General features: G+C 46.2%; 2 protein-coding genes across 2 annotated transcripts; one reads left to right on the top strand and one right to left on the bottom strand.

Annotated features, from left to right (window-relative positions):
- Positions 1-19223: 19223 nt before the first annotated feature.
- LOC134352610 (putative transcription factor Ovo-like 1) lies at positions 19224-41513 on the top strand. Its single transcript, XM_063059905.1, has 4 exons — positions 19224-19332; positions 26794-26948; positions 34609-34792; positions 37089-41513. The coding sequence occupies exons 1-4, from the start codon at positions 19224-19226 to the stop codon at positions 37376-37378; spliced, it is 738 nt and encodes a 245-aa protein (XP_062915975.1). The 3' UTR covers positions 37379-41513.
- Positions 41514-46596: 5083 nt separating this feature from the next.
- polr2i (RNA polymerase II subunit I) lies at positions 46597-70949 on the bottom strand. The gene is made up of 6 exons (XM_063059906.1): positions 70843-70949; positions 70599-70653; positions 67367-67440; positions 59069-59143; positions 54449-54500; positions 46597-46785 (listed from the first exon to the last, which is right to left on the bottom strand). Exons 1-6 carry the CDS (start codon positions 70914-70916, stop codon positions 46723-46725), a joined length of 393 nt encoding a protein of 130 aa, XP_062915976.1. The 5' UTR covers positions 70917-70949; the 3' UTR covers positions 46597-46722.
- Between the last annotated feature and the right edge of the window lie 989 nt (positions 70950-71938).

Below are 71938 nucleotides of genomic sequence, written 5' to 3'. Positions count from 1 at the left end.
AATGCCCGTGGGAGTCGTGGATGAGGATTCAACTGCAGGTTTGGAACTGAGGACCATGATCCAGATGTGAGTTGATGGGACTAGGTGGAGTAACAGTTCAGCACAGGTTCGATGGGCCAAAGGGCCTGTTTCTGTGGCTCAAGATCTGGAATTTCCAAAGGGTGGGGTTTTGGAAAAAGCATCTTGAAAATGACTTTTGATTAAACTAAAGGAACAGCATTGGAGATGCAAGATCGAGCTAACAAACAGGCCATCAGGGAATTCTCTTCCATCCGAAAAGCTAATGAGTACTTCCATCTGAAGTGTTGTTTGATTAAAATAAATACCATCTGTTTCCAATGGCAGGAAGTTTGCTAATCAGGTAATTGGGAAATAATTAGGGGATAGACTTCTAGTAAGGGTGTATAAATAATTGAAAGTATGGACCTTTGATCCTAAGTCGAATTGCACCATGACAGCTGGGGAATTTAATTAACTGAACAAATCTGGTGTTAGAAAAACTATTACCTTTAATTTTGATGATCACAACTGGAGTGTGGTGAAAAACCTATTTGATTTACTAATGTTTATAAAGGACAAAGATATGCCTCCAAATCCACAATGGGGTTTATTCTAAAATTAATCTCTGAAATTTAGCAATTGCCAGCATTTGCTGGCCTTTGAAGGGAGGCTGGCAATCCGGCAAATGAAAGCAAAATAAACAGGGGGCACGGTAGTGTGGTGGTTGGCACAACGCTTTACTGTACCAGTGACACGGGTTCAATTCCCACTGCTGCCTGTAAGGAGTTTGTACGTTCTCCCCCCATGACTGCGTGCCTTTCCTCCCACAGTCCAAAGACATATCAGTTGGTAGGTTAATTGGTCATTGTAAGTTGTCCTGTGATTAGGCTAGGATTAAGGCAGGGAAGCTGGCTGTGTTTTGCTTGATGCGTGAGTGTGTTTTGGAACCTGTTGAGGGAAAGAGAGTGGGGAAGGAACGGAAATTGCTGGGAGGGGGTCGTGTGGGTCCGGTAATGGCGGACAAGATAAGAGGCGGGGTTGAGGGAAAGAAAGTGGAGAAGGAGAGGGATGGAGACTTGGGACCAGAGGTAGGCAGCTGGGGAGAGGTGGATTATTGTGAAGGGAGAAATAAAGGGAATGAGGAGGTAGTGAGGGGTCGGATGAATAAAAACCAAGACAAAGGGAATAAAAGAATAAGAAATGATGGTGGAGAAAGCTCTGAAAGTGAGGAAGATGAACAAGCTCAGAGAGGAGGTGTTGTCATAATTAGGTTTAATGAGAAGGCTCAGGGACATATGAAGAAAATTAACCCGTTTGTGCTAAGAACAACTCTGACAAATAAGGTAGGGGAAATAGTATTTGCAAAAGTCCTTAATGATGGCAACTTATTGGTAAGATGTGCGAATGAGGAACAACTTGAGAAAGCACTCAAGCTAAAAGAGATTGGAAAATGCAAGGTGGAATACACTGGGAGGGTGGGAGCACAAAACAGTGGTTGTAAAGGAGTGATTACGGGGATACCAATGAGTATAAATATGGAGGAGATAAAGAGGAATATCAAAGGAGGGAAAGTAATGAATGTTCAAAGACTGAAAACAACAAAGGAGGGAGTGAAAAAGGAAAGTGAATCAGTATTGATTGAAATTGAAGAAGAAAGAGTGCCAAGGAAGGTGTTCCTGGGTTTCATGAGTTACCCAGTAAGGGTGTATGTGCCAAAACCACTGAGGTGCTATAATTGTCAAAGGTTTGGACACGTGGTTAAAAACTGTAAAAGGCAGAGGAGATGTGCTAGATGTGGGGGTGATCATGAATATGGAAAGTGCGGAACAGGAGTTCAACCAAAATGCTGCAATTGTGGAGGAGCTCATAATGTTGCATATAGTGGGTGTGAGGTTGTCAGACGGGAGACTAAAATTCAAGAAATAAGAGTGAAAAGAAAGATCACATGCAGAAGCTGTAAGAATGTCAAGAGAACAGAATAATGTTCCTAATGAACAGGGAGCAATAGAGATACGAGAGATGCAACAAAGAACAAATGACAGGATTTATGTAGACAAAAAGGCTCTAGTAACATTCATTGCAGGAGTGATTAATAGTACGGCTGAGGTAAAGTCAGAAAGTGACAAAATTCAGCTGGTGGTAAAAGCAGCAGTAAACCATTTAGGGTTAGTAGGACTGACATGGGAGGAAGTGAGGGAGAACCTCAGTAATCAGTCAAGCCAGGAAGTGTCATGTGTTGGTTAATACTAATTATGGTGATTCTTTTACAATGGAATGCAAGGAGCTTACTGGCCAATAGTCAGGAATTCAAGCACTTTATTAAAGAAATGGTTGTAAAACCAGATGTAGTGTGTATTCAGGAAACTTGGTTGAAACCAACTTTAGACTTTGTGGTATATGGGTATACAATGATAAGGAAAGATAGAAATCTAGGGGGAGGAGGCGGTTGTGCTATGTTAATCAAGCAAGGTATACCATATAGGGTACTGGAAAAAGGAGATGATCAGGAATACATAGTGGTGGAAGTGTGGGAGAGAGGGGAGGGAGTGGTTATAATTAACTACTACAATCCATGTAAAAGGTTGGATTTGGACAGCCTATTAAAGATACAAGGACAAAACAGACATAAAGTAGTGTGGTGTGCAGATTTCAATGCTCATAGCACAATATGGGGGGATCAGATTACAGATCCAAATGGAAAGGTAATTGAAGATTTGATGGAAGAAAGGGATTTGGTGTGTATGAATGATGGTAGCGGCACAAGGATAGATATAACAACAGGAACTGAGTCAGTGTTAGATATTACGTTAGTGTCTAATACCTTGGCTGGCATTAGTAACTGGGGAGTTTGGACTGCTTCAACAGTAGGCAGTGATCACTACCCAGTTTTGTGTTCAGTGGGTGAAAGAGTTGAAGTAAGACCAGGTGGTGGAACCCTAAAGTGGGTGTTTGAAAAAGCTGATTGGGTTAAGTTCCAGAAGTTGAGTGAAGAAGGGTTGACAAAGATTGATATTTCTGGAAATGTAGATGAAATAAACAGTCAGGTGACTTCAGCAATTATCATGGCAGCAGAAGGATCTATACCTAGGAGTAAAAATAGGATGAATAGAAAACTGGTACCGTGGTGGACAGAGGAATGTTGTCAGGCTGTAAAAAACAGAAATAGAGCATTCAGGCTAGTTAAACGAACCCATAATATGCAGCATTTGGTTCAATATAAGAAAGCACAGGCAGTGGTGAGAAGAACTATACGTCAAGCTAAAAGGGCAAGTTGGAGGAGTTTTTGCGACAAGGTAGGAAGAACAACACCTGTGGGAGAGATATGGGGAATGATTAAGAGGATGGGAGGAGATAGAAGGGAATGGGAATATCCAGTAATGATATCTGAGGAGGAAGCTGCAGTCTCCAGTAGGGATAAGGCTGAGGTCATGGCCAAGTCATTTGTACTGATACACAGTTCAGAAAATTTGTCTGAAGAAGGGAGAAGAAGAAGGGAAAGAATAATGAGCCAACACCCAGGTGTGTTAAGCAGGAGGGAAGGAACAGATGATATAATTGATGATCCATTTACATTAGCAGAAATGGTGACAGCAATAAAGAGATTGAGACCAACCTCCCCAGGGAAAGATCTGATATGCTCTGTGATACTAAAAAATCTAGGAGAAGGAGCGCTCTTGAAGTTGCTGCATTTTTATAACAGAGTGTGGGAGGAGGGAAGATTACCAAGTGCATGGAAAGAAGCAGTAGTAATTCCAATAAGGAAGCCTGGCAAGGATCTGTCAAAACCCACTAGCTACAGACCAATTGCATTAACATCAAGTATATGTAAGATAATGGAAAGGATGATAACAGAAAGGTTATCATATGAGCTTGAGAAAAGGGGAATGCTGGCAAGTTATCAGAGTGGTTTTAGAAAGGGAAGGAATTCCATGGACTCAGTGATTATGTTAGAGACTGAAATAAGGAAGGCCCAGGCAAATAGAGAGTCAGTAGTGGCAGTGTTCTTTGACATTGAAAAAGCCTATGATATGATGTAGAAGGAAGGATTATTAATTAAAGTGCCCAAGATGGGGGTTGGTGGGAGAGTTTTTAATTGGATTAAAGATTTTTTGTTTGGTAGAAAAATTCAAGTTCGGATTGGATCAGAATTATCAAAACAGTACATAGTGGAAAATGGCACACCTCAGGGTAGTGTAATTAGCCTATTACTTTTCATGATTATGATCAATGATGTCTTCACAAAGGTACCAGTGGATATAGGTAGGTCACTGTTTGCGGATGATGGGGCCTTGTGGAAAAGAGGCAGGAACATGGACCATATAATCAGGAAACTACAAGAAGCAATTGATGAAGTGGTGGAGTGGGGTTATGATTGGGGATGTAGATTTTCAGTAGATAAAACTCAAACTGTATTTTTTACCAGGAAAAGGGTTGAGGTAGGGAAGAAGTTAAGGATGTATGGGGTTGAATTAGAAAGGGTTGCATCATTTAAATGTCTGGGAGTTATATTTGATTCACGATTAACATGGGCAGACCATACCAGGAAAGTTGAGGAGAAATGTAAAAAAGTAATAAATGTGATGAGATGTTTGACTGGTAGGGAATGGGGAGCAAGTTGTTCAGCTTTGAAGAGAATATATGTGGCTTTAGTGAGATCTGTATTGGATTATGGAAATATAGTATATGGATCAGCAGCTAGGTCTCTTATAAGGAAACTGGATGTGATTCAGGCTCAGGCCTTGAGAGTGTGCAGTGGGGCTTTTAAAACATCACCAGTGTCAGCCCTACAGGTAGAAATGGGAATAATGCCTTTGGAACTAAGAAGGATGCAACTGATGGCAAACTACTGGGCTAATTTGCAGGGGCACAATGATTCTCACCCTACTAAAGGAGTATTGCAGGAGTGCTGGGAAAATGGGAGGTTTCAGAGGGATACCTTTAGTCGGGTAGGGAATGATATCGCGAAAGAATGTGGAGTGTTTGATCTGAGGATAAGTCCTTCAGTAGTTTATCCGGTTGTAGCTCCATGGAAGCTTGTATGGCCTGACATAGACTGGCATTTGTTAGAGGTAAAAAGGAAAGAAAGATATAAAACAGATTTGGTAAATGTATTTAACTGTCATGTGATGGAAAAGTATAGTGATTATACTCACATTTATACGGATGGTGCGAAGGAACCTGAAACAGGAGTGACAGGGTTTGGGGTGGTAATACCAGCAAAAGAAATTGGAATCAGCAGAAGAACATCTAATAAGTTAGGGGTGTTTACAGTGGAGATGCTGGCAGTGTTGGTTGCGTTGCAATGGGTGCAGAAAGCCAGACAAGCCAAAGCATTGATATGTTCAGATTCATCCTCAGTTCTAGCAAGTTTAAGGTCTTTTCACACAAACAGTCGGCAAGATGTACTTTATGAAGTCCTTCAGTTAGTTACAAGAATTGCAAATCAGGGAGGTCAGGTAAAATTTCTATGGGTTCCAGCACATGTAGGGGTGAAGGGGAATGAGAGGGTGGATGAGTTGGCAAAGAGGGCGTTAAAGAAAGAAAATGTGGAAATGCACATTGGTATCAGTAAAGCAGAGGTTAAGTGTGTAATCTGGGAAAAAGTCAACCGAATGTGGCAAGAAAGATGGGTACAGGGAGGGGAAAGGGAGGCATTTATATCAAATACAAAAGAGTGTTGCAGTTGCTAGGGTAGGTAATGGAAACAGAAGAGAGGAAATTGTGTGGACTAGGTTAAGGCTGGGGCACTGTGCATTAAACAAAACATTGAAAATGATAGGGAAACACCAGACAGGATTGTGTGAGGAATGTCAGGAAGAGGAGTCAGTAGAACATGTAGTTCTGAGTTGCAGGAAGTATGAGATATAGAGAGAGATGATGAGAAATAAATTAAGGGAGTTGGGGATGCAGGAATTCACATTAAAAGGGTTGCTGGGCATGGGTGAGAGAGCACAAGTCCGGGTATTTTTAGCGTTTTTAAGGGGTACAGGGTTTTTTTTATAGAATATGACGAATAAACAGGAATAGGATACTAGGATGGTCAAAGATGGGAGGGTGAAGTGTAGGTTTGTGTGTGTGTGTGTGTGTGTGTGTGAGATTGGGTGGAGGGCTTTAGAATGTATGTCTAGTGCACATTCTGGAGCAGAGGGTGGCGGTAATGCACCATTAAGCTGGATGCCAACCGCCGTAAAACAAGATACAGACAGACAGACAGGCCTGGATTAAATCGGGTGATTGCAGGGCGGCAGGGCTCAAGGCACTGTAAGACATTTCAGCAGGTGCAGCGCTCTGTAAGGTCAGATCTGTGGTAGCAATCAAAGGCCGACGGGAACAGAGAGTATGGCTGACCACATCCAGGCCGAGAGAAAGTGGGTGTGGAGAGGATGCTTCCAATAGTGGGAAGTCTAGGACCAGACAGCACAGCCTCAGAATAAGAGGGACGTTCCTTTAGAACAGAGATAAGGGGGAGTTTCTATAGCCAGAGAGGGGGTGAATCTGTGGAATTCATTACCACAGATGGCTGTGGGGGCCAAATCAATCTGTATCTTTAAAGCAGAGGTTAATAGGTTCTGGATTAGTCAGGGCATTGAAGGTCACAGGGAGAAGGTAGGAGAATGGGGTTGAGAAGGATAATAAATCAGCCATGATCGAGTAGTGAAGCCAACTCAATGGGCCGAATGGCCTAATTCTGCTCCTGTGTTTTGTGGTCTTATTTATTTATTATTGAGATAGTGTTGGCGCGTGGCCAAGTGGTTAAGGTATTTGTCTAGTGATCTGAAGGTCACTAGTTCGAGCCCCAGCCGAGGCAACGTGTTGTGTCCTTGAGCAAGGCACTTAATCACACATTGCTCTGCGACGACACTGGTGCCAGGCTGTATGGGTCCTAATGCCCTTCCCTTGGACAACATTGGTGTCGTGGAGAGGGGAGACTTGCAGCATGGGCAACTGCTGGTCTTCCATACAACCTTGCCCAGGCCTGCGCCCTGGAAACCTTCCAAGGCACAAATCCATGGTCTCACGAGACTAACGGATGCCTATATTAAAAAAACAGCATGGAGTAGGCCTTTCTGGCCCTTCGAGCCCCGCCGCTCACCCAGCCCCTGATTTAACCCCAGCCTAACCACGAGACAATTTACAATGACCAATTAACCTACTAACCAGTACATCTTTGGACTGTGGGACAAAACCAGAGCACCTGGAGGAAACCCAGGTGGTCACGGGGAGAACATACAAACTCCTTACAGGCAGCGGTGGGAATTGAACCTTGCCTGCCGGTACTGTAAAGCGTTGTGCTGACCACTTACACTACCGTTCACTTCTTATGGTCTTCCAAGGTCACCCTCAGTCTCCCACGGTCCAATCAGGATGACTCCCCTTCTGAGTAAACACTCCATTCCAGGCAGTGTCTGCTGCCCCAGCTATGTCTCCAAAAGCCAGAGGAGCGAGAGACGGCTACCAATGCCGAAATCTGAAGCAAGAGTCTCCTGGAAAAAGTCAGCAGGTCGAGCTGCACCTGTGGTGGTGGGGAGGAGGGGAGGTGGAGAAGGAATTGTTGAACGTTCAAAGCTGACATTAAGTTGATTCTCACCCTCAGATTAATTTTCTGTGGGCATTCACAGTAGAGACAAAGAAACATAATAGACTCAATGAAAAACTACAAATTATGGACTGTGGGCTGTAGCTCAAACAGAACTCTTTCAACTTTATGCTTTATTCAGTGTTTTCACCCGTTCCCTCTTGTTGCTCTTTGGCACAATTTGTTAGGATATTTTTTGTCTGGGGGGGGCAGGATTTGGGAGTTTGATGCTCCTGCCATTTGCAGGATTTGTTTTTCTGCGTGGGGGGAGGGAGGGTTTGATGTTCCTGTTGCCGTTTGTGCGATTTTGTTCCTTTTTTTTCGGTGGTGGGGGTGGTGGATGATCATGTTGTCGTTTGCGTGATTTGTTTTTTTTTTGTGCGGGGTGGGGAAGGGGGGGTTGATGTTTTTTTCTTTGAATGACTTCCGTGGTTTTCTTTGTTTCGTGGGTATCTGGAGAAGACGAATCTCAGGGTTGTATACTGCACACACACGTTGATAATAAATGAACCTTTGAACCTTTTCAACAAAGACTGACCATCAACCAATGTGTGTTGTGGTACGATGAAACCTTGTGACACCTTGACGCAAGGTTTCGACTCAAAAGATAGACAATTCCCCTCCTTCCACAGATGCTGGACCATTGAGTTCCTCTAGCTCAGGGATTCCCAACCTGGGGTCCACGGACCCCTCGGTTAACGCTAGGGGTTCATGCCACAAAAAAGGTTGGGAACGGCTGTTCTGGTTGCACAGTCGTTGATCCACTAAAGCAGGGCTAACAACTTTCAAACCAAACGTTCCCTGTTCCAGAGTGCTTGGTGCCGCACTAAATGGTGGACTTGGCGCTGGAGCATCAGTGGGCAAGCGGACGGCATTCCAGCCAATCGGAATGATTGTGCTCAGATCTGTCAATATTGGATCAAGTTTTGAAAGGACAATCGTTTCTGCATGAGCAGTCACCCAGTTAAGAACAAAATAGAAGCTGGTTGAGTTGCAGACCGGATAAAACACTGCAATCAAGCTTCCTTATCAAAGAAATGTCTGTAAACAGTTTATTCTACCTTCCTGTGACATTTCAGATTTGTGTTATCAAACAGCTCGCCTGAGTTTATCCCACTTCTGGAGCACAGATACTCAGAGTTGTTTTCAAATGAGTCTGAAGGTTGTGGGCTCAAATTTATCTTGTGCAAAGATCAAGACAGTTGCTTTGCAGGTGTTCCTGTCTAGAGTAACAGTGACAAACAAGAGAAAATCTGCAGATGCTGGAGATCCAAGCAACACACACAAAATGCTGGAGGAACTCAGCAGGCCAGGCAGCATCTGTAGAAAAGAATATGATCGATGTTTCAGGCCGAGACCCTTCAGCAAGACTGGAGAAAAGAGGAGTTAGAGTTAGAAGATGGGGGGGTGGGGAGAGGAGAAACACAAGGTGACAGGTAAAACTGGGAGGGGGGAAGGGGTGAAGTAAAGAGCTGGGAAGTTGATTGGTGAAAGAGGTACAGGGCTGGAGAAGGTGGGAGCAGATGTGACAGAGATGGAGGAGCATCTGCTCTCAGGATGAGGCTTTTCATTCCAGAATGAGGGAGATGTCCTCCTTCTTCAAAGGAAGGCGCTTCCCTTCCTCCACCATCAACTCTGTTCTCAACTGCATCTCTTCCATTTCACGCACATCTGGCCTCACCCCACCCTCCCGTCACCCTACCAGGGATAGGGTTCCTCTTGTCTTCACCTACCGCCCTTCCAGCCTCCACATCCTGAACGTAATTCTCCAGAACTTCTGCCATCTTCAACAGCATCTTTCCCTCCCCCCTCCCACTTTTTACTTTCCACAAGGATCACTCCCTACGTCACTCCTTTGTCTATTCATCCCTCCCCACTGATCTCCCTCCCGGCACTTACCCTTGTGAGCAGAACAAGTGCTACGTTTGCCCCTACATGTCCTCCCTCACCACCATTCAGGGCACCAACCAGTTCTTCCAGGTGAGGCAACACTTCACCTGTGAGTCTGTTGGCATCATCTACTACATCTGGGCCTCCCAGTGAGGCCTCCTGGAGGTTGGAAAGACCTGACGTAGATTGGGAGACCGCTTCACCGAGCACCTACGCTCCGTCCACCAGAACAAGCGGCATCTCCCAGTGGTCACCCATTTGAATTCCACTTCCCATTCCCATTCTGACACGTCAGTCCAAGGCCTTCTCTACTGTCGTGATGAGGCCACACTCAGGTTGGAGGAGCAACATCTTAAATTCCATCTGGATAGCTTCCAACCTGATGCCATGAACATCGATTTCTCAAACTTCCGGAAATTCCCCCCTACCCCCCCCCCACTTCACCATTCCCCATCCCCCTTTCCCTCTCTCACCTTGTCTCCTTGCCTGCCCACCCCCTCCCTCTGGTGCTCCTCCCCCCTTTTCTTTCTTCCGTGGCCTTCTTTCTGCCTCTTTCACCCATCAACTTCTCAGCTCTTTACTTCATCCCTCCCCCTCCCAGTTTCACCTGTCAGCTTGTGTTTCTCCCCACTTCCAGCTCTGACTCCTCATCTGTTTTCCTCCCGCCTCGGCCCGGAACGTCGACGGTACTCTGGCCTGCTGGGCTCCTCCGGCATTTTTGTGCCTGTTACCCAGAGTAACAGTGATGAGGCTGAAAGGGGTGAACATTGCCTGGGGCGCAGGGCAGGTTTGTTCTGGGGCGAGGCAGGGTCCGACCGATCTGTTACAGAGACAGGCAAAGAGTGCATGGTTTTGTCACAGAGCGAAGAAAGAAAGGAAGATAGAAAGAAAGAAGAGAGAAGGAAAGAAGAGAAAGAAAGAAAAAGGAAAGAAAGAAAGAGAGGGAGGGAGGGAGAGAAAGAGGGAAAGAAAGAGAGACTATCTTTATTTGTCACATGTACATCAAAACATACAGTGGAATTTGATGTTTGCGTCAAATCAAATCAGTGAGGACTGTGCTGGGCAGCCTGCAAGTATTGCTACGCTTCCAAAGACAAACAGCGTACTGATCCTAACCCGTCCGAACATTTTTGGGACGTGAGAGGAAATTGGATCACCTAGAGGAAACACACATGGTCACTAGAGGAAATGTACAAACTCCTTACAGACGTCGGCGGAAGCTTAACCCAATCTTACCGCTGGCGGTTGTAAGGAGTTGTACAAAATGTTACACAATGGAGTCAGCCCCTACACCGCTGTGTCACCCGAATGCAGGGATTATAATCACCTGCTCCTGAATGTGGCCAAAACCAGGGAGATGGATATTGATTTTAGAAGGAAGAAGACTGTGACAAATCCTATATACATTATGGAAGAAGAAGTTGCGGTGGTAGAGGAGTACAAATACTTGGGTGTTCACTTCGACAACAGACCATACTGGAAAACCAACACCAAAGCTGTTTGCAAGAAGGGGACCAGCAGACTCTGTTTTCTAAGGAAGCTGAGATCCTTCAACGAGTGCAGCAGGATGTTGAACACCTTTTACCAGTCTGTTGTAGCAAGTGCAGTCTTCTTTGTGGCTTTGTCTTGGGGGAGCAGCATTGGTGCTGGTGATGCTAAAAGACTAAATAAGCTCATCAAAAAGGCTGGCTCCATCCTTGGCTACAACCTGGACACTTTTGAGTTAGTGGTGGGGAGGAGGTCACTAAACAAACAGTTATCCATTATGGACAATCTGATACATCCTCACCATGACATACTGAATAAGCAGCTGAGCACCCTTTCAAACAGACTTACTCAGCTTCACCGTCACAAGGATTGTTACAGAAAATCTTTCCTACTGAATGCAATAAGCATATACAAAAGTTCATCTCTGTGCGACAGGACAACACACTTCATAGTACAATGGTCTCTGTTTCATTATTATTGCATAGTATTGGACATTGGTAAATTATTATTGTGTATATTATTATTCTGTACTTCATTATTAGGTAATATTATTATTATATTTATTATTATTACTAAGTGTGTGTTTTAAATGTTGCTGCTGTAATGAAATAATTTCCCACTTGGGATCCATAAAGTACTAATTATTATGATTATTATTATAATGAATATCAGACGAGGGATGCAATTAGTGGACAGATCTATTACAGAGAAGGCTAAGGTTTGGGTGGTTTTGTTAGAGTGACAGGCAAGGATTCAATGGATTTGTTAAGGAGGAATACAAGGATTGGGTCAATCTGTTACCGATAGAGATAAGGATTGGATGAATCTGTTACCAACAGAGATAAGGATTGGATGGATCTGTTACAGAGAGAGACAGGGATTGGTTGGATCTGTTACAGAGAGAGACGGGGATTGGATGGGTCTGTTACCAATAGAGATAAGGATTGGATGGATCTGTTACAGAGAGAGACAGGGATTGGATGGGTCTGACACCAAAAGAGACAATGATTAGATGGATCTATTACAGAGAGAGACGGGGATTGGATGGGTCTGTTACCAATAGAGACAATGATTGGATGGATCTGTTACAGAGGGAGACTAGGAGTGGATGGATCTCTTTTTGGGAGACGTAAAGTGTGGGATGTGCAAAATCAAAGATTAAACTTTGCCAAAAGAAATTTTAGAAGGAAAAGTACTTACACTTCCGGTCTCAGCACTGAATTGTTTTTAAAGTGTAGTTACCGTTGTGTTGTTTTTAACTGAGTAGATATTTTGTGTGCATTCACTCTCCCCTGACTTCCTCCCATTGCCTGGGAAATAAACTGGGATGGGTTGGTTTCAAGGAAATGGATGTTTGATGGTTTGCAGGGAAACAATGGCCAAAGGGCTTTGTGTCTCTTTCTATTACTGTCATGCTCCCACAAATGTCAATGAAAAAATGATCGGGTTCATTCACTGTGTGCCGTGTCATATGACATCACCATTATGTGCCGTGTCGTATGACATCACCATTATGTGCCGTGTCGTATGACAAGGATGATCATGGTCTTTCCATGACCATGATCGTTGTTGGCAAATTGTTCTGCCTGGAGTCAGTGGTCCCATAACCAGCACTTGGGCTCATACGACCATCCACCACCTGCTCCCATGGCTTCATCTGACCGTGATCGGGCAGGCGGGGGGGGGGAGCAGTTGCTACACCTTGTCCAAGGGTGACCTGCAAGCTAGCGGAGGCAAGGAGCACCTTGTATCTCCTTTGGTAGAGACGTATCTCCATGCCAACACCCAACGACCTGCAAAAAGTAAAAAATAGAAGTATAAAGGTCTGTGTGAAAATGTGTGTGTGTGTTTGTTGGTATCTGTGTGTGTGTGTGTGTGTGTGTGTGTGTGTGTGTCTATGTGTGTGACTCTGTGTATCTGTGTGTGTGTGTCTATGTGTGTGACTCTGTGTATCTGTGTGTGTGTGTGAGTATGTATCTGTGTGAGTGTGTGTGTGTGTGTGTGAGGCTCTGTGTATCTGTGAGAGTGTGTGTGTGCGTGTCTGTGTGTGTGTGTGTGTGTGTGAGTATGTATCTGTGTGAGTGTGTGTGTGTCTGTGTCTATGTGTGTGACTCTGTGTATCTGCGTGTCTGTGTGTGTGTGTGTGTGTGTGTGTGTGTGTGTGTGTGTGTTTATAGTTACGGGGAATACTATTGCAGTATCTAACTCTTCCAACGTGTTGAATTTACATCAGGCCTGGTATTGTTGACACAGCTGGTACCATCGTTGCCTTCCACACGCACGCCTCGCGGTCAACAAACACTGGAGCCAGCTGACTGTACCGCCACAGACACACAATAGTACCCCATGCAAATCCCCTTCAACTCCCCGGCTCCCACGTCAAACGGACAAAGCCTGGCTCAGCAAGGTCTCTCATTCCAAATCCACTGACGTGGTTTGTAAGGCCGGTGGAAAGGGAGGTGGTTAGAAGATCTACTTTTGGACATGTTGGTTCAGGGATAAATTTTGCCCCATGGAAGTGGCCGCAGAAGGGACGCTTACAGGATCTTTAACATAAACACAACCAGTTCTGCAGACGCTGGAAACCTTGAGCGTCACACACGAAACGCTGGAGGAACTCAGCAGGTCAGGTGGCATCGATACAGATGAGAAAAGAGTCCACGTCTTGGCCTGAGTCCCGATGAAGGGTCTCGGCCTGAAAAGTCGACAGTTTGGTCCTCACCAGACCTGCTGGGATCTTTAACATCATGGCTAAGGGGGATAGAAAGAGGTTTGTCGCTTTCAAAATTTGGTTTATTGACACGAACCGCGTGGTATATGCAGAATGAAAAACTTGTTTGAAACAGGATCGTAGGGTCAGAGAAAACACAAAAGAGAAATTTCTTAATTTATTGAGATAGCAGCGTAGGCCCTTCTGGCCCTTCGAGCTATGCTGGCCAGCAGCTCCCGGTTTAACTCCAGCCTAATCTTCAAACGTAACCTTACAGCGTACAAACTCCAACAGAGAGCAGCAGGAATTGTATCGGTGTCAAAGGTACTGTAACGCATTGTGCTAACCATTAAAATTCAAAGTAACTTTTATGATCAAAGTACATACATGTCACCATATACAACCCTGAGATTCATTTCATTGTGGCATACTCAACAAATCTATAGAACAGTAACTATAACAAAATCAGTGAAAGACCGCCCAATGACAGTATTCAACCAGAGTGCAGACGACAACAAACTGTGCAAATGCAAATATCATGAAGTATCAAGAACGTGAGATGAAGATTCCTTGAAAGTGAGTCCATAGGATGCGGGAACAGTTCAGCGATGGGGTGAGTGAAGTTGAGTGAAGTTATCCCCTCTGGTTCAAGAGCCTGATGGTTGATAACTGTCCCTGAACCTGGTGTTGTGGGTCCACTAAAGAAAAAGATTTCTGAAGATTAGCTTCATTTAGATTATGAGAACACTCAGTCCTCCTTTATTGTCATTTAGAAATGCATACATGCATTAAGAAATGATACAATGTTTCTCCGGAGTGATATCACAGAAAACAGGACAAACCGAAGACTAACACTGACAGAACCACATAATTATAACATATAGTTACAACAGTGCAAAACAATACCATAATTTGATGAAGAACAAACCATGGGCACGGAAAAAAAAAGTCTCAAAGTCCTCGAGTTGATTGACTCCCGAGTCCCCGATAGCAGGCAGCAAAAGGGAGAAACTCCCTGCCATAAACCTCCAGGCACCATCAACTTGCCGATGCCTTGGAAGCAGCCGACCACAGCCGACACTGCGTCCGTCTGCCCGAAAACTTCCAGCCTCCGACCAGCCCCTCCGATACAGCCTCCCGAGCGCCATCCGCTGCTGAGCGCCTTCGACCTCTCCCCAGCCGCTGAAACACGCAAAGCCGAGGATTTCGGGGCCTTCTGCTCCGGAGATTCCGGTTACCACACAGTAGCAGTGGCAGCGAAGCGGGCATTTCAGAAGTTTTCCAGATGTTCCTCCATAATCTCACGTCCATCTCCAGCAAATCAGAATCATGCACGGTCCCCTACTTGACAGATAACAGGTATCATCACCAAAGAGGTCGCGCGCGCTGTCGTTTGACAAATCTACATCAAAACGTGGAGTGAATTGCTGCTGTTTCTGCCAAAGCAAATCTATGAATGCTGTGGTGGGTGGGGGCAGCCTGCAAGTGTTGCCCTTGTCCCCCCCCCCCACAACTCACTAGCCCTTACCAGCCCACATGTCTTTGGACTGTGGGAGGAAACCAGAGAACCTGGAGGAAACCCACACGGTCGCAGGAGAATGGAAAAACTCCTTACAAACAGCGGCCCCTGTCTTATAGCTGTGAAGTGATTTCGCTGACTGCCACCCTACGCCGTCCTCTACGACAGTGAAGAGAGAGAAAATAACCTGCACAAAACGAGACAGTAGTTCAGCAGAGGACGACTTTGGCTAGTGCGACACAGTGGTGCAGTAATTGTTGTCACAACCTCACGCCTCCAAGGACCCTGAGGAGGACCCAACCTCTCGGTACTCTCTGTGCAGGGTCTGCACGCTCTCCTCGTGACTGCATGGGTGTCTGCCCGGTGCTCCGCTGTCGTCCTGTAAGAAGTGGCGGCGGGTTAACTGCCCGCTGCAGGGCACCAGGCTGCCAGCACGACACCGTTACGGCTTGGCACGTCGGAGTTCGGAGTTCAAAGCCGGCGTCCTCGGTAACGAGTTTGTACGTCCTCCACGTGGAACGCGCGGGTTTTCCCCGGGTTAGGAGGTCGGTTGGTCACCGTGGTTAGGTTGGGGTTAAATGAGGGCTGACGGGGGTTGCGGAAAAGCACACCTCGAAGGGCCAGAAGGGTGTAATCCGTGCTCTATCGCAAAAAAACAGAGAGTGGCAAACACAGGGAATGGACAGAACCAGAGGAGAGAGAACAGATGTTGCTGGGGTGGGGGTATGACATTCAAAGACAAATGCAAATGCAAAAAAAAGCAGTCCAGTGAAATATCAGATGGCAGGGACAATGTAGTTTGTATACAGAATAACACTGTCCATCACACACTCCCAGGACAGGGACAGCACGGGTTAGATACAGAGTGAAGCTCCCTCCACACTGTCCATCACACACTCCCAGGACAGGGACAGCACAGGTTAGATACAGAGTGAAGCTCCCTCTACACTGTCCCATCACACACTCCCAGGACAGGGACAGCACGGGTTAGATACAGAGTGAAGCTCCCTCCACACTGTCCATCACACACTCCCAGGACAGGGACAGCACGGGTTAGATACAGAGTGAAGCTCCCTCCACACTGTCCATCACACACTCCCAGGACAGGGACAGCACGGGTTAGATACAGAGTGAAGCTCCCTCTATACTGTCCCATCACACACTCCCAGGACAGGGACAGCACGGGTTAGATACAGAGTGAAGCTCCCTCCACACTGTCCATCACACACTCCCAGGACAGGGACAACATGGGTTAGATACAGAGTGAAGCTCCCTCTACACTGTCCCATCACACACTCCCAGGACAGGGACAGCACGGGTTAGATACAGAGTGAAGCTCCCTCTACACTGTCCCATCACACACTCCCAGGACAGGGACAGCACGGGTTAGATACAGAGTGAAGCTCCCTCCACACTGTCCATCACACACTCCCAGGACAGGGACTCCACGGGTTAGATACAGAGTGAAACACCCTCTACACTGTCCCATCACACACTCCCAGTGTGATTGTAGCAAGGCTGACCCTCCCACAAACACAAACTAAACCGAAGTGTTAGTTTTTGTGTCTCCTGCATCTTTGTTAATTAGCTCTTTACTTTGATTGCCTAGTTTAAGCTTAGTATTGCTCGGACAGGGGGCTGGTCTCTGCTGAGGGAAACACTGGGAAGTGAGAGGATTCTGTGTGTAGCTGGTTTCAAGCATTGCGTTATGAACACAATTCTGAAAGGGTTAAACATCAGTCGCCAGAGAGGCTGCGAGAGGCTGGAAACAGTGAGAATGGAGTCAGCTGCCCTCTCGTGTTCCACTAACAGGCAGTGTAAACATGGCACAGTTGGATAGCCCTGTAGAAACTCTGCGTGGTTTATGGTTTTAATGCCCAACGCAGACTGGGGCTCCACTTCGTCCAGTACCTTTGATCTGTCCGCTGTGAGAGCCACGGTCTCCCGGAGGCTGCCCGTTTCAGTTTGATCTCCCTTCCCCATTTTGACATGCCTGTCCATGGTCTCCTCTGTGAAGCCACTTTCAGGTCGAAGGAACAACTCATCGTATTCCTTCTGGGTAGCCTCCCATCTGATGGCATGAACATCGATTTCTCCAAATTCTGCCAATTACTCTCCCCCTCTCCCTTCTCTCTCTTTCCATTCGTCATTGTGGTACCCTCTCACCCCTTCCCACCTGCCCATCACCTCCCCCTGGTTCTCCTCCCTGGTCACCTCTCCTCTCCTATCAGATTCCTCCTTCTTCAGCTCTTTATCTCTCCCACCAATCACCTCCCAGCATCTTGCTTCAGTACCCTCCTTCCCACCCACTCACCTGGTCTCACCTGTCAGCTTCCAGCTGGCACTCCTCTCCCTCCCCCCAACTTCCTCTCCAGTCCTGATGTCCACAGTTTATTCCTCTCTGTAGATGCTGCCTGACTAGCTGAGCTCCTCCAGCTCCTTTTGTGCAAAACTCCGGAAATGATATTTTTTTCCCTTTAAATGCAGTTCCACTTACAAAATATTAACATCTGCTGTATTGGAGAACTCAGTGTACATTGTGAGAGACTAAAAGAGGAACGTAACAGGGATAGAGAGACATCAACACCTACTGAGCTCTGCAGGTGTATCTACAGCCTCCCAAATTCGGTGTCTTAAGTTGGTGAGAAAACCAGATTGTGTTGAATAAACTCTTCTCGGGCTTCCAGCTGGTTACAGGTGTCGATTATAACTGATCCCGAATGAAGATGGCAGAACTTGTCATCAAAATGTCGGCTGTAATTGATACCTGTACCCGGCTGGAAGCCTGAGAAGGGTTTATTCCTCATATACACCGAGAAAGCACTAGATCCTTTTTCACAAGAGCGTGAGTTCGCAGGGTGCAGTTTGTGTGGGACAATGTCGAATGAGGACACAATTCAATTCAATTCAAGATTAATCGTCGTTCAACCGTACATGAACACAGCCAAATGAGACATCGCTGCTCCGGAGGCAAGGTACAAAACATAGTACCAACAGTCACACATGGCACAAAGCACACACAAGATAGAAGCACAAATGGTATCACAACACACAATAAAAGAGTCGACCATAATAGACACTGTCTCCCACCGAGTGAACACTATAGGCAGCACTAACTCCAGCCTGAGTACTGCCCTCAGTGGAAAATACTCGCCTCGACGCCCTTCCCCCAGGCGACATCACAGCCTGAGGCCCAGTCCTCACACATACAAGTCACCAAACCCATATGGAATATCATTAAAATACAACGACACAGAATATACATGCATATAGTCCAGACCTCCCCAGCCCATCGAAATCTTCAGTCAACTGCAATAGACCTAGTTTTCTGCTGAGCAAACACTGGGGACACAAAGTTTCAAGGTAATGTGCTGGTCATCTAAAACCCCTGGTCGGTAGAAATCTCTTCAAGCAGAGGCTGGTGAATTTTTGAGAGTCCTAGAATCATAGAGCAGTACAGTACAGAAACAGGTCCTTCAGCCCACCTAGTCTGTGCTGAACCATTAATCTATCTGCTCCCACTGACTTGCGCCCGGACCATACACTTCCACACCCCTCCCATCGATGTACTTATCCAAGTTTCTCTTAATTGTTGGCAGAGCTTGGATTCACCTCTTCCGCCGGCAGCTCATTCCACACTCTCACCACCCTCTGAGTGAACGAGGTCCCCCTCATGTTCCCGTTAAACTTTTCACCTTTCACCCTTAACCCATGGCCCCTAGTTCTAGTCTCACCCAACCTCAGTGGAAAAAGCTTGTTTTGCAATTACTCTATCTATACTCATAATTTTGTGTACCTCTGTCAAATCTCCTCTCTGTTCTCTGTAATATTTATTTACTTTTTTTATTTTTTGCACTATTGTCTTTTTGCACATTGGTTGTTTGTCAGTTTTTCACAGTTTTATAAATCCTATTGTAGTTCTTTATTTTCCTGTGAATGTCTGCAAGAAAATGAATCTCTTGATGACATATACGAACTTTGAAAATAAATTGACTTTGAACTTTGAAGTTTGGTCACCTAGTAATAGGAAGGGTGTGACTATGCCAGAGAGGGAGCAGAAAAGATTGATAGTCACACTTGCAGGACTGGTGAGCTTGACTTATCGGGAGAAAACAGGCCCTTCGACACAACTCAGCCATGCCACCCAAGGTGAGTGTCTCAGCCGGGCCCGTTTGTCTACAACTGGCCCTTATCCCTCTAAAGCTTTCCGATCCACGTACCTGTCTAAACCTCCTTTAAACATCGTGATCGTACCCAACTCTACCACCTCTACCACCTCCTCCAGCTCCTTTATCAGGAACGCTGTGTACGCAGGGCCCTCAACAATGTCAAAGATGCCCCCTATCCATCCAACAATCTCTGTCAACCCCTGCCTTCCTGCCTTCAGGCACGAGGTACCGTAGCATTAGGACAAGGATCGCTAGAGTGGGAAACCACTTCATCCCCCAGGCCGTAAGTCTACTGAGCTCCCTGTCACCACTCACATTTCATAACTTATGAAGTGCCAGTCACGTTATATGGCTTTTTAACTTTTTAACTTGTGCCTTAAATACACCTTATTATTTGTTAATTTATTTGTGGTAATATTACTTTGTGTGAGTGTGTGTGAGTGTGTGTATGTGAGTGTCTGTGTCCGTGTGTGACTGTGTGTGTGTCTGTGTGTGAGCGTGTGTGTGTGTGTGTGTGTGTGTGTGTGTGTGTGTCAGTGTCAGTGTGAGTGTGTGTGTTTGTGTGTGTGTGTGAGTGTGTGTGTGTGAGTCTGTGAGTGAGTGTGAATGTGTGTGTGTCTGTGTGTGAGTGTGTGTGAGAGAGTCTGTGTGTGTATGTGTGAGAGTGTGCGTCTGTGTGTGTGTGTCTGTGTGTGAGTGTGTGAGAGTGTGTGTGAGTGTGTGTCTGTGTGTGAGTGTGTGTCTGTGTGTCTGTGTGTGTATCTGTGTGTGTATGTGTGAGTGTGTGTGTGTGTGTGTGTGTGTGTGTGTGTGTGTGAGAGAGAGTCTGTGAGTGAGTGTGAATGTGTGTGTCTGTGTGTGAGCGTGTGTGAGAGAGTCTGTGTGTGTATGTGTGAGTGTGTGTGTCTGTGTGTGTGTGTGAGAGTGTGTGTGAGTGTGTGTCTGTGTGTCTCTGTGTGAGTGTGTGTTATATGTACAGTTTTGTGCATGTGGTCCGGAGCAGGGGTCCCCAACCTGTGGTCCATGAACCCCTCAGTTAATGGTAAAGGTCCAGTGAATGAAAAAGATTGGGAAACTCTAGTCCAGAGGAACGCCCTGCAGGTTTTCATAACTAAAATGGCAGAAACGTCTTAAGTTTAAGGGAAACCATAACAAATTCTTTATTCTCAACCAAACACAGATCATAAACCAAGGTTAAAAAAAACTTCACGTCATTATGTCATCATGTCAGACCAGCCCCTTCAAATGAACCCCAACCCACTGTCAGTGGTTGTGAATTATACATATGTTTCCACCCATTACAGTACCCGACAGTCGCTCATTTGGTGTACACATCAGAATCCGAATTCAAATCAGAATCAGGTTTAATATCATAGCAACACAGAAACCCTACAGCACAATACAGGCCCTTCTGCCCACAAAGCTGTGCCGAACATGTCCTTACCTTAGAACTACCTAGGCTTACCCATAGCCCTCTATTTTTCTAAGCTCCATGTAACCATCCAGGAGCCTCTTAAAAGACCCTATCGTTTCCACCTCCACCACCGCCACCGGCAGCCCATTCCACGCACTCACCACTCTCTGCATAAAAAACCTACCCCTGACATCTCCTCTGTACCTACTTCCAAGCACCTTAAAGCTGTGCTCTCTCATGCTAACCATTTCAGCCCTGGGAAAAAGCCTCTACCTATCCACACGATCAATGCCTCTCATTATCTTGGTCACCTCTCATCCTCCGTCGCTCCGAGGAGAAAAGGCCGAGTTCACTCAACCTATTCTCATAAGGCATGCTCCCCAATCCAGGCCACATCCTGGTAAATCTCCTCTGCACCCTTTCTATGGTTTCCACATCCTCCCTGTAGTGAGGCGACCAGAACTGAGCACAGTACTCCAAGTGGGGTCTGACCAGGGTCCTATATAGCTGCAACATTACCTCTCGGCTCTTAAACTCAGTCCCACGATTGACGAAGGCCGATGCACTGTATGCCTTCTTAACCACCGGCATATGTCGTGAAATTTGTAAACTTTGCAAAATTCAGAATTACAGAAAGCATATATATAATAGTTACAGTAAATAGGTAGTGCAAAAACAGAAATAAAAAAGTAGTGAGGTAGTGTTCATGGGTTCAATGTCCATTCAGAAATCAGATGGCGGAGGGGAAGAAGCTGTTCCTGAATCTTTGAGTGTGTGTCTTCAGGCTTCTGTACCTCCTCCCTGATGGTTTCAATGAGAAGAGGGCATGTCCCGGGTGATGGGCGGGAAGGGTTGAATGACAATAAACTTGAACTTGATTTTCACAGACTGGATAGGCTGGGTGCATCGGAGATAGAGAGTAACCTTAATGAAGATGAGAGTTGTAGATGAAGTCAGCGGTCACAGCCTTTTTGTCTGGGGTAGGCGCATCTGAAATTAAAAGGAGTAGGTTTGAGGTGAGAGGAAAAGTTTTAAAGGGGAATATTTTCCCACACAGAAGGTAAGCTGCCAGAGGAGGTGGTAGAGATGGTTACAGTTACATTTAAAAGTGACAGGTACTTGGGGTGGAAAGGTTTAGAGCAAGATCTCCCAACCTGGGGCCCACTGACTCCTCAGTTAACGGTTTTGGTCCATGGCATAAAAAAGGTTGGAACCCCTGGTTTAGAGAGAAATGGGCCAAATGCCGGCAAATGGGACCAGCTCAGGAACCTTTTGGAAGCTTTTCTTAACAGGTTCTATTGAGAGTCTTTGCTTTGTGTCAGCCAGGCAGGAGGTGAATCTCAAGGTTGTATAATATAATACATACTTTGATAATAAATGTACTTTCAACTTTGAGCTTTGAACTTTGGGAGAGAGGAAGAAAAAGGGAGTGAGAGAAAGAAAGAAAGGGGAAAGAGGGAGAGAGAAGAGAGAAAGGAAAAGGTGGAAGGAGAGAACGAGAGAGAGGGAGAAGGCGGAGAGAGAAGCCTTGGTTGGAAAGGATGAGTTGGCCCAAAGGAATTTTATCCATGTTATATAACTATGACTCTAGCCTAGATAGACACGTTGGTCAGCCTGGATGACGTGGTCCAAAAGGCCAGTTGCTGTGTTGTATAGCTCTGTGATTCAGGATTGGCCTAAGCTGGCATGAGATGCAAACCTTTCTAATGCCGCAAGTGTCTTCACTTTGTAGACAAAGGATAATTCTTTTCCTGGAGGGAAATGGGCAGTCAACATTTCGGGTCAAGGCCCTCCATCTGGACTGAAGCACCTCGACCCGAAACCTCAACTGTCCATTTCCCACCACAGATGCTGCCTGACCTATTGAACTCTTCCAGCGGTTTGTTTCTTTTTGCTGCAGATTCCAGCAGGCGCCGTCTCTCGAGTCTCGCGTTTGCCAGCTACTGTACGTTCATGTTGTACAAGCATCCACTAATCGAATCAGTGGGGTGACAATCATACCAGGAACTTCAACCTTCCCTGACAATTACCTACACCTTTCGGTTCAGTGCTCAGTGCCGTCTGTTTGCATGTGACTGGTCTCACTCTCCCTTTCGCTCGCTGCTCCTGGAGGAAGTTCCCTGTAACACACATCAAAGTTGCTGGTGAACGCAGCAGGCCAGGCAGCATCTCTAGGAAGAGGTACAGTCGACGTTTCAGGCCGAGACCCTTCAGTTAGTCCTGACGAAGGGTCTCGGCCCGAAACGTTGACTGTACCTCTTCCTAGAGATGCTGCCTGGCCTGCTGCGTTCACCAGCAACTTTGAGGTGTGTTGCTTGAATTTCCAGCATCTGCAGAATTCCTCGTGGAAGTTCCCTGTGTTTGATCGGTCTCTCTCTCTCTCCCTTTCGCTTGATGCTGCTAGAGTCTTGTGTCTTGGGCAAGGCTTCATCAGTACAGTTTGTGGATTGGATTCTGTGGTCCATGTTATGATGTGTTTCTAGTTTCAGGCTCCTCTTTTAATTGCGCGTGGCCAAGTGGTTAAGGTGTTCGTCTAGTGATCTGAAGATCGTGAGTTCGAGCCTCGGCTGAGGCAACGTGTTGTGTCCTTGAGCAAGGCACTTAACCACACATTGCTCTGTGACGACACCGGTGCCAAGCTGTATGGGTCCTAATGCCCTTCCCTTGGACAACATCGGTGGTGTGGAGAGGGGAGACTTGCAGCATGCGCAACTGCCGGTCTTCCATTCAACCTTGCCCAGGCCTGCGCCCTGGAAACCTTCCAAGGCGCAAATCCATGGTCTCATGAGACTAACGGATGCCTATTTTAATTGCTATTTTGTGCGTTTTTGATTGGGGCAGACGGGTTCGGCGGCCTGCAGTGACAGAACAGCCCAGCACTAAATTGAACTGAACTGAACTAAACCGAACTTTCCTAGGTTGTTTCGATGACTCTGAGGTTTGATGTTTTATATTCCGTGTTTTTCACTCATTTTGTGCCATTTGCACAATTTGTTCTCTTTTTTTGCCTGTTGAGTGTTTGATGCTTTACTTTGAACGGGTTCCATGGTGTTTCTTTGTTTCCTGGCTATCTGTGGGGTAGATGAATTTCAGGGTTGTATATTGCATACATACTCTGATAATAAACGTACTTTGAATCTTTGAATCTTTAAATATAACCGTAATTTGTATGTCTATAGCAACTTTGGGATTTACATAAAGAGGATGGAGAAATTGCAATTGATCTAATTTGCAAAATCTCACACAATGTGCACACATACAAAAGGAAAGCTTTTGAAACTGTCTGAACAAATTCAAATACATTCCATTCAAACAGCTTTTTCTATCCACATTAACTGCATTGGTTTCATTACGTAAATGAGCCCGCAGTTGGAGTTAAATACAACTAACTCTGGAAGACAGTTCAGAGTTTGAGCAAGGGCAGCTGTATGGTGGGCAGACTGCGGGTGTTTGGGGTCTTCAGCTCTGAGAAATATTGTTCCCCTGCTGTGATCTCGGCCTCAGCTTTTAACCTTGGAGTCGGCTGCCCCCCTTTCCAGTGCCATGCCCCGGTCGTTCCTCGTCAAAAAGCGTGCGTGTGGTGTTCGCAGCTGGGGTCACGTGTCAGATGACCAGCGAGGGGATTTCTATGTTCCAGGTAGGCTCTCTCTACAGTGCAATCCCAAACTTCCCCTGGTGCAGGGAGAGAGGGAGAGACAGAGAGGAGCAAGTAGAGAGATTAAGGAGAAAGTGAGTGTATGTGAGAGAGGAAAGAAACAGAGAGAGAGAGAGTGCTTTTTGCTTGCTTTAATTGTTTGCCCGACTTGTTTTTTTCTCTCTCTGCTCGATCGTCTCCTTTAACGGGTTCTTTTGGGTTTCTTTATTTTGTGGCTGCCCGCAGGGAGACGGATTTCAAGGCTGCGTACGGTATACGTGTCTTGATAATAAATGTACTTCCAGCTTTGAACTTTGAGAGACAGAACGGGAAAGAGGGAGTGAGAGATAAAGAGAGGGGAAAGGGGGAGCGAGGAGGAAAGAGGGAGGGTGGGTGAAGAGGGGGAGAGAAGAAAGAGAGGGGGAAGGGGGAGAGAGAAGGAAAGAGAGAAAGAGAGAGAGATAGAGAGGGGAGGGAAGAGGGACAGAGAGGGAAAGTAGGAGAGAAAAGGAAAGAGAGATAAGTAAAAAGAGAGAAAGATGGAAAAGAACAGGGGGGGGAGAACGTTGAATAAGCAGGAATAATGGTAGAGGGGTTCACAATTGTCTTTATGCCATTAAGTGAGGGGTCTGTGGACACCAGGTTGGGAACCCCTGACTGAGATACGGTAGGATAAAAGGAGGAAGTCCAGGAATGGGAGAGTGAGAGGGAGATATACGTGAAGCAAGGAAAGGCGAGGATATAGAAAACTGAGGAAAGGAGCAATAAAACGTGACAGCAATTGACAAGGGGGAGAGAAAGAGAGGAGAAGCTGATGTGGGGAGGTATTTTCAGATTGATTTATTTCTTGAGCTACAGCGCGGAATAGGCCCCTCTTGGCCTTTGAGCCGCACCACCCAGCAATCCCCCGATTTAACCCTTGCCTCATCACAGGGCAATTTACTAATTAACCTACTAACCATATGCCTTTGGACTGTGGGAGGAAACCAGAGCACCTGGAGGAAACCCACGCGGTCACGGGGAGAACATACAAACTCCTTACAGACAGCGGTGGGAATTGAACCCGGGTCACTGGAACTGTAAAGCGCCGTACTTACCACTACACTACCGTGCTGCCGGCCCTCTGAGGCGTTAAACCGAGGCTCTATAACCCTGTTTGCTGAAACTGAAGGGCTCCGGGGCGAGTGCCAAATAACAGTCAGCTCTCACCAGAGTCACGCACCAACACTCTCTCCTCGACCTCCCCCAGGGAATCTCACAACCACTGCATTGCAGACTGCAAGAAGTCATTGCACAAAGCTTTAGAGCGGGCACAGAGGAAAATCACCAGGATGAGAGACCATGTCTTGTGGGGTTAGGTTGAGTGAGCTCGGGCTTTTCCCTTTGGAGCGAAGGAAGATGACAGGTGACTTGATAGAGGTGTACAAGGTGATAAGAGGCAATGAAAGAGTGAACAGCCAGAGACTTTTCCCAGAAGATGGCCAATAGGAGATGGCATAATTTTAAGGCGAATAGAGAAAAATATAGAGAGGGGGGATATCAGAGGCAGATTCGTTTTATGTAGAGATTGGTGGATATGTTGGATGCTTGCTCAGGCTGGTGGTAGAGACAGATACATTGGCGATATTTCAGAGACTCTTAGGCACGTGGATGAAAGAAAAATGGAGTGCTATGGGGGAGGGAAGGGTTAGGTTGAAGGTTAAACGGATGGCACAACATTGTGGGCTGAAGGGCCAGTAGTGTGATGGACTGTTCTATGTTGTAAAACTGATCGCCCTCCGTTCCTGCATGATGGAACACAGACTTCAGGAAGTATGTAATCAGAACGAGGGGTGGCTTCATTGAAACCTATCAAATGCTGAAAGTCCTCGGTGGAGTGGATGTGGAGAGAATGTTTCCTGCAGGGGGAGCCTAAGACCAGAGGGCACAGCCTCAGAATAGAGAGATGTCCCTTTAGAACAGAGATGAGGAGGAATTTCTTTAGCCAGAGAGTGGTGAATCTGTGGAATTCGTTGCCACTGGCAGCTGTGGAGGCCAAGTCATTGGGTATACTTAAGGCAGAGGTTAATAGATTCTTGATTGATCAGGGCATGAAGGGATACGGGGAGAAGGCAGTAGATTGGGGCTGAGAGGGAAAATTAATTAGTCATGATGAAATGGCGGAGCAGAGTCAATGGGCAAAATGGCCTTATTCTGCTCCTGCATCTTATGGTCTTATATCAAAAACTACAAAAAACTTGTGGTCATTTTCAGCAGAGACCATATAACTAGACCAATACATATCTTAGCTATTGCACAATGGCCAGAGGAACCTGTCACTACTCCAACCACAAAAGCAACCTTTATCTACGTACCCATGACGTGCAGTAAGTAGGTGTTATTTCTTTCCACAGAATGCTCATACGGACAAGCAATGCAGTCTTTGTCTGAACGAAATGCGGTAATCGACCCAGAAGCGAGGTCGCATAACCTGTCTGCAACGTTGCTTGAGGGAACATTCCAAGAAGAACCTCATTTGGAAGGACAATCTCCGAACGGCAAAGCCAAGGTACATCTCTAACTGGGTTCAGTTTCTTTTATCCCAGAGGGATCTGGGAATGCAGATCCATAATCCCGTGAAAATGGCGTCATGGGCAGATCGGGTCATAAAGAAAGCTTTTGGCACTTTGGCTTTCTTAAATCAAAGTACTAAGTACGGGAGTTGGGGCGTTATGTTGAAGTTGCATAAACGTCAGTGAGGCCTAATTTGGAGCATTGTGTGCAGTTTTGGTCACCTACCCACTGGAAAGATGTAAATAAGATTAAGAGAACAGAGATGGTGGTTCTGAAAAGAGGATGCTGTCCAAGTTGCATGCCATCTTGGACAATGTCTCCCATCCACTACATAATGTACTGGGTGGGCACAGGAGTACATTCAGCCAGAGACTCATTCCACCGAGATGCAACACAGAGCGTCATAGGAAGTCATTCCGGCCTGTGGCCATCAAACTTTACAACTCCTCCCTTGGAGGGTCAGACACCCTGAGCCAATAGGCTGGTCCTGGACTTATTTGCTGGCATAATTTACATATTACTATTTATGGTTTTATTACATTTATTATTTATGGTGCAACTGTAACGAAAACCAGTTTCCCCCGGGATCAATAAAGTATGACTATGACTATGACTAAAATTTACAAGGATGCTCCTGGGACTTGAGAACTTGAGCTATAGGGGCCGGTTGATTAGGTTAGGACTTTATTTCCTGGAGCCTAGGAGAATGAGGAAAGATTTGATACAGGTATACAAAATTATGAGGGGTTTAAATGGGGTAAATACAAGTTGGGTTTTCCCACTGATACTGGGTGAGACTAGAACTGGAGGTCATGGGTCATCTGAATCAGAATCAAGTTTAATATCACCGGCATAAGCCATGACATTTGTTGTTTTGCAGCTGCAATACAATGCAATGCATAATAATAAATCTTTAAATTATGGCAAAAGTATAAATATATATATCAAATATATGATAAAAGGTCTAGTGCTTTTCTGGTGTACATGACGCATAAATTCTTCTTGGGCCTCCAGCTGGGTACAGGTCGATCTTAACTGATGTTTCGATGACAATATCCGCCATCTCCAGTTATAATCCACACCTGTATCCAGCTGAAACCCGAGAAGAGTTTATGCATTATATATATATATATTGCTCTTAAAGTTAAATTTAATAAATAGTGCAAAAAGAGAAAAAAATTGTATTGAGGGGTAGTGTTGATGGGTTCAATATCCATTCAGAAATCTGATGGCAGAGGGGAAGAAGCTGTTCCTGAATCGTTGACTGTGTGTCTTCAGGCTCCTGTACCCCCACCCTGATGGTAACAGTGAGAAGAGGGCATGTCCTGGGTGGTGGGGGTCCTTAATGATGGACGCTGCCTTTCTGAGACATTGCTCTTTGACGATGTCCTGGATACTACAGAGGCTAGGGCCCATGATGAGTTTATGACTTTCTGCAGCTTATTTCAATCCTGTACAGGGCCCCGCCATACCAGATGGTAATGCAGCCAGTTGGAATGCTCTCCTTAAATATTTCAGGGGATCCTGGGAGGGAACATTTTACCAGGATGCTGCCTGGTTTAGAGAGTATGCATTATGATCAGAGATTAAGGGAGCTAGGGATTTACTCTTCGGAGAGAAGGAGGATGAGAGGAGACATGATAGAGGTGTACAAGATAATAAGAGGAATAGATAGAGTGGATAGCCAGTGCCTCTTCCCCAGGGCACCACTGCTCAGTACAAGAGGACATGGTTTTAAGGTAAGGGGTGGGGAGTTCAAGGGGGATATTAGAGGAAGGTTTTTTACTCAGAGAGTGGTTGGTGCGTGGAATGCACTGCCTGAGTCAGTGGTGGAGGCAGGTACATTAGTGAAGTTTAAGAGACTACTGGACAGGTATATGGAAGAATTTAATTTGGGGCCATATATGGGAGGCAGGGTTTGAGGGTCGGCACAACATTGTGGACCGAAGGGCCTGTACTGTGCTGTACTATTCTATGTTCTATGTTCTATCTCTGAGGATGGTGAGAGTGTGGAATGAGCTGTCTGCAGAAGTGGCGGATGTGGGTTTGATTTCAACATTTAAGGGAAATTTGGGTAGGTACATGGATGGGAGGGGTTTTCGGTGCTATGGTTCAAAGGTTCGAAGAACGTACACAGAATACAACTCTGATATTCACCTTCTCCAGACAGCCATGAAATACAAAAAGAGCCACGTAGGTCATTGAAAGGAAAGATGTCTACTACCCCCCACCCATATGATAAAGAAAAAGAAACAAAGCTTGCAAAACACAACTCCCCACCCCTCCCTCACATAAAAACTAACCAATTCTGCACAGAGAAAATGGCAGCTAGAACATCAAACCCCTAAATCCCCGACCCTCTGCCTCGCAAACACCCAACCCCCTCTCTCACACCCTAAAGCTAACAGACTCCCCAGACGGAAAAACCACCAACAGGAACATCAGGCCCCGAACGGAGACGGAGACGTAACGTAAAGATTTTTACTCCTCATGTATGTGAAGGATGTAAGAAGTAAAGTCAATTCAATTCATTCAATTCAAATCCCCAATCCGCACAAAAACTAACATATCACCCTCACCCACCCAGAAAGTGGCAAAAAGAACATGAACCCCCCCCCAAAGCCCCAAGCCCCCAATCAACAACAAGAAAGAAAACGCAGAAGACTGAAGGAAACCAACATAAACGGTCCACACCAATAATCACATCAGTCTTAGAATTTCAAAAACATCTGACATTAACGTGGAGGAGATCAAAAGCTTGAACTTAGTCCGGGTGCGGGCACAGACTGGATGGGACGAATGGCCTGTTTCTGTGGTATAGTGCTCTGTGACCCGATGACAGGTTTGAGTAACTGGCCGTAACCATTATGTAAGGTCAATTAACTTTTGAGTAAATTTAATCACGAACGTTTCAGCAAGGTGAGAGGGGCAAGTAAGTTTTTCACTGTGTCACTTAATTTCTATTGACCGTAGTCGTATAGACAAGTGGAGAACTGGATGCAAATTCCATTTCAGGGTTTAAGAGAAGTTTGGATAGGTACATGGATGGGACGGGTATGCAGGTCTGTGGCCCCAGTGCAGGTTAATAGGAGCAGGCAGATTAAATGGTTCAGCACAGACTAGATGGGCCAAATGGCCTGTTTCTGCACTGTAGTTTTCTATGACTCTCATACACGTACACACAGGTGCAATGAAAAGCTTATTTATGGCAGCAGGTAAGCCGCATTCACGAGAAAAGCAACAAATTATACACATTTTTACAAGAAAGAACATGATTAGAACGAGAAATGTCCTATTTAGTGTAAATTGATCAAGGTTCAAGGTTCGTTTATCGTCAAAGTATGTATGCAGTAGACAGTTCTGAGATTCGAGGTTAAGATGTTGCCAGCGATGAGGGTTGGTACAAGAATCGAATGGTTGAATTGAAATAGTTGTTCTTGAACCCGGAGGGTGTGGGACTTCAGGGTCTCGGCCTGAAACGTTGACTGTTTATTCCCCTTCATCGATGCTGCCTGGCCTGCTGAGTTGCTCCAGCCTTTTGTGTGAGAGGCTCTGGATTCCCAGCATCATTGTTTCTGTACTACCTGCCCGATGGTAGCTGCTTGGCCAGCATGGTGGGGCTCGTTGGTGACGGACGTTGCTTTCGAGGGGCTATGCCTCCTGATGGTGGGGACAGAGGTGCCCGTGATGTACTGGGTTGACTCCACGACTCCCTACAGCCTCCCACGTTTCTGCGCATTCCAATTGCCATAACAGACCACGATGCAACCAATCAGGATACTTTCATCGGGAAAGGACGGCACGGCACGATACTAGCGACCCGGGCTCAATTCCTGCCGCTGCCTGTAAGGAGTTTGTACGTGACCACGTGGGTTTCCTCCGGGTGCTCCGGTTTCCTCCCACACTCCAGTTGGTAGGTTAGTTTGTCAGTGTAAGTTGTCCTGTGATTAGGCTAGAGTTAAATAGCGTGATTGTTGGGTGGCGAGGCTTGAAAGGCCCATTCAGAATCAGAATCAGGTTCCTTATCACCGGCATGTGACGTGAAATTTGTTAACTTAGCAGCAGCAGTTCAATGCAATACATAATCTAGAAGAAGACCAAAATAAATAAAATAATAATAAGAAGAAATAAATAAGTAAATCAATTACAGTATATATGTATTGAATAGAATGCTCTCCATGGTACATCTATAGAAGTTTTTGAGTGTATTTGTTAACATAACAAATCTCTTCAAACTCCTAAAGAAGTATAGTCGCTATCTTGCCTTCTTTATAACTACATTGATATGTTGGGTCCAGGTTGGGTCCTTAGAGATCCTGGCTCCCAGGAACTTGAAGCTGCTCACTCTTTCCACTTCTGATCTCTCTATGATGATTGCTATGTGTTCCTTTGTCTTACCCTTCCTGAAGTCCACAATCAGCTCTTTCATCTTACTGACGTTGAGTGCCAGGTTGTTGCTGTGACACCACTCCACTAGTTGGCATATCTCACTCCTGTAGCCCTCTCATCACCACCTGAGATTCTACCAACAATGGTTGTGTCGTCAGCCAATTTATAGATGGTATTTGAGCTATGCCTAGCCACACAGTCATGGGTATATAGAGAGTAGAGCAGTGGGTAAACACACATCCCTGAGGTGCACCAGTGTTGATCGTCAGCGAGGAGGAGATGTTATCACCAATCCAATTGCAGAGGGAGGTTCCCTGTTGTATCTCAATAAATAAATAAAATAAAAGATCTGTAGCAGCTTGTTAGAGTGTTCGGCGGCATGCATAAACTTATAAATGTCCTAAGAAAGCAAAGAGGCTAGCTTGCCTTCTTTGTGATTGCATCTGTATGCTGGAGACACGACAGGTCATCCAATGTATTAAAGGTACTGACATGGGTCGATGGGCTGTGTATCAGGGCACTGCCCGTAGACGAGAGCCAGTGAAGGGTATTGACCTGGGCCGTGTATCAGGGCACTGCCCAAGATGACAGCCAGTGAAGGGTACTGACATGGGCCGTGTATCAGGGCACTGCCTGTAGATGCAGGGCCAGCAACAGCGATTGAGATGGTGACAAGCAGAATGCAAACTTGAATCCAAATCACTTTATTGCGAATATGTGAAACAGACCAGAATTGATTGTGGTTCAGTGCCAAGCGCAAACCACAGGACAATACCAGAACAGACAACACAATTTACAAGACAACAGGGCAAACAGCCAAGAGCAATCGACAATTAGTAGAACGGTCCCATGCGCAAACATCAATGATCAAACTTAAATAAACGTGAACATGTGAACAAACTCAATATTTATCAGAAGTCACAGTGGCACTGACTGAAGTTTTTAATATTCTGAAAGACTAGATCAGTTTAAAAAATGGAGATACTATGTGGACAGCCCTTCCTACCCTTCGAGCCGTGCCACGTTGCACTCCCCATTTAACCCCAGCCTAATCACAGGACAACTTATAGTGACTAATTAGCCTACCAACTGATACGTCTTTGGACTCTGGGAGGACACCATGGCACCCAGAGGAGACACATGCGGTTACTGGGTGAGAACGTACAAACTCCTTACAGGCAACGGCAGAAATTTCCACTTTAGGGCAGGGAGTCCACATCTAAACCTGTGTATCATGAGTGCATGCTCCAAATAACGTACTAACGGCCCAATGGAGATTTCAGGGAACTGACTTTGCCCTGAGATTTACAGCTTCGGAAGTACTTGAGAATCATAAACTACAGATGCTGGAAAATGTGCAGGAAAAAATGTTGGAATATGTGGTTTGAAAAGGTCAATCAGCCTGAAATATTCTCCCCGTAGCTGCTGCCTGGCCTGCTGAGTATTTTTAGCATTTTCAACTTTTAATCCTCTAAGTTTAGAGACGGCAAATGCTGGAAATCTGGACCTCACCTCCACCTCCAATACTCCTCACCAAACCCCTCCCCACCCCCCACACTCCTCACCAAACCCCTCACCACCCCCACACTCCTCACCAAACACCTCCCCACCCCGACACTCCTCACCAAACACCTCCCCACCACAACCCTCCCCACGCCGTCACTCCTCACCAAAACCCTCCCCACCCCCAAACTCCTCACCAAACCCCTCCCCACCCCCCACACTCCTCACCAAACCCCTCCCCACTCCCAAACTCCTCACCAAACCCCTCCCCACCCCCCCTACACTCCTCACCAAACCCCTCCCCACCCCGACACTCCTCACCAAACCCCTCCCCACCCCCACACTCCTCAGCAAACCCCTTGCTTCCACCCACAGTTCCCTTGCACCATGCTCCAGGGCAGGGGTTCCCAAGCTGGGGTCTGCAGACCCCTCTGTTAATGGTAGGGCACAAGGAAAGGTTGGGAACCCCTACACTAGACCCTTGGCACACCATCCCCTCCCTCCCCACACCAGACCCTTCTCCTCTATAACCAAAAATCAAGAAAAGCTACAGATGATGGAAATCCTAACTGGAATGTATGGATTGAGATGATGAAACAACTAAAAATGTTCTCTCTTTCTCTCTTCCCCCATAGCCGCTGCCTGGCCTGCCAAGTTCTTTCCGGCATTCTCCCTTCTCCTTTTACCACAGGAGAGGTTAAGGTGAACAGCTTAGGTGAAGCTGGTTATATAACAGAGAGAGAAATGGGTTATGGTAATGTCAGGCCTGGTGGTCATTCAGATAATGTACAATCTAACCCAGGAGTTCCCAGCCTGGGGTCTGTGGATCCATCAGGTAATGGTAGGGGTCCATGGAATGAAGAAGGTTGGGAACTCCTGATCAGATCCCATATAATCCCCTAAATTTAAAACACAAGAGGTTGTGTTTGAAATCCAGAGCAGCGTACACAAAATGCTGGGGGAGCTCAGCAGGTCAGGCAGCATCTATGACGGGGAATGAGCAGTTGGTGTTTCAGGCCGAGGCCCTTCATCAGGACTGGAAAGGAAGAGGGCAAAGTCCAGGAGCCCCCGAACTTCATTTCCTTTCCATTTTCCCCAAAAAAACATTGGTTATCAAAAGCTCATTTGTCTCGCTTGTGACTGTGTCGGTTCTCCCTTGGGGGCTCTGGTTTAAAGATGACAATCAACCTCACCTTAACTACCATTGGTGGTTGCTAAAAGTTATTGGATTAACCTCGTACTGCAGAGTAAAGACAGATACAAGAACAGAAGCCTCCATTAGCCTCGTCCCACCTCAGCTCCTCAGCAGATTGAGACAGGTAGGTCAGAGCACAACACAGAACCATACGGCACAGTTACAGGCCCTTCGGCCCATGATGTTGTGCTGACCCTTTAGTCTACTCCAAGAGCAGTCTAATCCATCCCTCCAACACAGCCTTCCATTTATCCTTCATCCATCTCAGGGTCTCCTAAATGTTCCTAATCTATCTGCTCCTACCGCCAGCACCCCCGGCAATACGTTCCACACACCCACCACTCTCAGCGTAAAAAAAAACACTTACCTCTGACATTCCTCTAAGCATCTGAAAATCGTGTTCTTTGTATTGGTCATTTCTGCACTGGGAAGAAGTATCTGGCTGTCCACTCGAACTATCCCTTTCGTCATCTCTGTCAAGTCACCTCTCTGTCTCCTGCCCTGAAAGAGGAACGCCCTCAATGTTTTCGTGTTCTCCCTAATGACTAAAATTTGTTTTTTTTTTAAGATGAAACCGGCCGGCGGCCAGGGCCACTTTGTCTGTTTCTGCTGCTGGAAGGTCTTCCCGTTGCAACGCATGCTCACCCGTCACCTGAAATCCCACAGCGTGGTGAAGAGGCACGTCTGCCGGTTCTGCAGGAAAGGATTCAACGACACGTTCGATCTGAAGAGGCACCTGAGGACGCACACGGGTGAGGACTTACCCTACACTGAAGCTAGAGTTAGAACATAGAGCATAGAAATCTACAGCTCATTACAGACCCTTCGGCCCACAATGTTGTGCCGTCCAGGTAATCCACTCTGGAAACTGCCTAGAATTTCCCTTGAGCATATTTTTCTAAGCTCCATGCATCTAAGAGTCCCTTAAAAGACCCTATTGTATCCGCTTCCACCACCGCTGCCAGCAGTGCATTCCACGCACCCACCACTCTCTGTGTGAAAAACTTACCCCTGACATCCCCTTCCAAGCACCTTAAAACTATGTCCTCTGTGTTTGCCATTTCAACCCTGGGAAAAAGCCTCTGGCTAACCTCACGATCACTGCCTCTCATCATCTTATACACCTCTATCGGGTCACCTCTCATCCTCCGTCGCTCCAAGGAGAAAAGGCCAAGTTCACTCAACCTATTCTCATAAGGCACGCCCTCCAATCCAGGCAACATCCCTGTAAATCTTCTCTGCACTCTCTCTATCTATAATATCCATATAGATATGTACATAAGACTGTAGATTAAAGAGCCAGCACAAGGACATGGGCCGAAGGGCCTGTACTATGCTGTAATATTCTGTGACCCGTGCAACCTGAAGCCCCACCAAGTGGATCCAAAGGATTTCCTGGCGTTCTTTGAAACAGGAGTTCATCCGCTCAGCAACCAGGACCCCGGTCATTTCCTGCCAATAGCCACCATTACTGTTGAGAGAATATTAACTTACAAACTGTTGCTGGTTCTCCAAGATTAGAAGTGTCCCCACATGGCAGAACATTCTGAAATGCTTTATAAAAATACTCCTATATTCATAGAATATAAAACGTAGTTCAAAGTAAGTTATCAGAGTACAGATATGATAAGCTATAAATATCAGGAACATGATATTAGGAAAGTGAGTCCACAGGCTGTGGGAACAGTTCAGTGACGGGGCGAGTGAAGTTATCCCCTCTGGTTCAGGAGCCCGATGAGGGGTAATAACTGTTCCTGATCGTGGTGGAGTGAGTCCAGAGGCTCCTGAACCTTCTTCCTGATGGCAGCAGTGAGAAGAAAGCAAGTCCTGGGTGGCGGGGCTCCCTGATGATGGATGCTGCTTGCCTGCGACAACGCTCTGTGTAGATGTGCTCAGTGATGGGGAGGTATTGTGATGCACTGGGCCGTGTCCACTAATTTTTGTAGGATTTTTTTATTCAAGAGCATTGGTGTTCCCATACCAGGCTGTGATGCAGCCGGTCAGTATACTCTCCACCACACATCTATCGAAGCTTGTCACAGTATTAGATGCCATGCTGAATCTTCGCAAACGCGTATTGGAAGTAGAGGTGCTGCCGTGGTTTCTTCATAATGGCACTTGCGTGCTGGGCCCAGGACAGATTCCGGACAACATAGCACCGGCCCTTCGGCCCATAATGTTGTGCCCACTGACTCTAAGATCAGTCTAACCCTCCCTCCCAAATAGCCCTCTGTTGTTCTATCGTCCACGTGCCTAACAAAGAGTCTCTTGTGTAAGGCATCTGTCTCTGTCACCACCCCTGGCAGCTTGTTCCCTTCACCCAGCACTCTCTGTAAACACCTACCTCTGACATTCCCCAACCACACTTTCCCCCAAGCACCTTAAAATTACGCAACCTAGCCATTTCTGCACTGGGAAAATGTCTCTGGCTGCCCACTTATCATCTTGTACACCTCTAACAAGTCACCCCCTCATCCTCCTTCACTCCAAAGAGAAAAGCCCTACCACACTTAACCTATCATAAGACACGTTCTCTAATCCAGGCACCATCCTGGTGAATCTCCTCTGCGCCCTCTCTGAAACATCAGCGTGGGACTTATGCCCCCGTGTGTTAGCCATTTCAGCCCTGGGGAAAAGGTCTGCTGTATCTCTGCCTCTTGTTGTGCTTTGGTGCCTTGATTGGGTTACGGGGGGGGAAGACAGGAGTTTGGGGCTGAGAGAGGAAATGGATCGACCATGATGAAATGGTGGAGCAGACTCGATGGCCCAAATGGCCTAATTCTGCTCCTATATCTTATGGTCTTAACATTTTTCACACATCTAACAAGTCACCTCTCATCTTCCTTTGCTCGAAGGAGAAAAGCCCTGGCTTATTCAACCTTTCCGTATAGGACATGCCCTCTAATCCAGGCAGCGTCCTGGTAGATCTCCTCTGCACTCTCTCTGAAGCTCCCTATAACGAGGAGACCAGGATGCTTTCTATTTTTGTGTCGCACTTTTGCAGTTGGGCTCAGAATGTTCTCAACGCCTCCCTGTTTGCTCAAACAGGTATTCGGCCGTACAGGTGCGACCGGTGTGAGAAGGCTTTCACGCAGCGATGCTCGCTGGAGTCACACCTGAAGAAGATTCACAACGTGCACCAGAACTACGCCTACCGGGAACGCCGCTCCAAGATATTCGTGTGCGAGGAGTGCGGTTTCACGGCGGCTCAGGGTGACGCCTACTTCCTCCACATCAGGGACAATCACCCCACGAACCCCGCGTTGTGCAAGTTCCTACGGAAACGCACGCCAGTCCAGAACAGAATTGGAATGCTGCTCTTCCCACGCTACTTGTGAAAATTCACAGTCAGAGTGAAATTTATTATCAAACTAAAACTTATTATCAAACTACGTTGAGATTCACTTTCTTGCAGACATCAGTAGGAAAAATAAAGAAATATAATGTTATTTATGAAAAACTATACATAAAAACTGACAAATGGCCAATATCATAGTAGTAGAACAGTACAGCACAAAAACAGGCCCTTCAGCCCATCAAAACCCAACAACCTGTACCCAGACCATATTCCCTCCCCCCATACCCCTCCCATCCAGGTACCTATCAAAATTTCTCTTACAATTTTAAACCAAACCCACATCCACCACTCTACCGGCAGCTCGTTCCACACTGACATCACCCTCTGAGTGAAGGCACTAGAGGCTTTTAATAGCCGTTTTGACAGGCACACGAATAGGAGCAAGATGGAGGGATGTTGACATTGTGTAGGTAGGAGAGATTATTTTTTCGGGGCTTTTTCGATGTACTTTTTAGCTGTTTCAGCACAACATTTTGGGCCAAAAGGCCTGTTCCTGTGCTGTACTGTTCTGTGTTCTATGTTCTAAGTTCCCCCCTCAGGTTCCCCTTAAATATTTCACCTTTCACCTTTAACCCATCACCTCTAGTTGTGCTCTCACGTAACCTCAGTGGAAAAAGCCTGCTTGCATTTACCCTATCTGTACCCCTCATAATGTTGTATATATTTATGAAATCTCTTCTCATTATCCTATGCTCCAGGGGATAAAGTCAATCTTTCCCTATAACCCGGGCCCTCAACTCCCAGCAACATCCTCGTACTTTTTCTCTGTGCTCTTTCAATCTTACTGATATTTTTACTGTAGGTAGGGTACCAGAACTGTGTGGAATGCTCCAAATTCGGCTGCACACATTTCCTACACAACTTCAGTAATTAAATCCATTAGACCATAAGACATAGGAGCAGAATTAGGCCATTCAGCCCATCAAATCTTCCCTGCCATTCCATCATGGCTGATTTATTATCCCTCTCAACATCATTTTTCTGCCTTCTATCTGTAATCTTCAATGCCCTGACTAATCGAGAACCTATCAACCTCTGCTTTAAATATATCCAATAGCCTGACTTCCACGGCCATCTGTGGCAATGAATTCCACAAATTCACTACCCTCTGGCTAAAGAAATTCTTCTTCACCTCTGTTCTAAATGGACGTTCCTCTATTCTGAGGCTGTGCCCTCTGGTCCTAGACTCCCCCACTGTAGGAAACAACCTCTTCACGTCCACTCTATCTCAGCCTTTCAATATTCAATATATTTCATATTTCATATATTCCCCCCCCATTCTTCTGAACTCCAGTGAGTCCAGGCCCAGTGGAGCAAGATGGAGTCCTTCAAAGCCCACATTAACCCTTTCATTCCCAGAATCATTCTTGTGAACCTCCTCCGGACCCTCACCAAAGCCCTATTTTAAGTAAATTTTATTATCAAAGAACCATATACAACCCTGAGATTCACTTTTTGTGGGAATACTGAATAATGACCATAACAGAATCAATGAAAGGTTGCCTAACTAGGGCGTTCAACCACAGTGCAGAAGACAACAAACTGTGCAAATACAAATAATAATAAATAAATAAATAAACAACAAATATCAGGAACATGTGATGAGGAGTCCTTAAAAGTGAGCCCATTGATTGTGGGGACATTTCAATGATGGGGCAAGTGAAGTTGAGTGAAGTCAAGGGTATTGGTGTTTTCATACCAGGCTGTGATGCAGCCAGTCAATATACTTTCCATCACACGTCTATAGAGGTTTGTCAAAGTTTTAGACATCGTGCCGAATCTCTCAAACTCCTAAGGAAGTAGAAGCGCTGTTGTACTTTCTTCGTAATTGCATTTCGTGCTGAGGCCAGGACAGGTCCTTCATAAAAATATCCAGAGCAACACACACAAGGTGGTGGAGGAACTCAGCTGGTCGGGCATAAACACTCAACAGACGGATGTACGCTCAACGTTTTGGGCAGAGATCCTTCATCAGGACTGGAGAGGAAGTGGGAAGAAGACAGAAGAAGGGAGGGAGAGGGGGAAGAAGCCTAGGCGGGCAGCTGATAGTTGCACAGACACAAAATGGTGGAGGAACTCAGCAGGTCAGGCAGCATCAATGGAGGGTTATTCTCCAGTATTGTGTGTGTGCTTTTGCAGAATCTCTTTGTGTTTAAATGATAAAGGCAATAGTGAGCAGGTGGGGTAAGTGGGGGGGAGGTAATGAAGTGAGAAGCTGGGATGTGATAGGAGGAAGAGGTAAAGGGCTGAAGAAGATTGGAGAGGAGAGTGGACCATGGGAGAAAGGGAGGGTAGGACATCGGGGGAGGTGATGGGCAGGTGAGGATTAAATGGAAAAGGAAAGAAGTGTTGGGGAGGGCAGGGAAGGAAATTATCGGAGGTTATAGAAATCGATGTTCATGCCGTGAGGTGCTGCTCCTCCGAGCGAACGATTCCTCCAACAGATAATTTTACAATGTGAGAAGTGAATTGAGTAACCTTGGTCTGAATTCGGGTCAGCCAGCTGTGAGGAACATGGCAAAAGATATTAGTGCAGCAAGTTTGTGTTGCCCTCTATAGCCTCGATTCAACGGTGTTTGATGACAAGTGATGCAGGTGCTGAGTGCAGACTTGATGGGAACATGAGAAACGGGAGCAGGAGTCGGCCATCCGGCCCATCGAGCCTGCCCCGCCATTCAATAAGATCATGGCTGATCTGGCCTACCATAGAGGAACAGTTTTTAAAATCAAAATCAATTTTGAATTTTATTCATAATAAAATGAAAGTCAAAGTCAGCATGGTTTCTGTCAAGGGAAATCTTGCCTGACAAATTTGTTAGAGTCCTTCGAGGAAGTAACAAAGCAGGGTGGGCAAAGGAGAGGGAGTGGATGTCATTTACTGGGAATTTCAGAAGGTATTTGATAAGGTGCCACATAAGAGCCTTCTTAACAAGATAAAATCCTGTGGTGTTACAGGAAAGATACTGGCATGGATAGAGGAATGGCTGACAGGCAGGAGGCAGCGAGTGGGAATAAAAGGGGCCTTTTCTGGTTGGCTGCCAGTGACTAGTTGTGTTCCTCAGGGGTCAGTATTGGGACCACTACTTTTCACATTGTTTGTCAACGATTTAGATAATGGAATTGATGGTTTTGTGGCAAAGGTTGCAGATGATACAAAGATAGGTGGAGGGGTAGGTAGTGCTGAGGAAGCAATGTGATTTCAGCAGGACTTAGGCAAATTGGAAGAATGGGCAAAAAAGTGGAAGACGGAATACAGTGTTGGGAAGTGCATAATACATTTTGGTAAAAGGAACAGTAGTGAGGACTATTATCTAAATGGGGAGAAGGTTCAAACATCAGAGGTGCAGAGGGACTTGGAACCCTTGTGCAAGACTCCCAGAAGACCTTTTCTCCTTGGAGCGACGGAGGATGAGAGGTGACCTGATAGAGGTGTATAAGGTGATGAGAGGCATTGATCATGTGGATAGTCAGAGGATTTTTCTCCGGGGCTGAAATGGCCTGGAGGGCACAGTTTTAAGGTGCTTGGAAGTAGATACAGAGGAGATGTCAGGGGTAAGTTTTTTATGCAGAGAGTGGTGAGTGTGTGGAATGGACTGCCGGCGGCAGTGGTGGAGGTGGATACTATAGGGTCTTTTAAGAGACTCCTGGATAGGTACATGGGCTATGGGTAACCCTAGGTAATTTCTGTAGTAAGGACATGATCGGCACAGCTTTGTGGGCCGAAGGGCCTGTATTGTGCTGTAGGTTTTCTATGATTCTATGTTAATTCACAGGTTGAGTCTGTGGTAGAGAAGGCAAATGCAATCATGGTATTTATTTCAAGGGGAATAGAAAATAAAAACAAGGAGATAATGCTGAGCCTTTATAAGACACTAGTCAGGCAGCACTTGGAGTATTGTCAACAGTTTTGGGCCCCATGTCTCAGACAGAATGTGTTGTCATTGGAGAGAGTCCAGAGGAGGTTTACAAGGATGACTCCAGGAATGAAAGTGTTAACATATGAGGAGCGTTTGGCAGCTTTGGGCCTGTACTCACTGGAATTTAGAAAAATACAGGGGTGGGGTGGGTTGGAATCGCATTGAAACCTACCAAATGTTGAAAGGACTAGATAGGATGGGTGTGGAGAGGGTGTTTCCTCTGGTGCGGGTATCCAGAATGGGAGGGCACAGCCTCAAAACTGAGGGGAAACCTTTTAGAACAGGGGTAAGGAGGACTTTGTTTTAGCCAGAGAGTAGTGAATCTATAGTGGAAGCCAAGTCTGTGGGTATATTTAAGGCAGAAGCTGATCATTTCCTGATCGGCCCAGGCAGGTGTAGGGGGTTGATTGCTGTCCGGGATCAGCCATGATGGATTGGTGGAGCAGATTCAATGGGCTGAATGGCTTAATTCTGCTCCTATGTCTTATGTATTTAAAAATAAACCGTGCAGCTGCCTTTTGTTCTTACATTAACAGACAATGCATTTATCTACTTTAAAACCAATAGTAACAATTGCCACTACATTAACTGAGGGGCTTCCTCACCTAACCCGGCCCCTCCCTGTCCACTAGGAGAAGAACCCAACACCAATCTTTCCCCATCGAGCCCACGCGGTGGCGGGCCAGAGCTTCAGTGTGTCTCTCAGCCTGGAATGGACAGTCGGCAACATTCCTCTCTACGGACATCCCTACGCGCTGACCGACCAACAGGTTTCTGGGGAGACCACAGAGCGTCTTTCAGTGAGATGGTGGTCTCCCAACAGCACCTGATGTTCATCTGTGTGTGTGCATTTCAGCCCGAAACATCGGCTGTTTATTCCTCTCCATGGACACTGCCTGACCTGCTGAGTTCCTCCAACGTTTTGCGTGTGTATCGTTTTGGATTTCCAGCATCTGAAGAACCTTCCCGTGTAGATCAGGGAGTTCTCTGTCACGCAGCTGCTCAGGATGAAGCATGACAGAGGCCCTTCCTTGCATCTTTCTCCACATCCTCCTCCCAAACCTCAACGAGGTCAGCGACTGCCTCGTCCAAATTTCACTAGAGTCTGTAAACAAAATACCACTGGCAAAAGTTTGCTGAATCCATCAACTTTCTGTAAATTTACAAGCAAGTTTACAAAATGTGTATTTATTGCCTATTTATTGCTATTATTATTCTTCCTTTTTTATTTGCCCAGTTTGCTATTTTTTGCACATTGGTTGGTGCAGTCCTTCATTGGTTCACTTATGGTTATTTGGGTGGAAGAATGGAGATATGTCTCTACCAAAGGACGTGTAAGGCAGTCCTACTCTCTACTAACCTGCTGGACAAGGTGTGGTACCTGCTTAGCACCCCCCCCCCCCAATTCAGGGTCACGTGAAGCAGGTGGTGGATGGTCGTACGAGTAGCTGGTGTGTATCACAAGTCCTGGTTTTCCAAACACTGACGCCAGGCAGACAATCTCTGAAGAGTATTGATAATGGCTGGGGTCACCCGTCTTGTAAAGACACTGCCCAGAAGAAGGCAATGGCAAACCACTTCTGTAGACAAGTTATGCCAAGAACAATCATGGTGATGGAAAGCCACGTTTGCCCACATCATATGATACGGCACACCATGATGATGTCATACGACACGGCACATAATGATGATGATGATGTTTATTATTACTGGATTTATTGAGTATGCCCGCAAGAAAATGAACCTCATGCTGACACGTATGTACTTTGATAATAAAGAGACTTTGAACTTTGAAAAAGAAACATAAAGGGACACCAGTTTATATTTAAATAATGATTTCTGAGGAAAAGTGGAGAAGAAAAATGAATAATAAAACTGGTGGAACACCTGGACAGACAGGGCACAAATAAGATGCAAACACAAATCATGAGGGAGCAGGCAATGACTGAACTGACATCCAAATCTACCAAAACACATTTGCAATTCATACCCTAACCATTTGTGTTTTTGAAGTGTGTGTGTGTACTTTATGAAAATAGTTAAGTGGTCAGGTTTCACACTCCTCCGCCACGACCAGACATTGGGGCAGAGGTCAGGTCCCCAGTACCGCCTGGTCACCTGTCAGACAGGAATCAATAAAGCACCACAGTGTAGGGTTCTTCTGCAATGGGACAGGGTGGGTGAGGAAGCCCCCTCAATTATTATGGCTGAGTACCACCCTGGGAGCGGGGCATACGAGTGGCAGGAGTCCTACCCACTGCGGGGTGCTTCAGAAGTGCTGCATATGCAGGGACCTTAGCATCGTCAAAGATCCCTCCTATCAATCTTTGACCCCTTACCATCAGGCGGGAGGTGCTTGCTGCCTGTTATACCGCTGGCGTTTAGGGCAGCAACGAAAGTCCTCCATCTCTGGCGGTGGTCAGGGCTTCCTTCATTGTGTCAGTAGCACCTCTTGCTTTTCACTGCTGTCATATAAGTCTCAGGTGAACACTCAGGAATACCATCACACTCAGATGAAGGATTCCTCATCGTTGTCTCCGTAACAGTTTTGTTTGACCAGTCAGGGTTGTTAGCCCTGAGCTGAACCCCCGAACCTGGGGGAGCAGTGGACAACTTTTAGTCTGGCTGCTACCCTTTGACCTGTTTGGCACAGGTGACCCTAGCAAGAGCCAAAGCATAAAGACCTGACTCCAGTCAATATTGCTCTCTGGGTCAGTGAGGCACGCAAGCCTCCAAATTACAACAAAGTTGTATCATAACATTTAGACGCTAGGGTAGGTAACAGCTTCTTTCCCCAAGGCCGTAAGTCTACTGAACTCGCTGCCACCACCCAGATCTCATCACACATGAAGTACCAGTAGCATTATACTGTTTACTTTTTAACTTTGTCTTAAATGCACCTTATTATTTGTTAAGTTGTTTGTGGTAATATTACTTTATGTGCTGTGTGTGAGTTATATGTACTGTGTTGTGCCCCTTGGTCTGGAGAAATGTTGTTTCATTTGGAGGTATACATGTGTACAGCTGTGTGTGAGTTATACATACTGTGCTGTGCACCTTGGTCCAAAGGAACATTGTTGCCTTTGGTGGTATACATGCGTATGACTGAGTGATGATAAACTGAACTTCAACTACTGGTTTTAAGGAACGTATGTGAACACAGCTTAACACATAGTCTATGAATCCAAGAACGAAAAGGCATTGCATGGTTTATCATAAACAGAAGAGATTCTGCAGATGCCGGAAATCCAGAGCAACACAAAAGGCAGGAGAAACGCAGCAGGTCAGGAAGCATCTAAGGGAAGGGAATGAACAGTCGACGTTTCAGGCGGAGACCTGATGAAGGAAGGGGAAGAAGTGAGTGTCGCTGTTATTACTAAGGAGGTACTTGGGAAGTTGAAAGGTCTGAAGGTAGATAAGTCACCTGGGCCAGACGGACTACACCCCAAGAGTTCTGAGAGGTAGCTGAAGAGATTGCAGCTGCATTAGAAAACATACAGCACAACTAGTAATGATCTTTCAGGAATCACTAGACTGGAAATTTGCAAATGTCACTCCACTCTTCGAGAAGTAAGGGGAGACAAAAGACAGGAAATTATAGGCCTGTTAGTCTGACTTCAGTGGTTGAGAAAATGCTGGAGTCATTATTAAGGATGTGGTTTTGGGGTTCTTGGAGTTACATGATAAAGTAGGTCAAAGACAGCATGGGTTTCTTAAAGGGAAATCTCAGGTCTGAGTTGACATCATCATCATGCCTGGCTAATCTGTCAGAATTCTTTGAGTAAATAACAGACAGGATACAGAGAGTCAGTGAATGTTGTTTACTTGGATTTTCAGACTGTTGACAAGATGCCACACAGGAGGCTGCTTAACAAACACCAAGAAGTCCATGATATTACAGGAAAGCTGGTGTACAGACATTCATAAACTGGCTGGCTAGCAGGAGGCAAAGAGTGGGAATAAAAGAGATCTATCCTGATTGGCTACCAGTGACTAGCATACCGCTGGGATTGGTGTTGAGACTGTTCCCTTTTACATTATATCAATGATTTGGATAATGGAATTGATGGTTTTGCAGCCAAGTTTGCGGACGATACGGAGGTAGGTAGTACTGAAGCAGGGAGGCTGCCAAGGGAATTAAGACAGAGCAGAAGAATGGGCAAAGAAAGCCGATGCACTTTGATAGAAGGAATAAAGGCACAGATTATTTTCAAAACTGGGAGAAAATTCAGAAATCAGAGGTTCAAAGGGATTTGGGAGTCCTTGTATAGGATTCCCTGAAGGTTAACTTGCAGGTTGAGTCAGTGGTGAGGAAGGCAAACGCAATGTTAGCATTTATTGACAGAACTAGAAAATAAAAGCAAAGATGTAATGCTGAGGTTTTATAAGGCATTGGTCAGATACACTTGGAACATTGTGAGCATTTTTAGGACCCCTTATCTAAGGATACGCTGGCACTGGAAAGGGTCCACAAGAATGAACCCCAGCTTGACTGCTCTTGGCCTGTATTCACTGGAGTTCAGAAGAATACAGGTGGACCTCATCGAATATTGGAAGGTCTAGACGGGTGGAGCCTAGGACCAGAGGGCATCCCTTTAGAACAGAGATGAGGAGGAATTTCTTTGGGCAGAGAGTGATGAATCTGTGGAATTCATTGCCACAAATGACTGGAGGCCGAGTCATTGGGTACATTTAAAGAGGAGGTTGACAGGTTCTTGATTAGTAAGGGTGTCAAAGTTTACTGGGAGAAAGTAGGACAATGGGTTGAGAGGGATAATAAATCAGTCATGATGGAATCATGGAACAGACTCAATAGTCTCACTGGCCCAATCTGCCCCAGTGTCTTACGGTCTAAATTTCTTTTGCCATTCTTCCACTAACTTTCTCAATGCAAAGTGTCTTGAATCTCTTTGGGTAACACCAAAGTGACAGAGGAGTTACTGGAATAAGTAGCCAAAACACAAAGAGATACAGAGATGGGTAGAGAGAGAGGGTCCTAAAGGTGGGAGTCAAGGTTCATTAACCCATACGGGACACATCCCGTAGCTTTACAGAGAAGGTATTAGAGAAGGATACAGAATATGGGCAAATCAAATCCAAGACAAAGTGACAGAATCCAGCGAAGTAAAACAGGGAGGATGCAGACCAGATCCTAATGGACCTGATCAGCAGTGAAACAAATCTCACAAAGACCCATTAAAGTACTCCAACTTTAAAAAAAAAATTTATTGCAAGATTTACAAGATTAGAAAACTAGAAAAAATGCTTTCAAGAAGGTAAATACTTTATCACAGCATTTAATTCAGTCATAACTTGTACACAGTCTCTGACGTGAGCCGCTGACAAGTCGGCTGGACACCACAGCCGGTACAGGTACAACATCGCGATAGAGGGCACCACCGTGTCCTTACTCAGTCCAGCGATGGCCGCAGTGTACGGCTGTGCACACGTAGTACAGTCTCATGGCGTCCTGCAGGGAGGGAAAGGGTGTATTGGAGACATGCAGCAAACTCTCAATCCTTGTCACGAACCAGTCACAGGTACCACTGAACTTACTTGCACATCATTGGGACATGTATTACATACCGTAACAGGGACCCGTGAGTGTAGCATTTGACAGAGAGTACTCAATGAATGCACTCCTCACACACACAAACATTGCCTTCTCGGTGCCGTAGTGCTAAGTGTACGCCTGTCGACGTCTTCCTTGGTATATTTTCACATAACGGGCCCCAAACTGAGCTGATGCACTTGGGTTGGCTTTACGGTGCCTTTTCCACCATATCCGGCAGAATATTCCATCACTTTAGTAATGGGATGTGTAAATATGACGACACCGGTGCCAAGCTGTATGGGTCCTAATGCCCCTCCCTTGGACAACATCGGTGTCGTGGAGAGGGGAGACTTGCAGCATGGGCAACTGCCGGTCTTCCATACAACCTTGCCCAGGCCTGCGCCCTGGAGAGTGAAGACTTTCCAGGCGCAGATCCATGGTCTCACAAGACTAACGGATGCCTTAAAAAAAAATGTGTAGGTTGTTTGTATACCACATTTAATGTAAACGCTTCTGATTATTTTGTAATATGATTATAACCACATTGTAAGGTGCATCATATTAGCAGGGCCGAGATGGCCTGTTTCCGTGCTGTAATTGTTATATGGTTATATTCTGATTCATGTGTAGTCTTTCAAGGACTCTTCATCTCACGTTCCTGATATTTATTGCTTGTTATTTCTTACCATTATCCTCTTTTTTTCTTTTCGTATTTGCAGCTTGCTGTCTTTTGCACACTGGTCTTTCATTGGTTCTACTGGATTTATTGAGGATGCCCACAGGAAAATGAATCTCAGGGTTGCATATGGTAACATATAGGAACTTTGATAATAAATTTATTTTGAACCATCACGAAGGACTCTCTCCATCTAGGGTATGTCCTCTTCTAAGTTGCTGGTGAACGCAGCAGGCCAGGCAGCATCTCTAGGAAGAGGTACAGTCAACGTTTCAGGCCGAGACCCTTCGTCAGGACTAACTGAAGGAAGAGTTAGTAAGAGATTTGAAAGTGGGAGGGGGAGGGGGAGATCCAAAATGCTAGGAGAAGACAGGAGAGGAAGGGATGGAGCCAAGAGCTGGACAGGTGATTGGCAAAAGGGATATGAAAGGATCACGGGACAGGAGGCCCAGGGAGAAGGAAGAGGGGGAGGGGAGAAGAAAAACCCAGAGGATGGGCAAGGGGTATAGTGAGAAGGACAGAGGGAGAAAAAGGAGGGACAGAAAAAGAATGTGTGTATATAAATAAATGAACGCAGCAGGCCAGGCAGCTGGCGTTCACCAGCAACTTTGATGTGTGTGGCTTGGATTTCCAGCGTCTGCAGATTTCCTCGTGTATGCCCTCTTCTCCTTACTACCATTGGAGTCTGAGGATCCACACTCAGTGTTTTCGGAACAGCTTCTTCCCCTCTGCCCTCAGATTTTGGAATGGTCCATGAACACTACCACACTATTCCTCTTTTGCAATACAGTGGATAAAAGTTAATTGAGGCAGCAGCTGATTTGGGCCAACTCTCAGAGAACAAAAACAAATCAATAAGATAGCCGGGATTCCTTACATTTATTTGGGACACTATGCTGCCTAATTGGGACAGGAGACTGTTACTGAACAGCTTCTAACTAGATTTCAGTCGTGTGTCTGTTAAACACTATACATGCTTAAAGCAAGTAGTTTTTAAACAGCGTCAGTTGTATGTGCTTGTGTTCAAAAAGCAGTGATTTTTGTCACTGATAGCTGGTGAGAAAAATTCAGAACTGTTTTACTCTTCAGTTTCAAGCATTCAGGCTTGGAGATGTCAGAAAGAGCTGGGAGTGAAACTGGAACAATTTCACTACTTCATCAAGTCAGGAACTACGAAGGACTTGAAAGCAAAAACAATCATCTTGAATGTTACCTTCGGTCCCCACTGGGCACTCAGCTCTCACCTGTGGCTGCAGTAGCCGTTGCGTGTGACAGTGGCCACACCTTCGACAGGTGGGCTAAACCAGATGAGGGTAGCTGGCGGCCTCATACCCCGGTGAGATAGGGACATGCCTGTCCTAGCAATGTGAACTTAGCTCCAGCAGACTGGCTGCACATAAGAACATAAGAAACAGGAGCAGGAGTCGGCCATCTGGCCCATCGAACCTGCTCCACCATTCAATAAGATCATGGCTGATCTGGCCATGGACTCATCTCCACCAACCTCCCTTTCCCCCATAAACCTTAATTCCCCTACTATGTAAAAATCTATCCAAGCTCGTCCTAAATGTATTTATTGAGGTAGTCTCCACTGTTCCATTGGGCAAAGAATTCCACAGATTTGCTACTCTTTGGGAAAAGCAGTTCTTCCTCAGAGATTGATAGGTTCTTGATTGAACATGGCATCAAAGGTTACGGGGAGAAGCCGGGAACTGGGGTTGAGAAGGAGGGAAAAAAGGATCAGCCATGTTCTTATTGAATGGCGGAGCAGACTCAATGGGCCAGATGGCCTAATTCTGCTCCTATGTCTCCTGGTCAACTCCGTCCTAAATCTACTCCCCCGAATCTTGAGGCTACGTCCCCTAGTTCTAGTCTCACCTACCAGTATCTTACCTATCCCTTTCATAATTTTTTATGTTTCTACAAGATCTCCTCTCATTCTTCTGAATTCCAGTGAGTACAGTCCCAGGACACTCAATCTCTCCTCATAGTCTAACCCCCTCATCTGTGGAATCAACCTGGTGAACCTCCTCTGCACTTCCTCCAAAGCCGGTATATCCTTCCTCAAGTATGGAGACTAGAACTGCACACAGTACTCCAGGTGCAGCCTCCCAGTACCCTGTACAGTTGCAGCATTACCTCCCTGCTCTTAAATTCAATCCCTCTAGCAGTGAAGGCTAACATCCAATTTGCGTTCTTGATAGCCTGCTGCACCTACAAACCAACCTTTTGTGATTCATGCCTGAGCACTCCCAAGTCCCTCTGCACAACAGCATGCTGCAATCTTTTACCATTTAAATAATAATCTGATCTTTCAGTTTTCCTTCCAAAGTGGCTGACCTCACATTTACCAACATTGTACTCCATCTGCCAGACCCTTGCCCACTTACTTAAACTATCTTCATTGCTCTGCAGACTCTCCGTATCGTCTGCACAATTTGCTTTTCCACTCAATACAGCGTCATTAGCAAACTTAGATGCACTACACAGGGTCCCCTCTTCCAGATTGTTAATGTATATCGTGAACAGTTGTGGGCCCAGCACCGACCCCTGTGGCACACCCCTCACCACTGACTGCCAACCAGAGAAACACCCGTGTATCCCAAATCGCTGCTTTCTATTAGTGAGGTTGATGTTCTGGAGCATGTTGATATTAAGGGAGAGGAGGTGTTGGAGTTGTTAAAATACATTAGGACGGATAAGTCCCCGGGCCCTGATGAAATATTCCCCAGGCTGCTCCACGAGGCGAGGGAAGAGATTGCTGAGCCTCTGGCTAGAATCTTTATGTCCTCGTTGTCTACGGGAATAGTACCGAGGATTGGAGGGAGACGAATGTTGTCCCCTTGTTCAAAAAAGGTAGTAGGGATAGTCCGGGTAATTATAGACCAGTGAGCCTTACATCTGTGGTGGGAAAGCTTTTGGAAAAGATTCTTAGAGATAGGATCTATGGGCATTTACAGAATCATGGTCTGATCAGGGACAGTCAGTATGGCTTTGTGAAGGGCAGATCGTGTCTAACAAGCCCGATAGAGTTCTTTGAGGAGGTGACCAGGGATATAGATGAGGGTAGTGCAGTGGATGTGATCTATATGGATTTTAGTAAGGCATTTGACAAGGTTCCACACAGTAGGCTTATTCAGAAAGTCAGAAGGCATGGGATCCAAGGAAGTTTGGTCAGGTGGATTCAGAATTGGCTTGCCTGCAGAAGGCAGAGGGTCGTGGTGGATAGAGTACATTCCGAGCGTTGTGACTAGCGGTGTCCCACAAGGATCGGTTCTGGGACCCCTACTTTTTGTGATTTTTATTAACAACCTGGATGTGGGGGTAGAAGAGTGGGTTGGCAAGTTTGCTGACGACGCAAAAGTTGGTGGTGTTGTAGGCAGTGTAGAGGATGTTCGAAGATTGCAGAGAGACATTGATAGGTTGCAGAAGTGGGCTGAGAAGTGGCAGATGGAGTTCAACCTAGAGAAGTGTGAGGTGGTACACTTTGGAAGGACAAACTCCAAGGCAGAGTACAAAGTAAATGGCAGGATACTTGGTAGCATGGAGGAGCAGAGGGATCTGGGGGTACATGTCCACAGATCCCTGAAAGTTGCCTCACAGGTAGATGGGGTAGTTAAGAAAGCTTATGGGGTGTTAGGTTTCATAAGTCCAGGGATAAGAGTTTAAGAGTTGCGAGGTAATGATGCAGCTCCATAAAACTCTGGTTAGGCCACACTTCTGGCCGCCTCACTATAGGAAGGATGTGGAAGCACTGGAAAGGGTACAGAGGAGACTTACCAGGATGCTGCCTGGTTTAGAGAGTATGCATTATGATCAGAGATTAAGGGAGCTAGGGCTTTACTCTTTGGAGAGAAGGAGGATGAGAGGAGACATGATAGAGGTGTACAAGATAATAAGAGGAATAGATAGAGTGGATAGCCAGCGCCTCTTCCCCAGGGCACCACTGCTCAATACAAGAGGACATGGCTTTAAGGTAAGGGGTGGGAAGTTCTAGGGGGATACTAGAGGAAGGTTTTTTACTCAGAGAGTGGTTGGTGCGTGGAATACACTGCCTGAGTCAGTGGTGGAGGCAGATACACTAGTGAAATTTAAGAGACTATTAGACAGGTATATGGAGGAATTTAAGGTGGGGGTTTATATGGGAGGCAGGGTTTGAGAGTCAGCATAACAATGTGGGCCGAAGGGCCTGTACTGTGCTGTATTATTCTGTGTTCTATGTTAACCAATCCTCTATACACACTAAAACATCACCCCCCAACTTTGTGCATCCTTATCTTATGGATAAGTCTTTTATGTGGCACCTTATCGAACACCTTCTGGAAATCCAAGTAAATAACGTCCATCTGTTCCCCTCTATCCACTGGGCTCGTTATATCCTCAAAGAATTCCAGTAAGTTTGTCAAACAGGACCTGCCTTTGCTGAATCCATGCTGCGGCTGCCCGATGGATTCATTTCTTTCCAGAAGCCTTGCTATTTCTTCTTTTAAAGAAGAAGGGTGTGTGATCTACAGTGAGGAAGGCGCTTTTGCAACCTCTATGGAGAGTGAAGAGCATGATGAGTCACAGAAGACTTCATGGTCATCCACCACATCTGAGGAAGACCCCAGTTTGTAGCACTGGATCCAGACTCCTGAGGTCGAGAGAGTGGAACTGGCCCAGTGCAGCGGCTTTTCCACTTTAAAAACCTCCCGCACAGGTTTCCTGTCATTGTCAGATGTGACGGCAACCACCAGTATTATTGGTGGTGCTCTAATTTGGTCCGTATCTAAATACATAATCTGTTACTCAGTTAAACAGCAGTTTGCCTTTGTTATACCTTTTTAACTATTTCCATGAAACTTTGGCTAATTAAGGCACCAGCTTAATTGGACCAAAATATACTGGACCCGATATGACCCAATTAACTATAATCCACTGTATTTATACAATAATGTAACTTATAATTATTTATGTCTTGCACTGTATTGCTGCCACAAAGCAATGAATTTCATGACCTATTTTACTGATAATAAAGCTGATTGTAACTCTGCAAACTAGCAAACAGCCTGGACCCCACATCTTAGTGATAAGCATCAGTACTATTTGCTTCAGTCCTCACCAGAATACACTTGACCCCAAGCCACGCAGCACAAGACCACTGTTGGAATTGGTTGTTCTTTATGTTTTTTAAAAAAGGTATTAGTTGAATTAATGAGTTTGTAGCAAGACTAAATTTGTAGTTTCACTAACATATAATTCGTACTTCTCTAACTTTTTATTTTTCACAATTACATTCCACCTACTGGTGGGAAAATATTATGACAGTCACATAACAGTTTATCATCTTTCATTGACTAAGTGTTACACAGGTATAACATTTTTGTCTTCTAACTGGCCCTTGTTTATCTTGGGAATTTACCTGATCTCAGTATAACAGTATCTTTTTCTGCAAAAATCACCATCTTGTCTTTGCTCTCAGTTCTTTTCTTTAGTAACCCTAACCTTGCTGCTTTGTTTAAACTTGCAATGAATGATTGCAAAGCAACGTGTCTTCAACTCATTCTTGGACTGCTGAAAGAACCTGCGGATTGAGAGATCATCAGATCCGACTCTAACTGTTTCACTGGTGTGAGAGTGCCAGAGGAGGGCTGGGCTTTCAAGCAATCTCTATGCACATAGGTAGTCAGTATTACGTCTTCCTCTCCATACAAAATGCTGTTAGAAATATTAGGGTGATGAGGCATAGAGTGGAGAGACAGCACCTTTTACCCAGTGTGGGAACGGCTAATAGATTGGAAGGAAGTATGGAAGTGCTGACAGAATTCTGTCGACTACCTATTCCTCTCCATTGATGCTGCCTGACCTGCTGAGTTCCTCCTGCATCTTGCGGGGCGTTGCTCTGGATTCCCAGCATCTGCAGTCTTACTTGTGTTTAGAGTTAGTGTTCTTTAAACAGAGGGGTGGGTGTGTGGAGCGCACTGTCAGGGGTGGTGGTAGAGGCAAATACACTAGGGACATTCAAAAGACTCTTAGGCAGGCAGATGGATGAAAGAAAAATGGAGGGCAACGTGGAAGGGATGACGCAAGTCGATAAGACTTACTTGCTGCCCGTTACACTGCTGATGTTCAGGGCAGCAGTAAAGGTCCTCCATCATTGTCTGTCCTTGGCCACTCAGATGTAGAAGGATTCTTCATTGCTGTTTCCGTAACAGTTTCGTTTAACCAGCCAGGGCTGTCGGCCCAGAGTTGAACCCTTGAACTCGGAGGACCGGTGGATCACTCTTAGTCTGCCCTCCACCCTTTGACCTGTTTGGCATGGGTGACCCTGCCAAGACCCAAAGCATAAAGCCCCGATTCCAGCCAACATAGGGTCATTGAGGCTCACAAGCCTCCATGTGGTCCTCTTGGAGGAAGACCATAAGACACTGGAGCAGAATTTGGCATTTGGCCCAGTGAGTCTGCTCCGTCATTCCATCATGCTTGATTTATTATTCCTCTCAATCTCATTCTCCTGCCTTCTCCCCATCTCCCTTCATGCCCTGACCCATCAGGAATTTTTCAACCTTTGCCTTAAATATACCCAACAGCCTCCACAGCCACCTGTGGCAACGAGTTCCACAGATTCACCACTCTCTGGCTAAAGAAATTCCTTATATTGGCAATAAAGCACTTCTGATTCTGAATGCAATAATCTGAATACTTGCACTTCCACAACCGGCAAGCAGGAGCTTCACCAATGAAAGAAAATCAGAAACTAAAATATTGACTCCTATTCACAAAAGGATAAAATTCAGACTTATTCCCAACGGAAACGGTGGAAATAAATAATTGTTAAGTTATTAGTTGTATTAAGAATGATATGTATATGGTTTGACTAGATACGACAGCTGCATGATTAAGCTGCGTTGGGACTTGTCATACCTCAGCCCTTGCGCTGTGTGATTGGAAAAATACTGCTTCCTTATGTCCGCACCTGCAAAAGTGAGCAAAACACAGTTTCAGAATTTAATGATTGCACATGACAGAAAGATTAACAGTACTCATTGTGGAATAAAGGAGGCAAAGAATGTAAACTATAGAGCTTCACAGAGGTATAGGAACATCTAGAGAGATATCAGCAACTGCTATGTATTTTGCTTCACAGGAATGTGGCCATTTTGGATGCAGCGCTGCAGCCGGTTTTCACCAGTCATTGCAAAGACAGGACACCCGAGTCTTTTAAAGCGGAGGAGGTGGAGTGTGCTTTATGATTAACTCGCCTTGGTGCACAGTCATGGCGGTTCTGGCCCAGTACTGCTCATCGAGCAATCAAGTGTCATTCATTTTATTTGCCGAGGGTGTTTTCTGCCAAGACCCCGGTGGTGGTGTGCATTCCTTCTGAGGCCATCATCAGGCAGGTACTGGAGGAGCTGAGCACCGTGACCAGCAGTCACGAAACAAATTACTCTGATGCCATTGCGAGAGATTTGAAGAAGTCTCTGAACAACTACCACCAGCTATCACCTGTGGAACCAGGGGCGCCAACAGACTTGACCGCTGTTATAGAAACATCAAAGGCGCTTACCAGCCATCTCACAGCCACACTTTGGGAAGTCTGATCCCCTGGTTGTATTTCTACTCTCAGCAAATAGGCAGAGACTGAAGACCACAGCACCAGTGTTGAGGTGTATGGTCAAAGGAGGCAGAGGAGTGCTTAAAGGACTGCTTTGGGTCAGTGGACTGAACAATATTCAAGGATTCATCTTCGAATCTAAATGACTACGTCACAGTTGTCATGGGCTTCATCAAGACCTGAGTGCATACCTTCGAGAACACACCAGACATACCACAAAAAACAGTGGACGAACTAGCAACACACATCAAAGTTGCTGGTGAACGCAGCAGGCCAGGCAGTATCTCTAGGAAGCGGTACAGTTGACGTTTCGGGCCGAGACCCTTCATCAGGACTAACTGAAGGAAGAGCTAGTAAGAGATTTGAAAGTGGGAGGGGGAGGGGGAGATCTGAAATGATAGGAGAAGACAGGAGGGGGAGGGATGGAGCCAAGAGCTGGATAGGTGATAGGCAAAAGGGATATGAGAGGATCACGGGACAGGAGGCCCAGGAAGAAGGAAAGGAGGGGGGGACCCAGAGGATGGGCAAGGGGTATAGTCACAGGGATAGAGGGAGAAAAAGGAGAGTAGGAGAAAGAATGTGTGTATATAAATACTTAACGGATGGGGTACGAGGGGCAGGTGGGGCATTAGCGGAAGTTTGAGAAGTCAATGTTCATACCATCAGGTTGGAGGATGGATGAAATAGGAGATTCATACTCCATTGAGGGCTAGATCTCAAAAGAAAATCTTGCCTGACAAATCTGTTGGAATTCTTTGAAGAAATAACATTCAGGATAGACAAAGGAGAATCAGTTGATGTGTACTTGGATTTTCAGAAGGCCTTTGACAAGGTGCCACAAAGGACGCTACTTAACAAGTTACGAGCCCACGGTATCACAGGAAAGATTCTAGCATAGATCACGCAGTGGCTGACTGGCAGGAGAATGAGTGTGGGAATGAAGGGAGGCTTTTCTGGTTGGCTGCCAGTGACTAGTGGTGTTAACAAGGGTCTGCACTGGGACCGCTACTTTTCATGTTAGCTGACGGAATTGAAGCCTTTGTTGCAGAGTTTGCAGACGATAGGTGGAGGGGCAGGTAGATTTGAGGAAATAGAGAGGCTACAGAAGGCCTGAGACAGATTAGGAGAATGGGCAAAGAAGCAGCAGATGGGAAGTATGTGATCACTTACTTTGGTAGAAGAAATAAAAGTGTTGACTGTTTTCTAAATGGAGAGAAAACACAAAAACCTGAGGCACAAAGGGACCTGGGAGTCCTTGTGCAGGATGCCCTAAAGATTAATTTACAGGTTGAGTTTGTGGTGAGGAAGGCAAATGCAACATTAGCATTCATTTTAAGAGGACTAGAATATAAAAGCAAGGCTGCAATGTTGAAGCTTTATAAAGCACTGTCGCGGCCTCACTTGGAGTATCATGAGCAATTTTGGGTCCCTTATCTTAGAAAGGATGTGCTGAAACTGGAGAGGGTTCAGAAGAGGTTCATGAAAATGATTCCAGAATTGAATGGCTTGTCATATGAAGAGCATCTGATGGCTCCGGGCCTGTATTCACTAGAATTCAGAAGAATGAGAGATGTTCTCATTGAAACCTATCAAATGGTGAAAGGCCTGGATAGAGTGGATGTGGAGAGGATGTTTCCTCTGGTGAGAAAGTCTAAGACCAGAGGGTACAGACTCAGAATAGAGGGATGTCCTTTTGGAATGGAGATGAGAAGGAATTTCTTAAGTCAGAGAGTGGTGAATCTGTGGAATTCTTTGCCACAGGTAGCTGTGCAGGCCAAGCCCTTATGTATATTTAAGGCAGAGGTTGATAGATTCTTGACTGGTCAAGGCATGAAGGCAGCAGATTGGGGTTGAGCGGAAAATTGGATCGGCCATGATGAAATGGCGGAGAAGACTCGATGGGCCAAATGGCCTAATTCTGCTCCCATATCTTATGGTCTTATCAATGGCATTCAAGTCCAGGTACGAGCTACGGAAAGAATTGCGATTGAAGTTAGAGACAGGATCAGATGCATGTCAGCTGCGAGAGGGTTTGTAAACTATTACCAACAAGGCAAAACCTAACATCATGAATGGCAGTGATGCTTCACCCTCAGGTGAGCTCAGCACACTTTAAAAGGGAGAACAAAACCACACCTGTGCAGTTCCCTGAGGCATCCGGTGACCCTGTGATCTGTCTCAGAGGCCAGTGTCAGAACATCTTTCAAGAGGGTGAAGCCTTGCAAGGTGTCAGGCCCTGATGGTGTATCTGGGTAGAGCACCGAAGCCCTGCGCCAACTGGCTGGTCAAGGACATCGTCAATCTCTTACTGGTGCAGTCAGAGGTTCCCAAAAGGTGACCCATCATACCAGTGCCCAAGAGCAGGGTAAGCTGCCTCAATACCATCACTCAGTGACACTCACATCTACTGTGATGAAGTGCTATGAGATGTTGGTCATGGCTAGAATCAACTCCTGCCTAAGTAAATACAGGCAAATTATAGCAACTCCTGCCGAACCTGCTATAATTTGCCTATTGCTACAACAGGTCTACAGCAGACGTAATCTCACTGGCTCTACACTCGGCCTTGGATCACCTGGACAACAGCAGTACCTACATCAGGCCGCTGTTCACAGATTACAGCTCACTGTTCAACACAAACATACTCTCAGTCCTAATCGACAAACTCCAAAACCTGGGCCTCTGTACCTCCGTCTGCAATTGGATCCTTGACTTCTTCATTGGGAGACCAGAGTCAGTCCAGATAGGAAATGACAACTCTTCTCCATCAACACCAATGCACCTCAAGGATGCTCGCTTAGCTTACTGCTCTACTCTCTCTACAACTATGGCTGCGTGGCAAGACACAGCTCAAATGCCATCTATCCATTTGCTGATGACACAATTGTTGGCAGGATTTCAGGTGGTGACAAGGAGGCAAACAGGAGCAAGACAGATCAGCCAGTTGAGTGATGTCACAACAACCTTGCACTCAACTTCAGTAAGACCAAGGAATTGATTGCGAACTTCAGGAAGGGGAAGTTGAGGGAACACACACCAGTCCCCCTCGAGGGATCAGCAGTGGAAAGCTTGAATAGTTTCTGGAGGGGGTGGGGGGGGGGGTCAACACCTCTGAAGGTCCATCTTGGGCCCAACATATTGATGCAATTTCAAAGGAGTTTGAAGAGAACTGGTATGTCATCAAAGACACTCACAATTTCTACAGATATATTCTAACTGGTTGCATCACCATCTGGATTGGAGGGGCCACTGCACAGGATCGGAAAAAGCTGCAGAAAGTCACAAGCTCAGCCAGATCCATCATGGGCACCAGCCTCCCCAGCACTGAAAACACCTTCAAAAGGCGATTCTTCAAAACGGCACACCCGTCATTAAGGACCCCCATCACTCAGGACGTGCTCTCTTCTTATTGCTACCATCAAGGAGGTGGTAGGCGAGCCTTAAGATAGACACTCAACATTCTAAAAACAGCTTCTTTCCCTTCACCATCAGATTTCTGAATGGACAATGAACCCATGAATACTACCTCGTTTTTTATTACCTCATTTTTTGCACCACTTATTCAGAATCGGGTTTAATATCACCAGCACGTCATAACATTTGTTATTCAGACACACATTCCAAAGAAAATCAGAGATCATACATTTAAGGTGAGAGGCACAAGTTGAGAGGCGATGTCCAGGGCATATTTTTTTTTGCTCTTACAGAGAGTGATGAGTGCCTGGAATAAGCTGCCTGGGGTCATCATGGAGGCAAATACAACAGAGGTGTTTCGATAGGTACATGAAAGTGCAGGAAATAGAAGGATTACTTAAAGATTAGCTATATTTGTCACATGGACATCAAAAGATAGAGTGAAATGCACTCCCACTGTAGACAAAGACAAGACAGGACAGCAAGGCTAGAAGTTGTGGTGAAGTTCTACTTACTTTGGACAAGGATGGTCTTCTGTTCTGGGCAGCGTCGGATCCTGCGCCACGTCTGCTATTATTTGTGTCAGTTCACTGTTTGAAGAAAGGGAGAAATTCATGAACACTGAGGTCCTTTAACATCTGCCGGACGATGCTGAGGATGTTCTACGAGTCTGTGGTGGCCAGTGCTATCATGTTTGCTGTTGTGTGCTGGGGCAGCAGGGTGAGGGCAGCAGACACCAACATAATCAACAAACTCATTCGTAAGGCCAGTGATGTTGTGGGGATGGAACTGGACTCTCTCACGGTGGTGTCTGAAAAGAGGATGCTGTCCAAGTTGCATGCCATCTTGGTCAATGTCTCCCATCCACTACATAATGTACTGGGTGGGCACAGGAGTACATTCAGCCAGAGACTCATCCCACCGAGATGCAACACAGAGCGTCATAGGAAGTCATTCCTGCCTGTGGCCATCAAACTTTACAACTCCTCCCTTGGAGGGTCAGACCTCTGAGCTGATAGGCTGGTCCTGGACTTATTTCATAATTTACTGGCATAACTTACATATTACTATTTAACTATTTATGGTTCTATTACTATTTATAATTTATGGTGCAACTGTAACGAAAACCAATTTCCCCCGGGATCGATACAGTATGACTATGACTATGATTATACGCAGGGCAAGGGGCTTGGATGAAACAAAAGAATTAATACTTGCTGATGTGAAGACTGACAAAGTCAGCAAGTCCAGAGGTAGAAAGCTGGCAGGTGAAAATCCCCAGGTGGCCTTGTGAGTCTGAGAGTCCGGGGCAGGGAGTGGGGGTCAGGAGTCGGGGACGGTGAATCTGTGAGTCTGAGGCAGGGACTGGAGGTTGGTGGCCCGATGACTGCGAGTCTGTGTGCCCGGGGCAGGGACTGGAGGTCAGGAGCCCAATGACCGAGTGTGGCCCAGAGGGGGTCCGGGCTAGGGACTGAAGATCAGAGGCCCAATGACCGCGAGTCTGGGCCATGGACTGGAGGTCTGAGGCCCAAGGCCCAATAATTGCGAGTCTGTGAGCTCGGGAGCCTGATAACTGTGGGTCCAGGGCAGGGAATGGAGGTGGGAGACACGATAACTGCGAGTCCAGGGCTAAGGCCTGGAGGCGGCCTATTCTGGGGACTGAAGCCTGTCTGTGTTCGTGGGAGGGTGGGAAAGGGGTTTGTTTTGCTGCTGTTGTTGTTGCTTGTGCTGTTCTGCTGAGCATCGTGGGTACATTATGTTGGCGCCAGAACGTGTGGCAACGCTTGTGGACTTGATCCCATCACATCCCAGGTTCTGTTGGTTGTTAACGCAAACACCACACTTCACTCAATGTTTTTATGGACGCATGATAAATAAATCTGAATCTGAAACGAGTACTGGCAACAGACATTCGGCATGGCTGATCACAAAATCAATAATTAACATTAAAAACAGCATCTACTGAACCATTCTTTCCCCACTGCTACTGATCATCTGAAGCAACCACTTGTTTCATGCTGTTTGCAGTGGTGCTGCCACATTCATTCTGCTTCTCTCTGTTAGCATTTCTTCCCGTTGTTGAGCGCTACAGCAGAGAAACAGGCCCTTTGGCCCATCTAGTCTGTGCTGAACTGCTACTCTGCTTAGTTCTATGAATGTGCACTGGGACCATAACCCTCTGAACCCCTCCCATCCATGTACTGATGCAGACTTCTCTTAAACGATGAAATTGAATCCTCATCCACCACGTCGGCTGGCAACTCGTTCCACACTCTCACCATCCTCTGAGTTCCCCTGAAATATTTCACTTTTCATCCTTAACCCATGTCCCCTAGTTTTAGTCTCACCCAACCGGAGTGGAAAAATCCTGCTTGTAATTACTCTACCTTTACCCCTCACAATTTTGCAAACCCTTATCAAATCTCCCCTCATTCTCCTACGCTCCAGGGGATAAAGTCCTAACCTATTCAACCCCTCCCCACAACTCAAGTTCTGTAAATTTTCTCTGCACTCTTCCAGTCTTATTGATACATAATCAATAATCAGAACTGCACACAACACTCCAAATTTCACCACACTAATATTTTAAACAACTTCAGCATAAAATCTCAATTCCTGGACTCATTACTTTGAATTAGGAAGGTCAATGTGGCGAGATGGAGATACGTCTCTACCAAAGGAGGTGTAAGGTGCTCCCTCCCTCCGCTAGCCAGCAGGTCACCCTCGGGCAAGGTGTAGCACCTGCTTAGCGCCCCCCCCCCCACCCCGGATCAGGGTCACGTGAACCCATGGGGTCAGGTGGTGCTGCCACGGTAACAGCGAGTTCAGAGTTCAATCCCAGCATCCTCAGAAATGGGTCTAAAACAACTGCAATATATATGAGCAGCCGGTGCATATCACAAGTCCTGGTCATGCGACCACTGACGCCAGGCAGACAAACTCTGAAGAGGATTGATAATAACTGGGGTAACCCATCTTATAAAGACACTGCCCAGAAGGCGGCAATGGCAAACCACTTCTGTAGAAAAATTTGCAGAACAATCATGATGATGGAGAGACCATGATCACCCACGTCATACGACATGTCTCGCAATGAACAAGTGTACTAAGAGCTTAATGTCCATATCTACCTTTGTATTTGCACTCAGGCTGCACTGAATCTCTGCACCATCCCATTTTGTGCTCATCGCTGTAATTATTAGTACCATGCCAACTGTTTACTGTGCACATTGCACAAGGAATTTCATTTCTCCCTGGTGCATATGGCCAGCCACAGTAGCGTAGCAGATAGCTGAGAGTTCAATTCTGTACATTCTCCCGAGAACGGGTGGGTTTCTACCTTCAGTCCAAAACGTACCAGTTAGTACAGTGGCATTCAAAAGTTTGGGCAACCCGGTCAAAATTTCTGTTACTGTGAATAGCTGAGCGAGTAGAAAATGAACTGATTTCCAAAAGGCATAAAGTTAAAGATGACACATTTCTTTAATATTTTAAACAATAATTTTTTTTTATTTCCATCTTTTACAGTTTCAAAATAACAAAAAAGGAAAAGGGCCCGAAGCAAAAGTTTGGGCACCCTGCATGGTCAGTACTTAGTAACACCCCGTTTGGCAAGTATCACAGCTTGTAAACGCTTTCTGTAGCCAGCTAAGAGCCTTTCAGTTCATGTTTGGGCCAAAAAGTTCTATTCAAAAGGTTCAAAGGAAGATCTAAACAAGCCTGATGCATTTTGGAAACAAGTTCTGTGGACTGATGAAGTTAAAGTAGAACTTTTTGGCCGCAATGAGCAAAGGTATGTTTGGAGAAAAAAGGGTGCAGAATTTCATGAAAAGAGCCCCTCTCCAACTGTTAAGCACGGGGGTGGATCGATCATGCTTTGGGCTTGTGTTGCAGCCAGTGGCACGTGGAACATTTACTGGTAGAGGGAAGAATGAACTCAATTAAATACCAGCAATCTCAGGAAGCAAACATCACACGATCTGTAAAAAAGCCGAAGATGGCTTCTGCAACAGGCGAATGATCCTAAACACACCTCAAAATCCACAATGGACTACCTCAAGAGGTGCAAGCTGAAGGTTTTGCCATGGCCCTCACAGTCCCCCGACCTAAACATCATCGAGAATCTGTGGATAGACCTCAAAAGAGCAGAGTGTTTACAAGCTGTGATACTTGCCAAAGGGAGTGTTACTAAGTACTGACCATGCAGGGTGCCCAAACTTCTGCTTCGGGTCCTTTTCCTTTTTTGTTATTTTTAAACTGTAAAAGATGGAAGTAAAAAAAAGTTTTCTTGCTTAAAATATTAAAGAAATGTGTCATCTTTAACTTTATGCCTTTTGGAAATCAGTTCATCTTTTACTCGCTTAGCTATTCACAGTAACAGAAATTTTGACCAGGGGTGCCCAAACTTTTGCATACCACTGTAGGTTAGTGGGTCACTGTAAATTGTCCTGTGACTAGTTTAGGATTTATTTATTTAGAGATACAGCTTGGAGCCGGCCCTCCTGGCACTTCGAGTCACACCGCTCAGCAATCCCCCAACTTAATCCTAGACCAACCACAGGACAATTTACAACGACCAATTAACCTATCAACCAGCATGCCTTTGGAGCCCCGGAGGAAATGCAGGCAGTCATTGGGAGAACATACAAACTCCCTGCAGGCAGTGGTGGGATAAATTGGGTTCGTCGGGGGTTGCTGGGCAGTGCGACTCAAAGGGCCGTGCTCTACCTCTGAATAAACATGACAATAAATAAACCTGAAATCCTGTATGTTAACTTAGCTCTCCGGTGCCCCCTTGTGACAAAACTCAGCACCTTTCTGTCCTCAAGCTGCATTTAAAGGGTTTGTCAGAAACAAAAGTCAAAATGCTGGAGGTACTCAGCAGGTCAGGCAGCATCTATGGAAAGTCGATGTTTCAGGCCGAGATCCTACATCAGGCCAGGAAAAGAATAGGGAAGACACCAGAATAACAAGGTGGGAGGAGGGGAAGGTGAACAGCTGGAAGGTGATGGGTGAAGCCAGGTGGGTGGGAAAGGTCGAGGGCTGGTGAGGAAGGAATCTGACAGGAGAGGAGAGTGGGCCATAGGAGAAAGGGAAGGAGGAGGGGAACCAGGTGGAGGTGGTAGGCGGGTAAGAAGAGGTAAGAGGCCAGAGTGGGGAATAAAAGGAGGGGAAGGGAAGGGAAGGGAAAAACGTTTTTTTAAACCAGAAGGAAAAATCAATATTCATACCATCAGGGTTGCAGGCTACCCAGACAAAATACAAGTTGTTGCTCAATATAAGGATGTGTCAGAATCAGGCTTATTATCAGTCTGTGATAATCTGCTTTGTGACAGCAGTAAAGTGCCAAAATATAAAATTACTGTAAATTTCTACAGATGTACTGAGGAGTGCATTCTAACAGGCTGCACCACCGGGGGGGTTACTGCACAGGTTCAAAATAAGCTGCAGGAAGTTGTAAACTCAGTCAGCTCCATCATGGGCACTGGCCCCTGTAATATCCAGGACGTCTTCAAGGAACAACGCCTCAAAAGGGCAGCGTCCATCATTAAAGAACCCTGTCACCCAGGACATGCCCTCTTCTCATTGCTACCATCCGGGAGGAGGTACAGGAGCCTGAAGGCACACACTCAACGATTCAGGAACAGCTTCTTCCCCTCTGCCATCAGATTTCTGAATGGACATTGAACCCATGAACACTACCTCAATACTTTTGTTATTTCTATTTTTGCACTACTTATTTAATTATTTTATATATACTTATTACTGTAATTCACAGATTTTACTACAATGTACTCTTGTCACATAACAACAAAATTCACAACATATGCCAGTGATATTAAACCTGATTCTGATTACAGAATAAATAGAGCAATGAAAAAATGATGCAGTGCAAGTAAGCCAACAGCCTCTGCTGGTGTGGCCAAGTAATTTTTAATATGAGGATATTGCTCCTAATTAATGGAATGCTGGAAATGCACTAATTATTAGGTGACAGCAACGAGCACACACTTGACCACTCCTTTTCAGCTGATGGAGGAAGCAGAAAACCTCCGGATATTTGGACACGTACCGTTGTCTAGTGAATCAGAAACCAGCCATTCATCACGTTGAGCTGCAGACTGATAAATGCACAACTTCTGTCCTGACCTTGCACGAGCCAGTAATCAGACTAAAGCCTGGTTTATACCTCTGCGTCAATGTGTCACCGCAAACCCTACGCAAAGCCGACGCGGGAGCCTACGCGAGAGCTTGTGTTGCCGCGACGTGCACCTCTCCCAAAATGTAACCGCGTGTCACGGCAACGCAGACCGTAAGAACTGTGATTGGTCCGCATATCCTCCTACGCTGCAATAGCTTCCCACTGGGCGACTGAAGGGCAGGGAAGGAACTCTGGCTGCAATGCTTTCCATAAAGCTTTACATACCTCCGAAATTATGGAGGACACATTTTGTTTTTACGAAAAAAGAAACTCGCGTCTTGTTTACCCCGAGAAAGACTACCATGACCATGAAGCCTTGCACGGGCAGGTGTGTGCGCACGTGTGACGTGCACGAATTGCAGCGCGGTGCAGACACACCAACACACAAGTATAAATGCTCACAACGCGCGTAAGTCACTGGCGCAGGTTACGGTGTCCAGTTCACGCAGAAGTATAAATCAGGCTTTAACCCGACAACCTCCAGCATCAGAGGTTCGGAAACGCAGTACAATTCAGAAGGACACTGTACAGTCTCTTTGAGGGACGCCTACCCTGACAAAATTTACATCTTCTCTTTGACAGGAGTTCAGGGAGAGTCTCTCCCACTGCTCCCACTCGGTGAGCTCCGCTGCTCCCCAACTCTTCGAGCAAGGAACTGATTATGGAGTTCAGGACGGGCAAGTCGAGAGGACACGAACCAGCCCTCAGCGAGCAGGGGTTCCCAATCTGGGGACCACAGACCTCTCAATTAACGGTAGAGGTCCATGGCATTAAAATCCCTATCATAGAGGGATCAGAAGTGGAAAGGGTGAACAGTTGTCAACATCTCTAAAAATCTATCCTAGGCCCAACACATTGATGTAGTTATAAAGAAGGCACAACAGCAGTTAAATTTCATTCAGAGTGTAAGGAGATTTGGTGAGTCAGCGAAGACACTTGCAAATTTCTACAGATAAACTGTGGAGAGCATTCTAACTGGTTGCATCACCGTCTGGTATGGGGGGAAGAGGGTCACTGCACAGGATCGAAATAAGCTGCAGAAAGTCAGACCATCACGGGCACCAACCTCCCCGGCATCTCTAAGGAGCGATGCCTCAAAAAGGCGGCAACCATCCTGAAGGACCGACCCCCCCCCCCCCGGGGTCACTCAGTACATGCTGTCATCTCATTGCAACCAGACAGGGGGTACAGGAGCCTGAAGACACACACTCAACGACTCAGGAACAGCTTCTTCCCCTCTGCCATCCCATTTCTGAACGGACAATAAACCCATGAATAGTTCCTCGGTATTTTCCCCTCTCTTTGTGCAACTTATTCAACGGATTTTTCATACACTTATTGTAAATTATGTATCTTCCCCACTGTTCCCATCTGCCCCCCCCACCTTCAACCACTCTCCCTTCATTCCATGCTCCAATTTCCTCGCCTATGTGATCCCATCATCACCTTCAGCCAGCCTACCTCACTGTTCCCACACTCCCCTCCCCGATCTGCCTATCACCCACCCTTCCTCAGCTGGATCTGACCTACTGCTTGCCAGCCCTGGCTCCGAACCCTTCCTTCCACTGCTTTGTGCCTGCTACCTCCCCTCCATCATTCAGACCCAATGAAGGGTTTCAATCTGAAATGCCAACCGTCCGCCTCCCCCCATGCATGCTGCCTGACCTACTGAGTTCCTTCAGTAGATTGTGTGTTGCTCCAGATTCCAGAATTTGCAGTCTATTGTCCTTCCAAGAAACCATAAGCACTCAATGTCAGCAAGACCAAGATGCTGACTATAGAATTCAGGAGAGGGAGGCCAGAGGTCCGTGAACCAGTACTCAGAGGATCAGAGGTGGGGAGGGTCAGCAACTTTAAATTCCTGGGTGTTACTACCTCAGTGAACCTGTCCTGGGCCCAGCACGTAAATGCAATTGCGAAGAAAGCACGGCAGCATCTCTACCTCCTGAGGAAACTGTGGAGATTCGGCACGACACCTAAAACCTTGACAAACTTCTGTGGATGTGTAGTGGAGAGTATATTGACTGGCTGCATCACAGCCTGGAATTGGAAAACCAATACCTTTGAATGGAGAATCTTACAAAAGGTAGCAGATTTGGCCCAGTGCATCACTGGTAAAGCCCTTTAACACCACTGAGAACATCTACATGAAACACTCACAGGAAAACAGAATCCATCAGAGATCACCACCACCCACGTCATGCTGTTTTCTCACTGCTGTCATCAGGTAGAAGGTACAAGAGCCTCAGGACCCACACCACCAGGTTCAAGACTAGTTACTACCCCTCAGCCATCAGGGTCTTGTGTAAACTCACTTGCCCATCCATTGAGATGTTCCTACAACCAATGATCTCACTTTAAGGACTGTTTATCTCATGTTCTCTTATTTATTGCTATCTGGTTTTGCATTTGCAGAATTTGTTGCCTTTGCACTCTGGTTGATCTTTCATTGATCCTGTTTGCAGTTACTATTCTACAGATTATGCCTGCGGGGAAATGAATCTCAGCAGCTACGTGTATGCATTTTGACAATAAAATTGACTTTGAACTTAAATCACAATGATGCACAGCTTAAACCAACACACAACAGACGAGCTCGAGCTTTACTTACTCAACTTCGTGCGTGATCTTATTGACGTAGATACAGCTGTTATCAGCCTCCTGTTGGTAGTCACAGTTTCGACACTGTAGATAAGATACAAATCATTTGACATCTCGTCCGCCCATTTCAATTCCCCTACCCATTCCCATTCCGACATGTCGGTCCACGGGCTCCTCTACCACTACGATGAAGCCACTCTCAGGGTGGAGGAGCAACACCTCATATTCTGTCTGGGTCGCCTCCAACCTGATGGCACGAGCATCCAGTAATTGCCCCCTCCCCCTCACCATTCTCCATTCCTGTTTCCTTCTTTCATCATATCTCCTTACCTGCCATAACCTCCTTCTGGTGCTCCTCCCCCTGCTCTTTCTTCAATGGTCTTCTAACCTCTCCTATCAGATTCCCCCTCCTCTAGACCTGTATCTCTTTCACCAATTGAGTTCCCAGCTCTTTGCTTCACCCCGCCTCCTCCGCCAGTTTCACCTGCCACCTTCTACTTCCTCCTACCACCCCCCACCTTCTTACTCTGACCTCATCCTTTTTTCCAGTCCTGAGGAGGGGCCTTGGCCTGAAACATAAACCGTATACTCATTTCCATTGATGCTGGCCTGCTGAGCTCCTCCAGCATTTAGTGGGTGTTGCTCGGATTTCCAGCATCTGCAGGTTTTCTCTGTGTTTATAACTCATTTGCGCAACATGAAATCCTCAGCTTTTTTTGGAGTTGCAAAGCACGGATGGATTGGGAGGTTCACGTGCATCAAACCTCTTCAGCAGGCGTCTCCATTTGCATACTGATGGGGGAGCCCCCTTTCAAGCAGCATGGCAGTGTAGTTGGTCATACAGTGTTGTCACACAGCCAGCAAGCCAGGCTCAATTCCCACCGTGTCTGTAAGGAGATCGCACATTCTCCCCTTGTGGGTCAACCCAGGGATGTGCAGGCTAGTTGATCACTGGGCAATAAATTTGCTGACGATATTGGCAGAGTCTCAGATGGCGATGAGAGGATGTACAGGAGCGAGATACACCAGTTAGCTGAGTGGTGTCACAGCAACAACTTTGTGCTCAGCATCTGTAAGACCGAAGAACTGATTGCGAACTTCAAAAGGGTAAGACGAGGAAACCCACACCAGTCCTCATGGGGGGGGGGGGGTCAGAAGTGAAGAGTGTGAGCAATTTCAATTTACTGGGTGTCAACATCTCTGAGGATCTAACCTGGTCCTAACATATCGATACAGCTTCAAAGAGGCATGATGGCAGCTATATTTCATTAGGAGTTTGAGCAGATTTTGTACGTCACCTAAACACTTGCAAATTTCTACAGATGTACCATGGAGAACATTCTAACTGGCTGCATCACTGTCTGGTATTCGGTGGGGGTGGGGAAGGGGCTACTGCACAGTTTCAAAATAAGCTGCAAAGAGTTAAGCATTTAATCAGCTCCATCCTGGGCACTAGGCTCCGTAGTACCCAGGACATCTTCAGGAAGCGATGCCTCAAAAAGGTGGTGTCCATCATTAAGGACCCCCATCACCCAGGATTTGCCTTGTTCTCAGGGAGGAGGTACAGGAGCCTGAAGACGCACACTCAGTGATTCAGGAACAGCTTCTTCCCCTCTGCCATCCGATTTCTGAATGAACATTGAACCCATGAACACTGCCTCACTACTTTTTTAATATCTATTTTTGCACTACTTATTTAATATATAAAATATAATTCAGCTTTTCTACTATTTTGTATTGCATTAAGTTAACAAATTTGATATTAAACCTGATTCTGATGGGGGGCTCGTTGGGGCAGTAGAGTTTACATAAGTTCTGAGAGGACAAACTTTGTACCGTTTCTGAAATTTTTGAGGAGTGGATTACTAATTGCGTAAGGGTGAATTTCCAGCTAAAATTGCGGTGACATGGGGCAGGGATCACTTGAACATTTTATAGAAAAGTGCCCGTCACACAGCTGGCCCGGGCACTTCAATTCATGACACAGACACGCTTTGCAGAAACATATTCTGTTGATATGTAGTGTGGAATGACTGCGTGGAAGGCGAGAATGCTGACTTAAATCCAGCCGAGAACTTGGCAACGGAGTCTGAAGTAAGATGCTGCCAAGAGGATTACCAGGATCTCACCAACCCCACCCAGTTGTGACATTTTATACAAAGAGCCAAAGCATCCCACAATCTCTTTGACCCACTACCACTGGGAAGGAGGTTCAAGAGCATCAGGACTAGGACTGCCAGACTGGGTAACAGCTTCTTCCCTCGGGCTGTGAGAGTACCCTGCTGCCACCGAGGCCTTGTCACAAGGATAGTGAGCTGTTTACTGTCACACCGCAGCGTGTTTCACGAGGAGAAACGCTGTTCCGTGTGGTTTTATATATCCACAGTCAGATGACAATAAACTTCAACTTGGTCCCATGATTTATCTGCAGCTTAATGTGAAAAAGACTAAGGAGCTGGTGGTGGACCTGAGGAGAGCTAAGGTACCGGTGACCCTTGTTTCCATCCAGGGGGTCAGTGTGGACATGGTGGAGGATTACAAACACCTGGGGATACAAATTGACAATAAACTGGACTGGCCAAAGAACACTGAGGCTGTCTACAAGAAGGGTCAGAGCCGTCTCTATTTCCTGAGGAGACTGAGGTCCTTTAACATCTGCCGGACGATGCTGAGGATGTTCTACGAGTCTGTGGTGGGCAGTGCAATCATGCTTGCTGTTGTGTGCTGGGGCAGCAGGCTGAGGGTAGCAGACACAAACAGAATCAACAAACTCATTAGTAAGGCCAGTGATGTTGTGGGGATGGAACTGGACTCTCTTACGGTGGTGTCTGAAAAGAGGATGCTGTCTAAGTTGCATGCCATCCTGGACAATGTCTCCCATCCACCACATAATGTACTGGTTGGGCACAGGAGTACATTCAGCCAGAGACTCATTCCACCGAGATGCAACACAGAGCGTCATAGGAAGTCATTCCTGCCTGTGGCCATCAAACTTTACAACTCCTCCCTTGGAGGGTCAGACACCCTGAGCCAATAGGCTGGTCCTGGACATTTCATAATTTACTGGCATAATTTACATATTACTATTTAACTATTTATGGTTCTATTACTATTTATTATTTATGGTGCAACTGTAACGAAAACCAATTTCCCCCGGGATCAATAAAGTATGACTATGACTATGATGTCAGTATGACAGAGAGACATCCCTAACCCCATTCGACATTCATGCTCGAACTCACCGCATAAAGCAGGATTCTGTTCTCTTTGTCCTCTTTCGGGTACAACATGTTATTGCTAAAACAAGAGAACAAAAAAAGGGTCATCGTTAATTATTGATCAGAAAATGCCCCAAGGGTCACAGGACCCGTCCACCCCATCCTTCCGCCCCGCTCTCTCCTGCACACACAACCCCATCATTCCGCACACACCCACTTCCTCACCCCAGGTCCCCACGCCTTTCCGACCAGCCCCGGCCACACTCACCATTCCTGACAGAACCGGATCCCCACGAACCCGGGGCCACCGTGGCCCGCTTCGAAATCCATGGCTGCCGCCATGGGCGCATGCGCAGCACGGCCCACTCCCGCCGGCTACGGGTGCCGGGCGGAGCAGGCGAACGCGACGCGAACCCCGCCCGGGACTCGCTGCAAAACCGACCTGTGACTCACGGCTGGCAAGAGTCAAAGCCCAGTCACACAAGGAAGCTGGAAATTTCACAGCAAAGCTGTCATCAAAGTACCTATATATTCCCAGATGCTGCATTGGGATTAATGTTATTTCAGATAAAGTCGAAATATACCAACATTTTATGAAAAGTTATACATAAACAAGTACTGACAAGCTAACACACCAAAGATTGTGCGAGGGCAGCCCTCAAGAGACGCCACACATTCCGACGCTCTGGTGTGAGGTGAGGGGTGGGGGGTGTGTCAGTGTCACAGTGTGACGGTATCACAGTGTGGGGTGTGACGTGTTACAGTGTGTCAGTGTTACAGTGTGACAGTGTTACAGTGTGACGTGTTACAGTGTGTCAGTGTTACAGTGTGTTGGTGTTACAGTGTGACGTGTTACAGTGTGTCGGTGTCACAGTGAGGGGTGGGGGGTGTGTCAGTGTCACAGTGAGGGGTGTGACGGTATCACAGTGTGGGGTGTGTCGGTGTTACAGTGTTACAGTGTGTTGGTGTTACAGTGTGTCAGTGTTACAGTGTGACGTGTTACAGTGTGACGTGTTACAGTGTGTCAGTGTTACAGTGTGTTGGTGTTACAGTGTGTCGGTGTCACAGTGAGGGGTGGGGTGTGTGTCAGTGTCACAGTGTGACGGTATCACAGTGTGGGGTGTGACGTGTTACAGTGTGTCAGTGTTACAGTGTTACAGTGTGTTGGTGTTACAGTGTGATGTGTTACAGTGTGTCGGTGTCACAGTGTTACAGTGTGTCAGTGTTACAGTGTGACAGTGTTACAGTGTGTTGGTGTTACAGTGTGACGTGTTACAGTGTGTCGGTGTCACAGTGTTACAGTGTGTCAGTGTTACAGTGTGACAGTGTTACAGTGTGTTGGTGTTACAGTGTGACGTGTTACA

Source organism: Mobula hypostoma, chromosome 10 (assembly GCF_963921235.1).
Source record: "Mobula hypostoma chromosome 10, sMobHyp1.1, whole genome shotgun sequence".
NCBI lineage: Eukaryota > Metazoa > Chordata > Chondrichthyes > Myliobatiformes > Myliobatidae > Mobula > Mobula hypostoma.
This window is presented reverse-complemented; position numbering and strand designations above follow the sequence as displayed.

Excerpts from the sequence above, each read along its gene's own strand:
- LOC134352610 (XM_063059905.1), top strand. The coding sequence starts at position 19,224 with ATGCCAGAGAGGGAGCAGAAAAGATTGATAGTCACACTTGCAGGACTG. Across the intron at positions 26,949-34,608 it reads CTCCGAACGGCAAAGCCAAG|ATGAAACCGGCCGGCGGCCA; the intron begins GTACATCTCTAA and ends TTTTTTTTTAAG. Across the intron at positions 34,793-37,088 it reads GCACCTGAGGACGCACACGG|GTATTCGGCCGTACAGGTGC; the intron begins GTGAGGACTTAC and ends TTGCTCAAACAG.
- polr2i (XM_063059906.1), bottom strand. The coding sequence starts at position 70,916 with ATGGCGGCAGCCATGGATTTCGAAGCGGGCCACGGTGGCCCCGGGTTC. Across the intron at positions 70,654-70,842 it reads ATCCGGTTCTGTCAGGAATG|CAATAACATGTTGTACCCGA; the intron begins GTGAGTGTGGCC and ends CTCTTGTTTTAG. Across the intron at positions 54,501-59,068 it reads GAAGACCATCCTTGTCCAAA|GTGCGGACATAAGGAAGCAG; the intron begins GTAAGTAGAACT and ends TCACTTTTGCAG.